The sequence below is a fragment of the Cuculus canorus genome, chromosome 16 (assembly GCF_017976375.1).
Source record: "Cuculus canorus isolate bCucCan1 chromosome 16, bCucCan1.pri, whole genome shotgun sequence".
Lineage (NCBI taxonomy): Eukaryota > Metazoa > Chordata > Aves > Cuculiformes > Cuculidae > Cuculus > Cuculus canorus.
Genome location: NC_071416.1, coordinates 11,025,263 through 11,077,272, shown reverse-complemented (window position 1 = coordinate 11,077,272; position 52,010 = coordinate 11,025,263). Strand labels below are relative to the sequence as shown.

At 44.5% G+C, this 52,010-nt stretch overlaps 2 protein-coding genes across 3 annotated transcripts; both read right to left on the bottom strand.

Moving 5' to 3' along the window:
- Window positions 1–19,623: 19,623 nt before the first annotated feature.
- RPS21 (ribosomal protein S21) lies at window positions 19,624–23,597 on the bottom strand. The gene is made up of 6 exons (XM_009563068.2): window positions 23,533–23,597; window positions 23,243–23,335; window positions 22,034–22,097; window positions 20,516–20,587; window positions 19,823–19,878; window positions 19,624–19,686 (listed from the first exon to the last, which is right to left on the bottom strand). Exons 2-6 carry the CDS (start codon window positions 23,290–23,292, stop codon window positions 19,677–19,679), a joined length of 252 nt encoding a protein of 83 aa, XP_009561363.2. The 5' UTR covers window positions 23,293–23,335; window positions 23,533–23,597; the 3' UTR covers window positions 19,624–19,676.
- A 1,647-nt stretch (window positions 23,598–25,244) lies between these two features.
- CABLES2 (Cdk5 and Abl enzyme substrate 2) lies at window positions 25,245–49,767 on the bottom strand. Of its 2 annotated transcripts, XM_054081688.1 has the most exons (10): window positions 49,343–49,767; window positions 35,029–35,100; window positions 34,753–34,845; window positions 33,922–33,999; window positions 32,362–32,470; window positions 31,568–31,733; window positions 30,726–30,829; window positions 30,212–30,318; window positions 28,709–28,913; window positions 25,245–28,253 (listed from the first exon to the last, which is right to left on the bottom strand). In XM_054081688.1, exons 1-10 carry the CDS (start codon window positions 49,765–49,767, stop codon window positions 28,113–28,115), a joined length of 1,500 nt encoding a protein of 499 aa, XP_053937663.1. In that variant the 3' UTR covers window positions 25,245–28,112. The 2 variants fall into 2 exon arrangements, with proteins under 2 accessions (XP_053937663.1, XP_053937664.1); XM_054081689.1 differs by lacking the exon at window positions 35,029–35,100.
- Between the last annotated feature and the right edge of the window lie 2,243 nt (window positions 49,768–52,010).

Sequence of the window (52,010 nt, the reverse complement as noted above, 5' to 3'; positions counted from 1 at the left end):
CCACATCACGGCTGGCAACTCCTTTGCCTGGGAGGAGCAGAGAGGTTCACGAGCATTTTTCTCCTCTGAAATCACTGCCCTGCCTGACTGCCATTTCTAGCCCCTGTAGCTCATTTTTTTTTCTGTTTTTAAACTGTTTGAAAGATAAAAGGTACCAGGAGAAGATCCCTTCCTTGAGATGAAGAGAGCTGGCACTCCAGGGATCTCCGTGCTTTGTGGCTGGTGGTTTTCCCAGTCACCTCTTGGCATGATGAGGTGGCTGTGGCAAAGAGGACAGCTGCTACAGAGAAGCTGGCACCGTCTTCTAATCCCTTTCACAGCGGTGCAAAGTAGAGAGACAGGACAGATCCTCATCCCACAGGTCACTCCTGATTCTTTGGAGCACTGTTGCTAGTGTTTACTCACGTTGTCTTCTTCCCAGCTTGGATGCTGGTTCTTTTTAGGTCTGAAAGGAAGCCTCAGGAGCTGTTCGGGATGGAGGCTGGTGACTACCCTTCATTTCCAGAACTGGTGGGAGCAGAAATCACTAAAGCACAGGTTATTAATTCCAGTCAAAACAGAGAGATGCTGCCTTACTAAAACACAACCCTTCAGAGTCCCTTTCTGCTACAGACAGACGCGCTCTAACATCAGCAGGAGACTCCCCAACCACATCAGCAGCTATAGATCAAACCCAGAGATTTGTTTCCTCAGTCAATAATGCAGCTCTATCCATGTCAGATCCTGCCTGGAATGTGGTGCAGTGCCACCACAAGTACTGCACAGCACCACTACACAGCTCACAGTTTCTCAGCTCCCCTTCTCAGTAAAAACTTTGCAGGAAAATCCAAGTCCATGTAGAAAGGTATCTTTTTTCTTTTTTTTTTTTTAACTGAAGATGTAAAATAAGTGAGACTGCAGAATCCTTTCTACTAAAGGAAAGTAAATAAGGTGAGAGACACCAAGGAAGAGCCAAGACACCTCAGCATCACTCAAACACATCTACTGTAGCATGGACACCAAATGGATGGGAAAATACAGCCTGCAGCTCTCCACCATATCCAGGAAGGGCCAAGGCCCATCCCCTCTGTTTTGGCAGTTTCAAGTGACATATCCGAGCATGGCTCATAAATCTCAGCTAACCAGGGCATTTCCTTAGGCCCCCGTATCTTTGTTTAATCACTTTCTCCAGACCATGCTGATTTTCCAGATCTTGCATGCAATAGCTCAGCAGTTCCAGCAAGTGACAGGAACGAACGTGCCTGCCCGATATCCCATCCCCCCCGGCTCTGGCTGCTGCTGCCTTTGCTCATGTGCAGGAACAGGCTCCTGCAACCATCCCGGGGGCTTCGGTAGTGCTGTTTGACAGCAGTGCCCCTCACCAAGAGCTGGCCTGGACAAAGGTTTACTGTTAGATAAGTCCGCTTGTGCGGTTTAACATGCACCATCTACCATGCTGACAAAGATTAAACGAGTCATCCTTTAGCAAGCGTTCAGCTGCCCAAACTCAATCTCGTGGGGATCTTTGACTGTAACTCAAGCTACTTAAATCTGTTCTATATTAGACTCCCGCCAGCCAAAAGGACTTAATTTAAAACATATGTTGGGGTGTAATCGCACCTTTCAAAGCAGTCTCGATAAAACCCAAAGGTGCTTGAAAACCCTGTGCGGTATAAATGGTTTTTCATGAGAGACTCCTAAACATGTAAGCCAAGCAATCTGCTCTTCCGAGAGCGCAGGAATCTTACTCAAAACACAGCTTGGTCTGCTCTGTCTGATACTGATCCATGGGAAAATGTTGGTATTAGTACAAGACGCAGTAGCAAAGAGTTTACGTTGTCCGTGTCTGGGGACTGTTCTTTGAGTTTTCAGTGAACGCCTGCTATTAAAATCCCGTGCTGTAAATAGTCCAAAATCAACTATAATTCCATCCCAAGACTCAAGCAGAACTTAAAAAAAACAAACCAGCAGCAAAACAAAAGATGCTGGACTTTTATTTCTGAGTAACAAACCAGCAGAGTATGGCTGGGGGAAGGGACACTAATTCACCTATAGGAATAACAAATGGAAGAGAAGGTGATATATTAAGCAGTTTTGAACATGTTGGCCACAAAACTCCAGATAATACAATATCCCATGTGTCCTGGCATTTTCCATCATTGGAAGACTCTAGCTTAACATTAAAAAATTTAGAGGTTGGTATTTGCATGGGATAACAGTTTAATCTCTTTAACAATGAAACTGCCTGGCTGGCGGTGGTGGTGAGGGTTGGGTATTAAGATGCAATTTTCTAAATGGGGACAATCAGTCAGAGTTGTCGGGATGGCTTTCACTAGGATTACCAAAGTAATATCCTGAAGTGGAGGTGTTCATAGGAAAGCAGATGCCAAATGCAGCGAACAGGTAAAGACCAGACCCACCACAAAAGAGAGTCGCCATCTGCGTACATTGACACACAAATATTCACAAACAGAAAAACCTTCACAAAATACAATGTCCTAGTGACACTTCCAGAAAGCATCTAGTATAGATCTCACACCTGTCCCAATCCTCCTGGCTATCCATGTTGGGGACAACCACAGACAGCGTATTTACACCAGCATATATGCATTAAAAAATGATGCCCTGTGTGCAAATGAACATCACATTTTGATGCGGTGAGCCTCTTCCATATGTAAAAGACTCATATTTGGGCAATAAACTGCATAGGCAGTTGTACCATGTTTGCCTCCATGCTTGTTCCTGCCTTGAGCAAGTGTGCTTGCAAGGGGCTGTGCTCAGCTAAAACAGCCACACCAGGATAACGTAGAAAAGCTTTTGGGCTCTGATATTTCTGAATGGTGTCCCCTAGACCAGTTCCTGAAACTGGCATGAATTCCTGTGCACATCTCTTCACTCGGTTCAAAGACATCACACTTGTCTGAGCACAAGTTAATCTTTCAGAACGCTTGGGGGGAAAAAAAAACCACTACAGATGGTACTGGAGGGAAATTCTCTCTTCCCTCCATACCAAACACTGCAGGAAAACCAGAGAAACACATGAACAGGGTGAAGCATCCACAGGCAGTCGCTGTCTGTCATCAGCAGAGCAAACAACCCCTGCAATTAAGAGCACAGGCTCTGTCTGGTTTTGGCATCATTCATTTCTGATGGCTTCTGCCATATAATATACAGATGCTGTAGGTGAAATTAAACCTGAAACACCACCACAATATATCATTTTTTCCCCAGTATCTGAAGCAAAAGGTATGCTTATGCCGGAATGCAACAACTTAAGTGTTGTTCCCGTCAATCTTCAAATGCATTTTCAGGGAAATTGAGCTGCCCAAACTATTTTACTCCATTTGAAAAATTATGAGTAATAAAACTAGCGTTAGATGATGAGCAGAGGAGACAGGTGATGCTGAAATGAATTAATATGTTAAGTCTTAGGGACTTATCTGTACCTCCTCATTCTGCAAGAAGCCGATTCTTATAACATTTTGATATATGTGGTCTTGGTTCAGGAGAACAGAGACAAGTGGGAACAGGAGGTATCCAGAGTAGTGCCTGAGCAAGCTTCTGTCTAAACAGTGGGAAACACTGGGGTGGAGGTAGGAAAGAGAACAGTTTTCGTACAAGAGACTCTGATGCCTGTAGGGCTTCCCTGAAGGGTGACACGCAGATCCTCCCCTCCATGGTGGTGGTGGCTGAACAGTTCCCATTACACTGGTGAGGGACTTTTCTTCCCTTCATTGCTCGGATCGGCCTGGGCGATGCAAGCAGTAGAGAGCACACTGTACGCACAGCTGTAAGCACTCCCATGCCCACACACCCTTTTTCCATGTGGGAAGCCTGACAGAAGCCAAACAAATGGAATTTCATGTACTCTAGGTACCACAGCTACAAACAGGATAAAACCAGGACCCAGCCTCTCTCTCCACTCCAAAACCACTGCTGCTCAGGCATTGCCTGTGCCAGTACAGTTTCACCTCCTTTACCTTTGCAAAGAGCTCCCTCAGTTTCCCATTTAGCCCGTTACATCTAAGACAGACTTTAGTTAATCCTATAAAGCAAAAACACAGCCCTCTTTGTCAGAGCCCCTCAAGCGTAAGAGACTCTTCAGGCAGCAGGTGGGCATCACTTGAAATTATGACACTAATGAGGGTCAACCACTCCTTGTTTCCCTTCCACCAGTCACATCCAGCCTGGGTAACACCGGGAAAAACCTGTACCTGTTCATCTCGCGATATGGAGCAGTGTGCCCGCAGAGGGTCCTTACCGATGCTGGGGCTTGTCTCCAGACACGGGCAGGCACGTGGCTGAGCACACACAGTGGCTACAGCTCTCTTCCCCAGCAGGAGACATCTGTGCCTGGTGCCAGGAGGCTAGAAGAGGGCTACTGGCTCACCAGCCACTTCCAGGACACTTGTCTTGGAAAGTAATTTATGTCTGTCACCAATGCTAGGAGAGTGGCTGTTGCGGAAGCTCGTGCCTCAAGCCTACAGAAGTCTGTATACGCCTGTGCCCGGCAGCGTCCCTCCAGCACAGAGGAGACCAAGATATTTGGATTCCAGCCACAAGCTGTCATGCAAACTGCAGTTATTTCATCCCTCATCTTCCCACTGTATATACAGCCTCGCCGCTTCCGGGACGGGGCTTGAATGCTTGAGTAACATAAAGTGGGGTTTGATGTAAACTCTAACCAACTACATCACGACATCTCAGCTCCTCAGCTCAGTCTCTTCTTAATGGATTCGGTCTGCTAGAATGGCAGCAACTCAAGCAGCAGTTTCTGGAAGTGCCTCTGTAGGGACTGAACATCAAACCAGCCAAAACAGCTCTGCAGACACACTTTGCACCCACTTGTGCTCCACAACAAAGCTGATGAGGAAGCCTAAAGCCATGATTGCTTGAGGTAAGCTCAAAGCGGACATGGTGACCCAAAAGTTTTGTTCCCTACACTCCCATAATGGTGTTTGCAAAAGAAAAAAATTAGGAATGAGCTTATGTTGGCTTGGGCTGGTAAATGGCCACAGGCTGCCCTGTGTGGGCCGACACACTGTCACCCCAGGACCTACAACAGCCAGAAGAAATGCGCGTGGGCAGAATTCCTGAGTCTGCAACTGGCCTCAAAAATCAGATAATATCATGGGAAAACTGAGGGACAATTCCTGGGGGAAGCAATCTTGTGCCCCCAACAGGCTCTGTGAGAGAAACTCTGAAGCTGCCTCCGCTGCACATAATGCCATCGGTTTCTGTAACTGCAGTAAATGTCTGGTTGTTTGAGGGCCAACTACCAAACACACTGCCTAGATCTGAGCAATTATAAAAAAAAAAGTATATTCTAGAAGCCAACTGTTTAATTATCAAAGGTATTAAGCACAGCATGCAACTAATAGAAAAGCTTTAGATTTTCAGAACAAGCTATACTCTCTGCTCCGTTTATGGGAAGGAATCAGAGTGCATCACAGGACGCAAGCGCGATTCATTCCTGCCGGTACCACCCATGCAAATGCCACAGGTCTGGGTACACGGTCTTTTATGCTCCCAAGGGAAAAAGCAGACTGCACTCCTTTTAAGAAACAGGCAAGATTCCCGTTATAGAGAGAATTCCCTCGGTAGGTTTGTACCCTGTGACCATGGTTGGCATTTTCTGTCACGCCTCTGACCCCCTGAGCTGCAGAGTAGAGTTTTTAGTGCTCTGGAAGAAGGCAGTGCTGACCCCTTCCATTTCTGGGGATCTCACACTCCTCTGGCACTGGAAGCTCTCCAAGGAGATAATGCTGCCACTGAGTGATGAGCCCACTAGACCTGCTGACACAGCATTTCTTTTCAAATGTAAACAGTTGTTCGCGGTCCAAGAAAGGATTTCATGCTGCCCAGCCCAAACATTTAACACCCCTCCTCCTCCTCTCCCTGAGTCTTGCTTAAAAAAACCTCAATTTAATTTTCATTACATTTATGAACTCTGGCGTTTTTCATCTGCCTTTTAGTTTCTGGACCACTTACGGGGCGGACTTTAAGTTTTTCCCTACAGATTTTATGAACAGAAGTGTGACTCTTAAAAAATGCAAGCAGGCAAGGAAGCTGCAAGTAAAACATCTGATATTGCAAGACGTGATAAAATCACAAGAGCTGGCAGAACTGGCAGGCTGCCCTCTCCTCCTCCGCCCATGCCCCATGTCCCTTTGTGAATTGGCCTTTGTTTGCTACAGTTTCACTCTAGCGGTTTCTCACACCAGAAATTAAGCCCTATTTTATCCAAACCTGCCCCAGAGGGCCTTTGGCTCCTAGCCAGAACATACATAGCATTTCTTTTTATTTGCCCTTCCTTTCTCAGTCTCTTTCTCCCTTCAGGGCCCTGTTATTATTATTTTTTTTTTTAGAAAAAAAAAAAAAAAACTAGATTTTACTGACTAAAGTGCTTACTTTCATGTTGATACATTTGTTTTGTACTGCCTTTGGGGTCATAAGGAAGTACAAATTATTTTGGATTTAGAGGGAGCTGGGAGAAAGCGGAGGAGAAAAAGGGATATTGTCAAGCATTCCTTTGGTACTGACACACAAGGGCTGATATTAGCCGGGTGATGATTCAGAACCGGAGAGGGAAATGGCATTTGGATAAAATGAGACGGCTTGTGATGTGCCTGCGACAGGCTGAGAGAACACACTGTTATCAGCAGGGCCATGGCAAAGGACGTGCGGCGAGTGTGGTGGGACGTTGGGTCCTGTCCCAGCTGCTGCTGGGCTGGATGCAGGCAGGACGCCTGGGAACAAGCGTCTGAGATAGGCTGCGCGGCAGACTCAGGCGGGCTGGGTTTCCTGAGCCCACCACAATACAGGCTACCACTTGACTTACTGCCATAGCTTTAAAATTACAGGGAAAATAGCACCCAACAAGACGTTCTCAGCACAAGCCCTGCATTCCAGAAGGGAAACAGGTGCCTGACACCAAGGACTGTCACTCCAGACCGTGCCTCCTCCAGCTGTAGTGCCTGTGTCTGGGGTACACACGCAGCCATCCTGGGCCAGGCTTCTTGTCCTACCTAGAGGTGTCCATGCTGCAAGCTGCTTCCCACCAGGCTGCTCCTCTCCTGCTGCAGAACGCTGGTTTCTTGGCTTTGCTGCCAGTGAGCTTCGAGGCTGCTGCTGCACACCACCACCTTCCCAGAGGCAGGCGCGGGGTTCTCTGCTGTTTTGCTGCTGCTCTGAGTGTTAAGAAAAAAAATCAGGTGAGGGAGCTCTAAATGTAGACTGAGCAAAGCTAAACCTGCACTCTCAGCTGGGTATAAATGTAAGTGGCTTCACAGTGGGATGGAAATCTGCATCTGAGAGCCAAGAAATTCTGCCTCTCTTCCAAGTATGGAGGTCTGAGACCAGACACCCTTCTGGTGTGCAGCTCACAGATGCTGACACCTTCCCAGTTCCCAAATTTAGGGGGAACATAGTGCCAGTGGAGTCATGAGCATCCCAGAATTCACTTATTGTCCCCTGTACACTCGCCCCGTGCCAGCATCTGTGCTCCTCAGGGATGCCAGTATCTTGCTTTGACTCTGGAAGTGTCTTTCTGGCTCTGGTTGCTTCCAATAATTCCAAGACATAGGGCAAAATTTCTGAGGGAGGAGAATGACCAGAATCGAATGGGGAAATACTACAGTACCGTAGGAAAAGAAAAGTTTTCTGGAAGACTGACAGATCTTCCTTCCCATCCTCAGTGCCTTCTCCATATCTAGTTACAATTTCCACCTTCAAGTTCTCTTCGCTGACCCTAAAGATCTGACTGTGCACAGGCTGCTTCCTAGCGATAACTAGCTCCTACCTAACCCTCACCTAGTCCATTTCCTTCCTTCTCTCCTGCATATGAGACGGGAGCTTGTGCAATTGTCTGGTTGCTGCCCCCAAGGGCTGGCGGTACTGCCATGCCTTCGTCTGATAAGACCAGACCATGTAAGTGGTTGCTCAAAAGCATGGGAAAAACAGTTTCATCTACTAAGACCTCAAGCAGACTCAAGAAGAGCATCTTTATCCAAATCTGGAGACAAGTGTCTTTTAAAATCAACTTAAACTGAAATAAAAGGCATTCCTCCCTTGCTCCCTCCTCCAAAATTCATCTGTAATCACAGGGCATTCTCAGCCTTGCAAAGGCTGGAGAACAGAATGTGCCTCCGACACGGCAGGAGCGCTGGGCAATTTATCACAGGAGATTACGCTTGGGGAAGGTGCCCATGTGATTAGGATTTAACAGTCAATTAAACCACACCAACATTTCTAACAAAGAAGCTGGGATTAAGGAAGGACTCCAAAATGACTCATTTTCCTTCCAGACTCTGATGCCAACCTTGGGCAACCCAGATGTTCAATTAAAGCCAACCAGAATGAATAAAATTGCATCTGAAATTACACTGCGATGGGAATCAGACGGTCAGGTCTGCCCTCAAGCGTGCACAGGAAGCTGTCCTGTGTCTTGGACCTCATCAAAAGGATTCCAGCAATGTGTTTAGTGCAAGTGATTACGCTGTTGCTACTCAGGTCAACCCTAAGAAGCAGACGGGGAAGCACTACTTCTTTTCAAGATTAACCACTCCCAGACAGTGCAGATGAATGCAGCGCTGCTGGTTAGAAAGTACACATTCAGCCGTGATTGCCCACACAGTTACAAAGAGCACGTGGCAATGTAGTGCTTGCATAGCGATCTGAATGGGCCCCATGTAATCTATAAATACACAAAGCCTCTCCCTTCCCAAGCTCTTCCAGTAGGCAGCAGTACCTCCTGCCAGATCTCAGCATGGCTTTCCTTGAATTTTCCCCCAAGCCATGACCACTGAGCACCTCTCAGTCTCGGTAGACGCTCGCTCCTTCCTCACTCCTCTTCCTGTCCAAACATGTCCACTGCTCCTGTGTTTATCTTGCTTTATCCTTCCTCACAAGCAGGGCAGGCCAGACATGGAAAACCAGCAGATCCACTCCAGATGCTCAGTAGATCTGTTCTGGTGGCAGCAGCTTGTTTTGCGGCTTTCTTGCTCTTTATCTAACTACCAAGCTGCTCTGTCTCTCTTCACATCTCACCTCTCGTTTTCAGTTATGGTCCATTTGCCCTCCCTTCCTGGCCAAGAGAGAGTGTTGCATCCAGCTGCAAAAAATTTCATCCGCCTCGTGAGATGCATTTCAAAACAGTGCAGGAAGAAGTGTGTATCACTGTACTGCCTCTTCCATACTACCAGACTCTGCATTGGAACAGTTTTTAAACAAGCTCACAGGCTCAGCATTTAGGTAAGCAGCTCATTCCAGGGCAGCAGGAAGATCTTGCTGTCCCATCTGTATTCCCCTCTCACTACAACACAAACCATTTCTCATCTGCTCTTTTCTTTCAATTACATTTTATAACAGTAAAAAACCCGATCATCGCATCACTATTTCCCCATTTTATCTCTTTCTTCCCCTGAATGCAGCTTCCCAGAGCTGTTCTTTGGGAACACCAGTTTGCACTGTGTCACTGTCATAGCACTGGGTCTCAGCGTACAGATACTCTCCTACTTGGGCGCAAACAGACTATTTAGAAATTACCTGGATATATAGGAGGACACAGCTTTTGTGGCCCAGGTTTCCTCACCACAAAAGCTAAGGAGGAATTATCAATGCTTGTGAAGGTAGAAAAGACCTTTTTCTATGATGGAAAAAACCAACCTTCCCCTCCCTGTACCCCGACTTACACTGCAGGTTGACATGGAGACTTGATGCAAGTGCTTGATTGACACAGGTTCTCCACTCTGTAGGGAGATTCCAGACTCTTGTTTCATAGGTTCATCCAAAACGTCAGAGTTATTCCCAGCGTCCTGTTCTGGATAATTCATCCCAGCAGTGTATGACATTGTGTTTTTCTAAGAGAGCATTTTATGAGGTCTCTTCATCATCCAGTCTTTGTTCTGCAAGGTCATTCAAATGTCATGACAGTGGAGGCAAAAATCCCCTTATGCTCTTATTGGCATATAGAAAACTACAGAACTGTTCGCTGGAAGAGAGGAGACAAAATGTAGCTGAAATAAATCCACAGAATTCCCCCACACATAGTCACTAGAATAATAGAAAGTTCGTGGCTCCCTCTTAACAATAGTTGCGGCACATCCCTAAGAGGAATTGTGACCACAATACAATTTTTTTTAGTGTAGCAGGAAAGAGTTGTTAAGAAATCACTCAAAGCATATGAGAGTCATCCTAACACTGTACCTGGAACCAGCTACTTGCCATGGATGCTCATCATCTCGATCTAATAATTCTTTATCAGCAATTCCATAGCTTTCCATAACAAAGCCGTGGGTCATTTTTTCTCAATGTAAATTTTCTCCCAAAGGTCTGCCTCATTTTCATCAAGCCATATTTATCAAAACAAATGCTTGAGGCAAACCCAGGGTCAAGATACGTAGATTACCATGGTGTGACTCCACATCCCTCTCCTCAAACATTCTTCGTCTGCCAAGATGCAGAGTAGTTCTACAACAGTGGTGATGACCCCAAAAGGTGACAGTGACGCAGTGAAGGTTTCTATCAGTGTGTTCACGCTTCAAGGAGCGTGAGGCTCTTAGGTGTCTAATTACAAGTCCCAGAAGAGACACTGGCACTGTTTCCAAACAGAAGCGTTTAATCTTCCAATAGACACTTTGCATTAGAAAATCAAATCCTAAAGTCAGCATCTAAACAACCTCCATACTTTCGGCAAGTTACTTTTGCCGGTGTTGCTTTACTCATCAGCGTATTTCCCAGCTACCCGAGTGACAGCCCAACAGTAATATGAGTCTGCTGGTTGGAACAGTGACACGATCAGATCTGCTCCTTCTCCCTCAGACACAGGCACTCAGAACCAGCACCCCTCAAACATTTTCCAGGAAGCAGTGACTTTGGGAACCCCAAAGATAGAATGGAAGTCATTGATCAGAACAAGCAGCTGTAGATCCCTTGAGGCGACACACAATGCAGAACGGGATGCTGCCTGACACTCTGTTTAAATTGGGTGGATTTACGAGCTTCTCTGATAACAAGCGTTATCTGTCGCTATAATCAGTGACTGCCCCCTTTGCCGGAATTTCTCATGGTTTGTTCTGTTCCCAGCTCTTCGTGTTGCTTCCCATTGTCTCTTGCAAATTCATCGAAGTCTGATGGTATCTTGTGAATTTGCATAAAAGGCTTCACTGACTTCAAAGGTCCGAGAAGTCTTAAGGCTGGACCAGAGCAGTAGGAGCAGACACAGCAGCTACGGCTGCGTAGCAGTTGGAGTAGCAGTGGATTGTACAATGATCAGCCTTTTGTGCCATTCCTGACTCCTGGGTCCGAGCTACTGCTTCAAGAAATAGGTGACCAAGAACAGGCTTCCCACAGCATTGCTTTTTGCATTTTGGAGTCTTCAAATACCAGAGGCATTATCTCAAGCTGCAGAGTACTGTAAATCAGAGTCACTCTTTGCAGCAATCTACTTTGATCTGACCCTCCCTCACTACACCCCTCAAAGGAAAGAAAAATGCTCAAAGGGTCCTGCCCCCACACATGGTATGGATTCAAAAAGAGGAAAAAAAAAGATACTTTGATTATTTTATTTGCACATCCAGAAAACTGGTGGCATAAAATTTCCCCACTGAATAGAGGATAAAGCTGGGGGTTAATACAGTAAATTAGGACACTTGCCTCTGGCTCAACTCAGAGTTTACTGCGTATCTTCTTTAAACTATATAGTCCTTGTATAAGTTATTTAAATAACTATGCTACCTCACATTGCATTTTATGAGCACCCTTCAAATCAGTACAAAGTTTCCTACTTGTTTCATCACATTCATTTTACAGATGAGTGAATTCTAGCATAGGATGTAGCAGTCAACAGGTCTTGCTCAAAACCAACACCAGTCAGAAGTAGAAGCTCAGGGGTCTCCTGAGCTTTGCCCCCAGTGCTCTGGTTTTTCTGAGTGTCCGTGATCCCAACTTGGTGAGAAGCACTCCAGAACAGCTCCCACTCAGCAGAAAGCAACAGCACATGAGTAAAAGAGCAGACACGAGCCACAAGATGAAGTGAGAGTTTGAGGTTTTCACATAGACACATGGAAAGCCGTTATCCACATACCTGTGCATGAGACTTTCCTGAATGTTTAAAGTTTTTAGGGAATTAAGCCTTACAACAGTGAGTCAGCACTGGTTCCAACTGAGGTGAGGATTAACTCTGCTGTTAGGTTGCTCTCAAATCAGCCTGAAAAAAACCCTCACAGAGATATGTAAAAAATGACACATTTTGGAAAATAACAACAAAAAAAAAATCTTCATCTGGGGGTCCCAAGACCAAAGCAGGTCTGATATGAACCATTTGGTGGCTGAGGTCAGAAGTGAACGCTGATCGCAGTCACTGGCAGACAAATGCACTGCCTCCCATTCCCTAGACAAGAGCAGCACACGGGAGAAGTTCAGAAAAACCTTATAAAATTGCATCTCTTTGCTCTGAAAGGGTTTGTGCCTGATGTGGGCGCACATCTATCACCCAAGCAAGGAGGTGAGTGCTGAGACAAGTTCCCTCTGTGACCAAAAGACTCAAAGCTCGACACAGTTATCTTCTACAGGAGGCGACGGGCTCTCCAAAGGCTGTGTTGTTCCAGAAATACGAGCTCCGTGCTGCAACCATCAAGCTCTCTCTCAGGTAATATACTTTGCAGCCTGAAAGCTGCTTCTTTAATCTGCCTTTTGTAGTTCACATTTTAATCAGCACCATCTGGGATTAGTTTCCTTTTATTTACTTATTTTTGGGTACAGGCAGTCTTAGATCTTCAGATCTTGGTCAGCCTGCCTGGAAACTCTTCCAAGTTTGAGATTACCAGCTAAGGTACCGAATGCTGGGGCGATGGTTCCAGGCACTTGGGAGCAGACACAAGACAGCAGTAGAACTGACCCATCAGCACGCACTGAACTTAACTGCAGTACTGACTTTTTAAGGTTGTCATTTCCTCATCACAACCGGCTCGTGAGCTGCACAGTCACCGATCTGGCTCCTGCTTTTGGCTGAGTGATCCAGCACAAATGACCTTATTTTCCCAGGAATGCAGAGGGAGTTTGCTGCGAGCACGGCTCCATTGGCCAGAACAGAAAGCAGGCGTGTAAATCCCTTTCTTTTAGCACCAAACTAATCAAAGGCAGAATTAAATTTCTAGTCCTTGTAGAAGAAAGGACTGAATGAATCACGGACAAGCTGCAAGAAATGACCTCCACCACCTCCCCAGAGCACTCCTCAATTTGTTTTGAAGTGCTATTTTTATTCAGCCTCAGACATTTGAAACACTTTGCCTAGAGCATGAACTATCACATTTCCCAGCTCAAAAAGCATTCCACATAGAGTTGTGCCAAATGCTTCACAAAAACGTTGTTTAGTGAAATGAAATACACAGTAACTTAGCATTTCTGATCAATGTTACTTACCTGACAGGCACTGGAATAAATGAGTGAGCAAGGCTGGGTAACTTCGATCCACATCAGGATGCCAACGCATTGCCTTCTGGTGTGCAGTGACGGATGGATTGAGGGCTTTCTCAGGACTCTGATGCCCTATGAAAGCTGTGAAAGGATTATTGCATTTACAGCTAGATAAATGCACACCTGGGTGTGCAACAACTTAATTCTGGTGAGTACTGCCCAGAGAAGTGGTGGCTGCCCCATCCCTGGAGGTGTTCGAGGCCAGGTTGGACGGGGCTTGGAGCCCCTGGTCCAGTGGGAGGTGTCCCTGCCCATGGCAGGGGAGTTGGAACTGGATGGGTTTGAGGTCCCCTCCAGCCCAAACCATTCTATGATGTATGTGGTATGTCCCAGCACACTGCTTACCGTCAGCTCATCAGAATGCAAATTGTGGCTTTTACTTCCATCCCTGTAATAATCCCCCACTGATGCCCAGCAAGTCTGGCCTCCCTGCACAAGGATCATCCTGCATCTTCTCGGAGGAACGCCTGTGGTCAGTTAGCAGACAATATAGAGTACACACAGCTCTGGGACTCCAAAGATCTGCATTTGAATCCTGGTGTTATCAGACATCTGATGGAGCCCCAGACCTCACTTATGGCAATCCAGCCCTTTTCCACATGCGAAACATGGATAAATACTCCTATGTCCTCATAAAGCTGGTGGAGATCTGCCACAGGAGGTGTGCAACACAAAACCAAGGCATTGCTGAAGCCCATCACCAGTTGTAACACCAAAGCTTTTTATTTTAACACCTTGTTGACCAGGCTGAGGACTGACCTGGGTGTGGATGCCCAGGCACCGGCAGGAGAGCTGAGAGGTGCAGTGAGGCCAAGGTGTGCCAGACACAGCCCAGACCAGCAGGTTCCAGCTGCCCTGCCACTGGGTGGAGCTGAGGAAAACAGCAGGGAAAACACACTAAGAATGGGCAAAGTGGCCGAGGTAAAATAAAAGTGAGACAGGCAGCCCTGCAAGCAGTAAGGCTGGAGGAGGACAGGGAGTTTCAAGTGCCGGAGCAGGGAAGAAGAGCTTTTGTAGGGGGGGGAAGGTGTTTAAATCTTTGTTTCTCAGCATGCAACTCCATTTCAAAAACAAAAAAATTAATTTTCCTGTTTTGCCCGTGATGGTAATTAATAAGCGATCTCCCTGCCTTCCACCCACGAGATTTTCCATCTTATTGCCTGTCCTGTTGAGGAGAGGGAGAGGCTGGGTGGGTACCTGGCAGCCCAGCCATAGGGCTGCAAGAATCAGCTAATGCTCTGCTCCCAAACTGAGGTTTCCCCAACCCTCAGCAGAAGAGCCAGGAATCTGCTCTTCTTCACAGACTCAAGTCCAGTAAGAAACCACAGAACAGGATTTACTGACAGAGTAGAGCTCAGGTAGGCACACTGCACAATAACATGCTTGGTTCAGCCTCACCACAGTTGTTTTACTTGCTTTCGGAGGTCTGAGAATAGATGTTACAATAATACCTTTTTCATCACAATGCATTAAGAAAATCCCACATTGACCTCATCAATTGTTCTTAATTCTTAAAATCTCACTGCCTGCAGTACCTATTGAGCATTTAGTTCAGGAGAACTCCTACCTGACATTAAGCAATAGAGTATTTTCCATCAGGAAAAGATGCCTAATTAGTTTCCTATGTTTTTTTCCATGGTTAATTAGTCTAACATACATATGGGGAAGTTGCGTGCCCTGGGATGCCTCAGTGCAAACAGTCATCAAAGAATTAACTAAAATTAAAACCTCCCTTAACCTATTCAAAGTAATATTTGCAGCAGAGACTTTTTCTCTCCGTATCTCTTAAAAGTGACAGCAACTGAACAAAACTGGAGGTGGGAACAGACAGCACTCCCTAACATCCAGCTGGAAAACAAATAGCTGCAAAATCCAGGTAGGATTTCAGCAGCCTCCAGCATCACTGCACGCTTCAGGACGAGAAACGACATCCCTTGCAAGCTGTCCCAGCTTCCTTTCTGTAGGGAGCACCAGTGGGACAGCCTGGAAGCAGAGCAGCAGTAACGGATAGACATGACAGCAAAAGGCATTCTTGGCCATTTTTATTCCTCTTCTGAGTCACAGTGCTCCTTTCTGCAGAGAAGCTTAAGTGACGCCAGGGAAGCACGTTGCCTCTTCTCCCAGCCTTGGCAGTGTTTTGCCTGTTTGGCACCTTGCAAGCACAGCTGACGTTATCAAAGCTAATTCTTCTCTCCCAGCAACAGAAGATGCAGTGGCCTCCTAACCCCAGCCCTCTGATCACAGCACACTTACAGCTGAGATTGACTAAAGCAGCTTTTCAACACCATGTAGCTCATTAAAAGAGACTAAATCAGTATTGAGACATCTACGAGCTCCGGCCAACAAAGAAGGTGTTTTCAGGAGCAGGCAGGCTCTGCCCGAGCAGCAAAATTTCGGCCAAAGACACTAAAATAGCCCCAGATAAATCAGATGTCATTAGGATGCCACTGCCTAGTCCTTGTAAGTAACAGAGAAGAATTTCATGACTTGGTGCAATGTAACCATGTAAGGGCAACTCTGTCCATCTTGTACAGTACAAGTACAGTTCATTCCCTTTCATGGCTCTTGAAGATCTGAACTATTCCTGTCCCAGGAAAACAAAGAACTTTTCACATCACAATACTAGAAAATGCAACTCGGAATCGATTTTTAAAGGGACAAACATCCTCCCTTCTTAGGAGTCTGGAGAAGACAGTGTGAACTTGAGGAAGCCTTTAGCACGGCACTAACCCATTTCCAATTGAGCTATGTTTTATGATCCCACACCATAACATTTCATAAGCTTATTTTGACACAAAATTAATGAAAAAGTAATTTGCTTCCATTCCCCCCACCCCCCCAAACAAATGGAAACAATCAGTACTAAAAAGCAAGGAAAGTTTTACATTACAACATAATCCTTTAATAGTTATTCAGTATAGAAGTGTCAATGTGGTATCGCTGTATGGTAAAGGAGTTTTATTGCTTAAAATGACATCTGAGAGACCTCAAGTTCATCTTGAACTTTTCAGCTGTCAGTTCACATTGCCTTATTGAGGAATTCCACTGCACTCCACATGGATGAACAGAGTCCCAGGGGATTAGAAGCAAGTCAACAACATTTAAACTTTTTGGTAAACTAGGCATTTATCAGCAGTAAACAGTTACTGCGTTTATTTAATGTTCTATCGTAATGCCAAGGCAGAAGCAGCTAATTTAGGATATGTCAGAAAGAAACGTCAAGTCCAATTAAAACTTATCTTTTACTATGTACAAAGGAGAGTAATGAGGGCTGGACACAAGCCAAGCCAGAATCTCTGGTTTACAGGCTGTATTTGTCTTTCCAGAAAGTGTTTTTGGAGATTTATCTGCTGGAAAAATGAAATATTTCCAGGAGAATCACAACTAATAGTCTCCCCTTTTTTGTTTTTAAGGCATGGTTGACTTAGATGTCAGAATAGCTCAAAAGTTTGGGTTCTCACCTTTTTTTTTTTTTTTCTGCTTGTGGTATTTAAAAGATCTCTCTCCTGTGCTTTCTGTATTATTAAGTTCAATACAAAGTCTTTTTTTTGGGGGGTCTTTTTAACTGAGTTACCCTTTACTTGAAACATCCAGGAGCTTATCTTTAATGGTTCTATCAGCTTGGAGGAGGACTAGTAAATTCAAGCACTATCAGTGGGAAGACAGAATGTGCAACCAAAGATGTTGTAGTTTATAGCTGTGCTATAAAAGGCAAACGGCCTGGCGATTTCCATCTTCGCTGCTGAAATTGCTTCTGAAACAAAGGTTTAGTTACATACTCCATTATAGCCATACAGTGGCTGACACCTGAAATCCTAATCCACTCTATGATTTGAAAAAGAAATGGTTCAAATTAAAATGAACAAACCACACTGCGACTACTCATTAATGTGGCCTGTTTTGCTATGCTTAGAGTCAACAGACAATCCATGGTGTCAGGACAGGATCTTCTAAAGAAATATAGTGCATTTTGACATGTCTGAGACATAAGAAGATGCTACACTCGGGTAGTTCAGCCACTCTCCTTCTTGGTTCAGAGGTGACAACACCTCTATTGCAGGTCCTCCTAAGCCTCAGATTTCTCTTTGTGTTTTCCAGCTATCAAGTCAGAAATAAGCAGCTCTGCATGGAGACAGCTCACAGCATAAACAGAACATCACTGAAACAGTTCCCAGCATTTGAGAAAACTTTGAGAGGGCCTATGCAGGGATTTCAGTAAGGACAACTGCAAACACGTCCTAGAGATATCACACAGCAGTGAACATGACATAACTGGGATATAACCTCTCTCCATAATTCTTGAAAATGTGAAGTTCAGAACACACCACCTCAAAGACAGCCTGTACTTAGTTGTAGGTATTAAGGAATTGGTAAAATTCAGCTGATAATGGAGATTTTCAAAACAAGTCATATCATGCTGACATATTTTATGGCCAAACCAAATAACATTCAAGTGATAAGCACAAACTGACAAACCTGTTGTGTGCAAACAAAATCTACCATCACAAAAGCAGCACCCGGAAACAAGAATATGGCATTTTCCTGTATCCCTCCTGCAAAACAAAAATCTGGGACATTACACCACTCAAAAAGACATCACACCACTCAAAAAGACATCACACTTTTAAGCCCTCATGTAATTACAGTGAAAGTAAATCAGAAGTCTTCCCCACTAGACGTAATGTTGATTATAAGGCACAATTACAAAGCATCTGCTCTTCTCTTAACACCGATTCTTTCCCCTTTCTCACAGCAGTTGCTTCTAGCTTATCACTTACTGTAACTCAGTTTCTCAGTTTCTGTGGATGATACAGGAAAAAAGGATTGTGAAGAGCTTTTGCAGTTTAACAGTGCTTCATGCTGTTAAGATATAACAAAGTGCAGTGCCAGTGCTGCCGAAAGCACTGTGGCCCACTAGAATGATGCATGAGATCTCAGAGGTTCATGAGAACTGCTACAGCACCTTGAGCCTAGCACCTTCCAAATGCAACACCCAAGTGAACACAAAAAGCTGATTAAAGGAAAAAAAACAAGCCATGAAACAACTTATTTCTCGTGTGTTTTGGCACACAATGCAGGAACAAGTTGAGAGGTGTCAGAATACAACACTGTAAGGTCAGGAGAATTACAGATCATTTAAACGCTTCAGCACAACAGTCCATTTGTGATCTCAGCCCTGCAAGATAACCAACCTTATTTATAATCCAGTATCTGAAGTAAATGCCCAACGATAACTCAGCAAAGCTTGCGGTTTGCATATCAGTGTACTGAGACAACAAATGTTTTTCTTCCACAGTAACTCCTTCAGAAGCTTTATCAGAAAAACAACCAGTCCAAATTACAAATAAATATCTAAAGTACAACAGCTCAAACCTTGAAGAAACTCTTTCAAACTATATTATGAAAACTTGTGTGTTAGGTCAGAAGTATGAAGTTAAATCAGCATGGAACCAATAGGAGACACAATGTCAGCAGATGTTATAATTCAAACTGCTTGTCCTTGCTCAATTCCACTACTACATAGCTAAAAAAAAAACAACATCAGCAGGTAGAAAGTCTCCCTAGTCCTTAACGGGCTTTTAAGTAATTTACTGCAAAATTGCCAAATGTCCAGATTATTTTCTCTTTAATTTCTCTGCTTTTCAACATTGATCTTAAAAGGTAAAACTTCAAGAGTCTCTCACACGGCAACCAATCAGCTAGCATGCCAAGAAATATTTCTGATAAGACAATATTCCATGAATTCCAGTTTTCATAATTAACTTAAAAGAATGCGTGTCAGTAGCAGAATATAGCCAGACTCTATCAGCAGAAAAAACACTGAACTTTGATATCTGAATCAAAAGAATCCATTTAGTTTTTCCACTGCACTGAAAAAGCAGCAAACTGAGTGAGATCACTACAGTGCAAAAAAGTCCATTACAGATGAAAAAAGGAATGGAGCTACAAAAAGTAATTAAATCTGGGAAAGAAAAACGACAGCAAACCAAAGAATGAAGTGGAAATTCTTGATTTTCAACATTAACACTGCTTTACAGGCCAGTTTATTTTAAGAATTCATAATCGGAATCTGTGTGCCTTTTGAAGACACACATTTCTAAGCCTTTTAAGACTAACTATAATAAATCCACCAATGTTTATGAGTTGAACAAAAGACACTGCACAATATAGGTTCGAACTGTTTATTTTACATCAGATATTTCATACCGGAGTTCCTTCAGTTAGAAGTTCCTAGAAGAAAACAAAACAAACATTGTTACAAAACAGTTTGTTTCAACAGCTCAAGTAAATATTTTTGACCAGCTGTGTAATTGGGGTATGGGAGTTACCCTTGCAAGAGTTAAGAGGATAAGATAAACATACGTACTTGGAAACAATTCCATCATTTTTTGCCAGACGCAGAATGGAGTCATCAGATTCACCCTTTAAAAAAATAACAGATGATTTTGAAGTGACAGAAGAATTGTGGATACACATTATAAAGAGAGGCAGCTGCAACATTTAATGCTGAAACAAAGATTTCCACAGATCAGTACATTTTATATACATGGATTAGAGCTTTCAAAACAAGCTGTTAAATTCTTTGTCATTGTTTAGGATAAGAAATAGCTTTAAGCTGATAAAATACACACTTGCTTTAACAATACATATTTCTGGGTAAGCAGAACTCTGATCAACTCCAGGAAGTGTCACATCACGTTTAACAAATTTAGGTCACAGTAGTATCATCTCAAGTAATTATAAACAACAGAAAAAAGCCAGGTATTAGTAGCTTGGTACACCCTTACAAGAAAAAATCCCCTTATATACTTCAGTCATTTTAAAAAACACATAAACACACATAAACCTAAAACCAAAGGCCTGAGGGAAACAACAGAAGAAACTGCTTTGTGCAACTGAATTTGTTCACGTATTCTTTGTCTTCATTATCCCTACAAAGCTCTTCCTCTAGCATGAGCTGAAGGCACATTGCATTTTCAGGCCCAAAGATACATATAAAAAAATTAATGATCAATATATAAGGAAGTAAAATTATTTTGTAAGTGAATAAACTACTTACCATTCTACGAATTGGTCCACAAATGGCATATGTTTTGAACTGGCCATTTACTCTGCCTGTTACCTTGTCAACCTGTAATTAGAAGCAAAGTTACTCTATACAGATGCTTATAAAATGGTATGCTCTGATATCATGCTTGCCAAGCACCAGAAGGTAAAAATTACTTGTTAGATACCGCAGTATTTCCTACAAGCTACAAAACCCCAAGGCAAATACTGAAGTTAGAAAGGCAGCTATAGTTACCTTTTCCCAGCAAATTTAGTTAATTACATAGCGCAGCTGTAAAATTCAACAGATCAGACAGTGCAACAAGAACACAATGTAAAATTGTAGCTAAAATTGGAGTTATGAAAAAATGTGAAATTCGATGCAAAGTTTACACACGATTTTATTGTTTTTGCTATTTTTTCAGGTTTCTTTTAATTGAGGTCAATATTATGGAAAATTGAAGTGATGGGGAGGAGGGGACAGTCTTGTTATGCAGGTAGCAAAATGCCCAAGCTGAGAGAAAAATTGTCTCACTTCCTCCTGTTGCTGAGAAATTTTGCTGAGAAAACACTGTGTCCACATAATTCCTGCAAAGTGAACAGCAAAAAGCAAATGGGGGAGTCGGGGCACACTGAAGGGAGTTTAACTGGAGACCACGTGCATTAACTGAATCCCGCAGGAGTCAAGATCTTTTCTGTGGTTTTCTCAGCACATATATTAAGCATGGAGGGATTCACAATAACACTGCCTTAAGAAGATGAAATTAAGCTTAGAAAAGAACAAATTCCTTATATTGCAGAGAGAAAATTAAATGTAGATTACCTAGTCAATACACATAACCAGCACACCTCAGTAAGAGTCTAAGCCTATAATACCCCTATTACTGAGCTAATGAAATTATAAATTCACACATAAACCAGAAGCAACCTTATTTGTCACCTACTAAAAGCAGTACTATCCAGTATTAACAGAAATTATTCAAGCCAAACACAGAAGGCAGCATTTTAGTTAAGCAAAGCAGAACAGAAATACAGATTTTCTCTAGAAACTGTTACCCATCTTAAAAGTTCAAACAAACTAGAAAAAGCACAGACAAAATCAACAAGAATAGAAAATTGAAACAAGGGTGCAGAAGGACAGAGTGAAGAACAGTACTTTCTTACAGACAGGTGAAGGTGGAAGGGACAAGAATCTCTCAGAAACAAGCATTTATCCTTTCCTTCAGGACAAAGAATTCATTAAGTTTTAACTCTAAATGTCCATAGAGTTAGGAAGTTGTACCCGGTCAAACAGTTAAGCACTGGGACAGACTGTGGAAAGCCTCTACCAACTATCTTCCAACAGGCTGAAAAATAACCAGGATTGATACAGTAATATATTTGTGTGTTTAAAAGCCCTCAAGCTCTACACTTACGTGGCCTCTAGTGAAGCATTTAAAGATGCGTCACAAACCGTTACATTACTTAACTCTTATCAAGTTTGCAGGTGTAGCTCTCTCATCACATCCCATACTCCCATTATGAAACTTACCTCAGAAATATTTATCTGAATCGAAGCATGATCCTTAGCACCAATTATTCGGTTGCTAGCAGAGCTAAGGAATAAGATAACAAGATATAGTTAAGCAAAAGGAAGCAGACAGTGAGAATGAAGAAAACCTCAACTTCTAAAACCAAATCTACACGCAAATTAAAGCTGCAAAAGTAGTTGAACAGCAAATTTTTCTTTTCCAATGTGCAAAACCCACAGCAACTGAGTAATTAACGAGAATGCAATTTCGATACCTTCTTCACTGGAACCATTAACACTGTCAATAACATTTGACTTAAATGTAGTAAACCGCACAGAAATGGCTTACTTTTAAGTGATTATTTTTTTTAAAACACATCCACCCATTTACAGAAAGCTTTTCACTGCCCATTTACCAGTGATCTCAACGGAGATACTTAAGGTGTGCAATCAAGGCAACAAGCGATTACCTCACAGGTTCTCTATGACAGTCTGTAGCACAAACACACAGACACACACACTGCAAAAACACCCACATTCACTTCTGCAATGAACCCACACAAACTGTCACTGCAGGGCTAACTGTCATGTAACAGAAAATGCACAGCATTCTCTTAAACTGTTGTCTTTGTGTCAGATAATTAATATGACGTACTTAGAAATACAGAAACAGGAACAAAAGTTATTTCTCGCTACTACAAGCCCCTTGTGTTCACACAGCCCAGCTCCTAGGTCCCAGCCATTGCAGACTTGCCGGCCCCTCTGAAACCAAAAATATCACCAAATAAACTCTCTAAGATTTGTTTTGGAGTTTTAGAAAGCAAGCATCCTTTATCAGGCCTAGGAAACATAAAGGAGTGATGTCCATCAATCATGTGCAGCAAGACAAGAGCTTGGGACAGAATATATTTCCCACTTATGTGCATACACATAATTATTTACAAAAGTCTTAAGCATATTCTATTACTTTCCAAGGACTGATTTTAATGTTATTATGGACTTCACAACCACCAAATTTCTTGCCGATTTGGAGCTTTGGAGCCAGCTCTGCCTGACCTTGCATTTGAAATGGGGAGACTCCAAACAGAGGTGATTACAGAAGACACATCTGTTCAACACAATTCATACTGAATACAAGATCTTATCACCTCCAAAGAATGAGCAGTGTCTGGATAAACACTGTTTGAAAAGAAACACGCTATCATCCTGCCGCTGAAGGGACGCACTCACCATTTCCGAGGGACATAGAGGTCCACAAACTCCCCGGCGTCGTTCTGCATCCTGTCCGGCTCGCCGCTGACGCACGGGCACCGCCTGGAACACCTGCGGGGCGCAGGGCTGCGCTCAGGGCCCGTCCCCTGTTGGCCTGCACAGAGCCTCCCAAACTTCCTCACCCTCCTCCCGCCATCACCCACCGCCACGGAGCAGCCCCAGGCACGGCCCCGCCTCCCCCAGCCTCACAGCCCCCGGGAACCCCGGCAAGAGCCGCCCCAGCAGCAGTAACGCGACCGCGCTCCCACCTCGTGCAGCGCCGCGGCGGAAAGGAAGGGACGGCGCCGGAAGCGGAAGCGCGGGGATAGAGGGAGGGCGCACTTCCGGTTGCAGCGCAGTCGCGTGACCAGGGCGGGTCAGTCTTCAGCGGCCGCGATGAGGCGCGCGGGGGGGGGAGGGACGACACACACTTCCGGTTGGAGTGGGCGGGTCGCGGGGAGGAGACACTTCCGGTTGTGGCACTTCCGGTTGGAGGGGAGGCGCGTCATCAGCGCGCGGCACAGGCCGATGGCGGCCACGGGGCGGAGGGGAGAAGGAGTCCTGCTGGTGCCCTCGGGCTTCGTCCGGGTGGTTGGGGGGTGACACGAGGAGGGGCTGCTGGTACGAGAGCGGGTGATTCTATGATTCTATGAAGCTGAAGTTTCATCTAAGGAACTGTATTCTCTGAAAGTTAGACAAAATGTTCGTCTTCATATCGAAAATGCCAGCGAATCAGCTCTCTTAAAACTCATTTTGGAGTGTTAGAAAGCAAGGATCCTCCGTCAGGCCCGGGCAGCACGACTTATCTCCATCGATCGTGTGCAGCCTGACGAGCTGGGACAGAGGAGATTTCTGACTTACATGTATAAATTTTGTTAGAAATCTTATACATATTCTATTACTTCCCAAGGACTCATTTTAATGTTATTATAAATTTCACAACAGTCAAAGCTCTTGCTAATTTGGACTTTTGGAGCCAGCTCTGCCTCACCTTTGAGATTGAGAAAGACTGCAAACAGAGGGGATTACAGAAGACACATCTGTTCGGCACAGATCGCTCTGAGCAGACAACGTGATCATCTCCAAGGAATGAGCAGTGTCCGGGGAAACACCATCTAAAAGAAACCATGCTGCCAGAGGAACGTTCTAACTTCCAAGAAATACAAGTCCTTAGATGAAACTTCAGCTTAAATTAAAAATATTCCACCTTTTGTAACAGTAACTGTTTCTTTCAGACACTGCTCATTCCTTGGAGATGATAATGTCCTGTGTTCATATGATCTGTGCTGAACAGATGTGTCTTCTACAATCACCTGTTTGCAGTCTCTGCTCATCTCAAATGCAAGGTCAGGCAGAGCTGGCTCCAAATCGGGAAGAGATTTGGCTGTTGTGAGGTTCATAATAACATTAAAATGAGTCCTTGGAAAGTAATAGAATATGCATAGGATTTCCAGGAAAATTTATCCTTATGCACGTAAGTGGGAAATTTGTTCTGTGCCAGCTCTTGTCTCACTGCACATGATAGATGGAGATCATTCCTCGTGTTGCCCAGGCCTGATAAAGGACGCTTGCTTTCTAAAACTCCAAAACGAGTCCTAGAGAATTGATTTGCCAGCTTTTTTGTTATTACTGGGAGACAGAAAACAGCCCCACCACTGCTCCTTGGTCTTTATCTGGATGGATGAGGGGGTCTCATACCTCCTTTTCACTGAGGCAGCCCTGGGAGAGGGGAACTGGTGTCACCACCACTTCTTGGGCTTCATCCAGATGGCTGTGGGAAGGAAGGGGGGTGTCCCACACCCTCCACATTCCCTGCTCCGGTGAACTGGCCTCACCCCAATGGCTGGAGGGGCTCCTACAGCCCTCACAACTCCCAGCTCACTGTTAGAGTGACGGGTGCAGTGCCATGACCACCCCTCAGTGGCCCCAAAACACCATCCTCAAACAAGGTATTTGGTTACAAAATGCGTACCAAAACAAGTTTTATTTCACAGCATCTCAACTTCACAAGTTCATGGGAAAAAAAAAAGAACAACAACCAACCACTGAACTGGCAACAAATCAAACTTTTAAATAATGGAGCAAAATTAAACCAAAACTGTGTGGTTTGACACAAAATGTACAGCCGTGACCCAGAGCCAGCCCAGCGGCATCTCCACACACCCTTCAGTTTGTTACTTTGGGCCCACTTTTGGTTAATTAATAGGTAATGTAGTGATAATCCTTTGCCACACGGTGGCAGCTTTTAGGTGAAAAGAGAAATATTCCCACACGGGACTGCAAGCTAGACACTAGAAATGGAAAAAACCAGTCCCCAGCTCTGTGTGTCGCTCTGTCTCTGCAGCAGTGCTGCTTCTGCACAGCCACCACCCCAGAGGACGGAGGGACCACAAGCTGCGCCTCCAGATAGCTTCGTCCCAACCCCACCACTCTAGCAGAGGCAGCGGCACAGCGCTCGCTCCACCAAGGCTCTGAACAGCTTCTGAGCTCAAGAACGCTCAAGCCAACGTTCAGAGTAACGTTTAGGCAACATTCAGCGTTCTGTAATGTAATGCTCCTTATCCTAACTTGTTCTTCTGATAAAGAAAACAAAAAGCTTGCTGGTTTAAGATACAAACCCATAGATTCTAGGTGTCTAACTCCAGCCCAGGTGCCCACTGCAACTACACAACCTTCCACTGAATAGAGACTGCAAAGCGTTGCAAACCAAAGTGCTTTTTTTCCTTAGATGGTGAGAAAGGAAAGTTAGTTTTGTTACAGAAAACTATATACACAAAGACATTTCTAGACAAAAACATATTCTGATTTTAATCATACTAACAGTAGTGTTTTATCAGTTCTGGAGATAGCGTGTGAGAGATTCCTTTGCTCAGCTCTACCTCTGTCCCCTCTGTAATGACTTTAAGGAAGCGGTGGACCACTTGTTTTCACCACTGTTTGCTAATTTAAAGGCTTGTTATAGGCTAGATGTTTAGTACATCACTATTTCTTGCATGCAAGCACAGTTATATTCAGTAGAAAGTTTAACTAGTGGGCAATTTCTTAAAACCTTTTGGAAGATAACTGACAAGCTCGTTGTCTAACTTACTAGCTACCACCTCCCTTACACAGATTGGAAAGTCCTTCGATGTTAGAGAAAAGTCACAAGCATATTAAATTTTACACAAATAACTTGAAGCTACATACAGTTGAACACAGTTACAAAAGATTTGATAGTCACTGTCATTATTATATATTAAAAATACATTTTGAGCCCTACTTAAAGAGCTTCAGTAAAACTTGCTGCAATTCTAATGAAGCCAAATTAGCTTCAGACAAAACGCAGCTGAAGCACAAAGATTCAGCTTTGGTTTTGGCTACAACCAACATTTAATACAAGGAACTGGAATTTACATTACTTTACATATTAGAGAGCAGGTCCCTTACCTCAGTCCGAGGTATAGTATTTCATTAAGGAGTCAAACTAATTACAAATTTCTCAGTCTTAATAGCCAAGCAACAGTTTTGTTCCTTGCAAACAGACACAGTTACTTGTGTCATAATATTGCTTCAGAAAATAAACCCAAGCGCCGAAGTCACAGAAGGTTCCAGATATAATCAGAGTTCATTCTCAACCTGGACATTTTAAAAATAAATGAAGGAATAAGTAATGGTCAGAGAAGTTACTTCACCTCTGCGTAAGCATCAGAGCTGGGCACCAGCTGTTAAGAGGCTGTTCAGATGTGCAACAAATGCTGATTTTATGAGGACCATCACAGTGATGCAATGCTTGGAAGAACAGAGTAAAAAAAGAGCATTTTAAATATTGAGCATGCTTCGTTGCGCTGGCTTAGCTCGGCAGCGGTAGCTCTACTGACCTAAGTATTTGCTCAGAGCACATAAGACCATTATATAATACAGTCATACTAAAAAGGTGCTTATTTCAGACCACGGAACACTGAAACAAATACAAATCATAAGTGACACATTTGCCAAACTGCTCTTAGTCAAGTGCTAATCTTCCACTGGAGAGAGAGAATAAGGATGGCAGTCGCTTTGCTGACAATACCTTGTCCAACATGTGGTATTTCATGACAGATTTTCAAACAATCTTTCCTTTTTAAATAAATTCATATCCTTACAATATTAATAATCAACTAAATTGAACGGAGTAAATTCAGTCTTGCTACTTACAGACCTGTAGTAAAGTAGAGAATAGATGCCCTGTGTATCGTTAGTGCAGATATACTGGAATTGTTTTCCTTCTATGCAAGGCCAATGCAGGTAAAGAATAAATGGCTATACAAATTCAGGATTTCCCACTAAATAACATAACTAACTTAAAAAAGCACTGGTACCAGACCAGCCAGTTTTAGGCACATCTTTAAAAAAATAAAGTATGCATTTCATTAATGTAAAAATGTGAGAAGATTCTTAGAAACATTGGAACTTTGTGATGCACTGGAATGGAAGTGATGCTTCCTTTAGTTTCATAGAATACAATAAAGGCTTAAAATAAAAAAAAGAAACAATACCATAGTATTCTTCATAGGGAAGAACAGTTTCAGTAAAACCAAAAAGATAAATAAGGAATAATAAGCAGCCATGACAGCTGACTGGTGTATATTTGTGCTTTAAATATCCAAAAGAAAATAAAGTTCAATAACTCTTCTCGTACCATCCCCCAGACTCGGCACACGTGTCCGTAATGCACACCTCGATAGTTCAGTAATGCGCTGCAGGCTCCAAAACTAGCTGTAGCCATGGCAGGATGCCCACAGCGGCACCGAAGGGCCAGTGGCAACTCCACCAGCAGCGATCGGTGATGCGATCCCAGTGCCACAGGCTGTCAGCCAGAACGGAGCTTTGGTTAAGACTGTTGTGTGAGCCGTCTGTAATGAGGTAAAACTTGGTTTTCAGGAAGATAGAGAGCCAGTTCCAAAGCTACAAGGACGGTGAATTCAAACCCGATGAGATCTCTTCTGTTGAATCTGAATCTTTCTTCTAGTTTCTATGATAGTAATAAAAAAAGAGAGGGGGAGAAAGAATCAGTTAATCCACAAGATACTAATGCATTGTTAGATTAAGTCAGCACAAAACAGGAGCCAGTGATGCATGGCCAGAGCTGCACCTCCAGAATCAAAACTGTTGCCGAGGGATCAGACAAGCAAACCAGCTTATCAGCTCAGCTGTGACGCCCACACAACAATTCTGTTTGCCTGGGAAGGAGTAAGTGCAAAAATAACCTCACTGTAGGAGCAGTAGGACATCAGACTGCACCAGTCAGGCAGTTTTAATGAACTAGAAACCCCAAAACATCAAGGAAGAGCCCTAATGAGACATAAAACTGACAGAAAGGGCTGGTCTCAATGCAAGCATGCACAAAAATCTTGGCTTTTAATCTTTGTCTTGTTCTATGAACTAGAGGGTTTTGACAACACCCAAACCAGGTCTCGTAGTACTTACATCTATTAGGTGTTTAACTTCGTGTTTCCTGAGGTCACTGCTGATCTTGGCTGCAAGCAGAACGCAAGCACCAGCACACAGTTTGCGGTTCTGTTTGTTGAGTTTGCCTTGGAGAACGAGCTTCTCAAAGTAAACATACGCCATGGAGACAGTAACTGGCTCCAGATTGCACTCTTCACTCAGGTTCCGCATCTCCCTCTTTAAACTGGGAATAGGAAAAAAGAGACCCTGTCAAACACGACAGCTTTTATGACATGCTGTAGAAACAGTGCGGCATGGGAACTGAAAAGAGCATAACGGCAAGGCTCCTATCTGGAAAATCAAAATATGTATTTTTCTAGACTGGAGAAGCCCAGCTGGCAGCAAGCTGGAGCTGACGCACAAACAGATTTAACCCAGCTGACGACTTCTACTGTGAAAGGACAGTTCCTTATCTGCCCAGGAACCCCAGGGGCTTCACTGCCTCACTGACACAGGCCACTGCTGAATGGTTGCCTCTGGGCTCCCAAACTGGTTTGTGACTCATATTGAAGACTGACCCACCCTCACCTACCGAACATCACATCAAAGCTGTGTGCAGCACAGCAGTCGCTGCGTCGAGACCTGTCTACCACACACCTCATGGAAGAAGCAGCTCTGAGGGGGAAGGCAGACTGGTTTATATCCTTCCCACAACAGCTGGCCTTCCACTGCAGCGTCAAGGCAGACTTTATGGTGGATGCTACCTCTCATGGCTGCCAGCCATGCTACACCTGCAAGAAGATTTTGTGCAAGCACACTACTCAAAACAGCTACAAAGAGGATGCTGGCACGATGCAGATTCATCCTCAGCAAGGCTTCCACTCAGAGCCAAGAGTTACACATAGCCCTGGTGATTCAGCAGAATAATTTTTAAGCTATCTCTTTCAGAAGGCTCCGACTGCATTAACTGCTGTGTAATACCAGCAAGATCACAGCTCTTGGAAGGTGCAACAGAGCATCTTAATACATTTTGTGGAACATGAAAGCTGTGGACAGTCCTGCCTCTACAAAATGCTTTTCTTTACTGAGACTCCCCAGATCTAACATTCTTCTTTATCCTAGAAGCTTGTTAAGAGTCTGTGGTCATCTCAGAATCTAGTAATTGAAAGGTGAAAATAGCCAGAGGGTCCAGAAAGACAATCCAGTTGGAGTGGGACTGCACTATAGCTGAACTTAGGTTACACGTATTGGTTTCAAGGCTAATGCTGCTTCACTGTTAACTGGCTATAAGCGTTAGCGCACTACAGGTGGTGAAACACAATCCTTTGAGGTGGAATTATGAAAACCAACTGTTACCCTTTCTCGGCATCCTGAACATTCTTGAACAGGGCTGTCATCCTACAGTCAGCTCAACTGACAACAGGAGATTAGTGTTTAATCATATATACTATTAATAGATAGAGTATTTGCTCCATGCACGTGGAAGGTAAAAGCAGCCTTGTACAGCGTAGATGTTCTCGTGATTCAATGCTTGGTTCTTACCTCCTGATTTTGCTCAGCGTCAACTTGATATGAGGAAACTTCTCTCTAAAGGTTTCATTCATATCTTTTTTAAGGTCCGAAGGTTTCACATATTCTATAACTGTAGTCTGAAACACAAGAGGCAAAAGTTATCATTTCTCTTGTGGACAGCACTGAGAACAAATCAAGTCTTCCAAAGACGCTAATGCAAAGGCAAACCTGAGTTCTGTTATTCATAATTTAATACTTCTGCAGTGTCCTGAGTAACGGACCATGTCAAACCTCAACTACAGAGAAAGTTTTAAAAAACTAGTTAGCAAATGGTGACAAGAAGCAAATGCTTACATGGAGATATATGTCAGGTTGGTCCTCGACAGCCTGAGTGTACAAAACCAAGTGTCTGTATTTTTCCTAATCCTCAAAGGACCACAGTGTTTTCTTTCTAGAGGAAGTTTTCTTCCTCAAGGGGAAGTTCTTTATAGGAGGATCTTTAGCCACTCACACGCTCCCCTGTTCAGCTATGCCAGTCACTCACCATGTAAGAGGCAAAGATGAGAACACGTTTATGTTTTCCACAGGGCCACTGAGGATCATCCAGAAGATTTGGATCATACTCTGTGGCTTCCGCAGCTTCACTTCCTAAGGGAATGAGGAAAGCACGTTGGGTCACAAGGTACAGAGCTTTAAATTCCTCGTTTCCTCTTTAAAAAAATAGTTTTCAAAAAGCAAATGTTAAGCGTTGGTAGATGCCACTGTACAGGCAAACTGCAGCTACAATCACATTTGCATTTCATAAACGTACCAGTCAGGTATCAGAATTATTAAAAAAACACATAAGCTCTATCTCCAGCATAAGCCTGATGCTGCATTTTATACTTAGCGCAAACTAAGTTTGTCATCCACAAATAGGCACAGAAAACAACTCACAAAGCTGAATTCTTTTGCCTATCCTCTAATCTAACAGACAGCAGAGTTGCCAGGTCTGCTCTTTTACACAAGAAGGGCTTCTTGTCACAAACTCTGCCTTATGCATCATTACTGTGCTAGAGGGCAAGGAGGACCGCCTGTATCCACCAGCACCAGATGTTTCTTGTTGAGTAATACTAAACTTCACATTTCCAAGGAAAAGCTCTATGGTCCTTGAATTGCATAAACAGAACTAGGCCAGAACGTGTGCAAGTCTCAGTCCTAAGGCTCATCATTTATACTTATAAACAAGCCTTCTTTACTAGGCTGTGCTGAAGAGTCTCCTTCCTGCAGCAGCACATCCTTCCTAATAACGCACTTTATTATTTGCAACTTTTTCAGACAAATATATTCCTTCTATGCTTTTCTGCTGTGTGCAGAAGCGATGATAAAGCCAGCAGCTGTCCTTACCGATGTCTGTTCCTGCTGGTATCGTTTTTGCTGTGATAGGTTTATATCTTGATCCAGGAAGACTTCGTGAAGTATTAGCTCGACACGAGGGAACAACACTATGGCTGTCGGCTTTGCGAACAACCAGGGCATTGGTCGGATACAAGAATTTTGCATAGGACACAACCTTAAAGAAGGGAAAGTTGTAGTGGTTACAGTGGAAAATGTATTGGAAAGCTTATTTCCAGACATCTAGGATTTTCCAACTTAAAGTTCCCCAAAGGAGTTTGTATTTGGGAGTGGGGACCTTGAAATCATGGGACAGGAAGAAAGGGAAAAGGTGGATAAGGAATGCTTTGCTTCTACAACTTCAGCACGGAAGTGTTGTTGAGCATTTTGTAGGGTAGAAAAGAAAAGGAGAAAATCATATCAGCAGAATTCTGGTAATATATATATTTAACTAAAAAGGTATAAATTTTGCCCATATTTCTATCAAAACATCGCTCATATGTTGCCAGAGATACCAGAGTCAAATCAATTCTCTAGAAACAGAAGCAGAAGTGATCACAGGCTCCAACAGGCTGTTCCTCAGAAGCATTATCACAAGACAAACGGTTCAAACTAAAGATCTAAAACTTCCACTGCTCTGAAAAGTCACAACTCTCACCTTATGGAAGCAAAGCAGTGCATAAATTAAGTGATTTGCTTCAGCATGAAGTGGTCCCAGGGTGAAAATAGCCAGCTTACACTGCTCCAGCCAGTGGTTTGGTCACTGGCATTACGAAACAAAAAAGAACAAGAACATATTACCTTACCTTGCCATCAGCACCCAGCTCTACTCCTTCCAGTCCAAGCACCATCTCAGTGGAGACTGAAACTCCTCCAGAAGGATGTCGCTGCTTCTGTCCTTCCATTTTTAGATCACTAAACGCAGATAAGAAAGTGAGCTCTTACAAAATGTGGCATAAACTCAGCTTCCTCTATGATAAACACCAGGTCCATCCACCAGGTACAGCCAACACCACCACATCCGAGTTCCCCTATGTAGGAACAGGGCAATTCCTCAATCCCACCTCCAAGAAACTATAAATTTTTAACTACTCTTCAAAACGTGGAGATGTTCATTATCCAAAGAACCAGATTTCACCTCATTTTAATTCAAATCTGTACCTATCAGAAGTAAACTCTTTTTTTCACTATGGTCGTTCTACATAAAACCGTACCAATCCTAACACACAGCAAACATGACTTATGTTACTAGTTTTCCAGGATTAGAAACTTGCCTTTCAACTGCAATTTTCCAACCACTGTGAGCACAAATTCAAATTAAGAATTAAGCTGCTAGCACAACTCTGCTTCAGCGATGGCAGCATGCAGCTTTGTCACCTATATTCCAATGTGAAAAAGCAGCTTTCTGTTGAAGAACTGCTTACAAGCAGAACCACACAGTGCTCCAAGCTGCTCTAAAATAGCTCCAGTGACCTTGCTGCTTTTCTATTTAGCAAGAGAGCATTTTTCCCATCAACTATTTTTATGGCAAGTGTATTTGCATACAATACAATTCCCACCACTAAACATCCGTTTCCTTTGTCCATAAGTTATGTGCAGGGCAGAAGTGACAACACAATTGTTTTGCCAAAAGTGGACTGGAATAAAATTAGAATTTTCTATGGTAGACTTGTAGATCACAGACCTTCACAGAATCAATTCAGTTTTCACAAAGGACTGAGCAAAGCTGCAGGGAAATCCCGTTAGCAGGTTTTGTTTCTCATAAGCTATTATATCGACAGTTCTGTACAAAAGCATAATACAAACGCTAAAAGCAGTTTCAATCAGTTTCTGCCTTCCTTAGACTGCAAATAGCGGCATCCATGGCTTCGAGCTGAAAACCATAAGAGCATCGTAAACTTATTTAGCTGTAACTTCACTATAAAACCTTGAAGGTTTCCAGCAGAGGCAGCATCATCCTTCCCTGCTGCTCTGTTTGCTTTTTTTTGCTGACATAATTGTTTGTTGCACTAAAGACAGTTGATCCTGACCACTTTAGGACCATAGGAAACCCTATAGAGCAACAAATCACATCATCTGTTCGAAGTTGGCTTCAAGGATTTGACAGGACTGGAGTGCTTTAAAATGGAATAAACACCTCAAGAACAGTCTACCTGCTTTTCACTTGGAGTTTGAGTGAACACTTGGACTCTAGCAATGTCAGGTTTTACTGCTGTAATAGCAAGCTCTTGTCTTTACACATGAACGGTAAGTTAAGTAAGTTCACCTGCTTCAGGACAGGAGACCTACAAGAACCACACTCATTTAAAAGGATCTTTCACAAACAATAGAGCAGACATTTCACAAAGCAGTTACAGATGACTCACCTGATCCGTAAACTCTCCCCGTAAGGCAGGATAGAAAAAGCCACACACAGCGTTCGTTTAGCACAGATTAAAACTATCCTGTAAGCAGACAGAAAAAGATCTGGGTAAGAATTAAGATTCAGAAGCTACAAAGGAGCTTTTTAAGGAATATGAACACAGAACTCTTAAATTACATAAATCACATAGACATTGCTCTGTAAGTTACAGGTACTGCTATGGATTTTATGTTTTCAGAAAGCAGCACAGAAGCAGAGGTCTCACTCTGACCCTGTAGACCCTCAGAGCTGAGCCCTATATCAAACCCCAACATTCAGGAGCTGCCATCACCTTGGGAGCTCCTCAAAGGACATCCTAATCTTTCCATATATGTCTATATTTATGTAATTTTTACATACACTTTGTGAAAAGATGTAGATAATATTTTACATTTAGACAAAGTCTCACACCTCTACTATTAATAGATACGAATGCAGCCCTCCCTTTCTCTCCTGCTCAGCAACTGTGAATCAAGAATTTGGGTAAACCAAGCCATTCTCCGTACATGGTCCTCAGCTCTAACCTTTCTGCGTGTTAGAGATAAGGAGGGTGATAGAAGAGAATGATTTAACCTTCTCAGAGCAGAAGGGCAGAACTATGGGAATATTACTGCAGATGTAGCAGATAGGAGCACCTACTGTCTTCGATAGAAGTATCTATAAAAGTAACAAGATACCAAGGACATCACCTTATTCCTTCTGACATTAAATGGCTAAGTGTGTTGAATCAGAATCTACTTCTGAACACATCCTAATTCACCTGAGTATAGGAGGCACCTTGACCTCCAGAACTTACCTGCTGTTCTTGGTGTCATACTGCCTCATGTTCTTGATGAAGTGCATCTTCTTCAAACTTTTGTGCCTTGGAGACCCAGATATATGCTTGGTTCTGTAATTATAAAAAAAAACCCCAACCAAATCTGTTAAGTGCTCTGAAAAAAAGCCATGCCAGTTGTATGATCAGATGGCAGCAGTAGCATGCAGGACCTCAGATATTGGCGTGGAAGAGGGTGGAGGGAGGAGAGGACTGCATGCAACGAGTTGAGATTAATGCTGCTTTTGAAACAAGTACCTTCGTACACTGGCATATTCCACTATGTCTTCTAAAAAGTCTAGAGAGCAGCGCTGGGAGATAAAACGCCTTCTGCAAAATGTACAACACCACGAAGAGTGAACAATATTAGTTCATGGCCTCTGAGTTTATGAACTGTAACAGATCTACAAGCTCTTAGGACAAATGGCAGGGGCGCTGGATTTTTTTTGTTGGAAGAGTGCTTAACTAAGAGTTTCAAGTTCCTAAAAAGGCCAAGAACTTGTCTCCCACTCCAGGACCCTTGACATACATACTTACACCAACTTCATTAACAAAAGTATTCACCGTCTTCAACACATAAGAACAACTACCTATAAGTTAAACACCTAAAAAGGTTCAAAATATTCATTTAATATCCTAGAAGCAATATCACAAAAAGTCTACTACCCATCAAAGCAAGTTAATCCGTCATTTTATATCAATCCATGGACAGAGAAATCTGTATGTGACTGCACATCTGTGTGTATTCTCGATTCAGAACAGTTGTCTCCAGCTGTAGGAGTCAGACAGTCAATGACAGCAGCTCAATAAAACTGACAGATCTCTCTGGAAAACTAAATGGAGAGGGCTATTGGAGGAAACAGAGTGTTCAGTACCCATCTGAAATCCCAGAGCGGAAGACTTAAGGCAAATACTATAGGAATTGTGTGATTTAGTGTAACAGTAATAGAATATTACACTTAAGCAAAAAAATAGACTTTGCCGAAGTAAGATACATCACTGTTCTCAAAGTCCAATCATTTTTCGTTGGCAAAGATTTACAAATATATTGTGATCGGCTGCAATTTGCATAGGAACAATGCACTCTGATTCAATGACCACCAGCAAAACACTGACACTACAATGATCATCAGATTTCATATTTGCTGCTTTGGGTTAGGCACACATTGTGCTGTGTTTTTAGCACAAGCTACACGCATTCAAGCCCAAGATTCTCTTCCAAAGTGGTACATAACTCAACTATTGGACTATACTGCCATGGAAGGAGGCTTTGAAGCAGCATATGAGAGAACAGTTAACAGGACTCTGATTTGACACATTCCACTTTTGGAAGGAGGATTTTGAAACAGCCTGTCAATCTGCTAATCCCAGGCACTTTGCCTTTCCCCCTCCTCTAACCTAAGCTGGATAAGAAACCAAACCACACTATTTTGTTACTACAGAAGAGATGCACTGGAGTTCCGGACATAAACAAAACCTAGCTGATTTTTCTGCACCATGCCACCTAGAAATGCAAACTGCCACAGAGACAAAACGTGCTTTCACCTCTTTCCCCACTTCTTGCAGGTTATTTCTTCTCTTCTGAGCCACTCAGAGCTATTGCCAGAGCTGCCTGCCAAAAACTGTGCCAGTGAGACGTGGCAGTTTCACTCCACATGGCTTTGCTGATGCGCAGGACTTGCTATAATATTATGGATTTCCTCACTCACATTGCCTGCAACAGGAGTGTGTGCCCATCTTGCTTCAAGCTAGAGCAGGAACATGAAAAAAAGCACTTCAGAAAAGATGGTGTTCTGGTATTCCTCCTTAGACACTGCCATAAACGTTACTTATAAGTGTTTATCTGCAGGCAAGCCTCTGCAGCAAGGTCTCTGAAGCTACTGCTGTAGCTGTACACACCAACGCTTCTCTAGAGGTTTTGCAAAAAGACACTTTGATCCAAGCATTCCCGAAACCAGGTTAGTTCCTCGTTACTCACCATATGCTCAAGAGAAACAATTCATCATTTTCTGGGTCCTCAAGTACATAAAGAGAATGAATGTCAAACTAATGAATATTTTTCTTCTTCCCGAAGCCTCCCTACAAGCTCCCTAATACAAACAATTAGTACCCGTTTTCAGTGAATTCATAATAATTTATACTCCCACGTAAAACTTCGTTTTTCCCTTAAAAGGAAATTGTCTTCTGGTTCTCAGCAGCATTGCTCAAGCATCCTTAAAAGAAAAAAAACAAAACAACCATAGCTCAAACAGGAGCATTAAAAATTAGCACCTCTTTCTGTAAACACAAGAGGTAAATCCTTCCACAGGACTAACACCTTCAGTTAAGAGACTCCCTCCTGCAAGTCAACAGCTATCGAGGGTGCTGCTGGTGAACATTCCTAGCACAGCTTCAACGCCCTTCATCAGCACTTCAGTTCTAAAATTATCATTATTTTTGCTTTTCAGAGCAAACAGTACAGGAAAATTTAATGCTTTCACATACACATGGTTCTCCAGTCTACTTTGGCATCTAACCTGCAATAAAAAAACCCCTTTGTTAAATGTTGAGGCCAATTCTAAGCCTGCTGGCATGAATGCAGCTGGTAATATCCAGAGTCTTCCAGGACAGACCTTGCTGGATGCAGACAGAAAGACGCCATGTGTGGGGAGCAAAGGCAAAACACAGCTAACGCCAACGACAATAGGCATTGGTACAAAAAACCCCATGTAGTTCTCTAAAAGGATGCTGGTGTAAGTAACTGGATTGACTGGAAGAGCCCCAGCCAGACCCTCACTGGTAACTCCACAGCGCTGTGGATGCAACTGCCCACAGGGTCAATAAGTGGAGACCCACTCAGAGAATTGCACCTTCTGCACAGCACCTTGTTTTCTCAGTAAGCGAGACAAGAATGACAAACACTCGAACCTGCTGCTCTAAGAGCATATCTGGAAGTACAAACCTGCTGCAGCGAAGACAAGATCCTGCCCTTTGACTCAAAACCACAATGACTCATCCCCACTCTGCCAACAGGAAACTTCATTTTTAGCTACGCTTGTAAATAATATTTTTTGTCTTCAAATGAAGCTGTCAGCTTGGTGAAATCCCAGATGCTAAGCAAGACACTCTCCTTCAAATCTCAAAGCAAAGTATACGTAGGCAGGCCTCATTAATCCAGTTGGGGTACCCAAAACAGTCTGCTTGCTCAAGCCAATTAAGCGACAATTACTGTTGTTCTAGAGCAAAACAGCCCGAGAGACTTGCTAGAATCCTCAGAACCACTAATCAGCAGAAGTTTTTTATTAGGTAGGGGAGTTTGCTGCAGAATTTAACACTTTTTGAGTTGTCTGCACTTATTTCATATATATTTGCTTTAGTTTGAGTGCTCTTCTCATACATTCAATCAACACTTCAGCAACAGCCAGCACAGGATGGCTAACAGCGCTTGATAGCTTCTGCCTGATAAAAATATGTCGAGTCACATATCCTGTGCTAAGCAGCTTCACCTAGGTTACCACTTCTTGCTTGTGGTCTGATCCACTGGAATTCCAAGGATTTTAAGTAGTTGACACAGAGCATTTGTTGCCAAATGCAGCCCAAATACTAAACAGAACACCAAAAAGTCTATAAATGCACTGCAAGTTCATAGAATGCTTTGGGTTTGAAGGGACTTTTACAGGTCAGTTAGACCAACTTCCTTGCAGAAGCAGGGACATCTTTAACGTAATCAGGTTGCTCAGAGACCCATCCAACCTGACCTCAAATGTTTCCTGAGATGGGACCCCACTACACCCCTGGGCTACTTGTTCCAGGGTTTCACTGCCCTCACTGTAAAAAAATTCTTCCTTCTATCTGGTCTAAATCTTGCACTGAAGGAGGACCCTCCCAGAACTTCGAGATTAAAAAGAGCAACTGTGTTTACCCAGCCAGCACCTCCGAGGGGACCCACCAAGACAGAAAACACGCACAGCACATGCTCAGAGATAAGAGCCTATCAAGCAGAGGAATTCTGGATTACGCCTTGGCTCGTTATCTCTATGTGCACAGACAGACGCACAATCCAACACCGTTGCCAAATCCTTGATGAGCTAAACGTGCACTTATAAAACCAACACAAAAATCTTGTGCTCAGATAAAAACCCATCAAATTAAGTTCAGAGATGTATTTTGAATCCCATCCTGGGAAGCAGTGGCCAGCCCACAACTTTATCCTGTCTGTCGGACTTCCCATCGAGGAAATCCAGCTTCCAGCTTCAGACTTGTCCTCTTCTGGTCCTGCCAGTGTCCCACCATGCGCTGGCAGTGAAACCCTCTGCAGAGGGTGAACAAGAACAAAAAGCACACAGGATCCCTGGTGCCAAGGCTGACACAGCTCTTACGTGTTCCCAGCAGAACAGGACACAGCTAAGAGCAATCTATGTATAGCATCGGTAATCCCTACGTGTCCCATCTTGCTAATTGAAAGGAAAAAGCTTGTTAAGTCACAGCTTCAGAATAAAGAACATTGACCTTTCCAATGTCTTTCCCAAGAGTATTTTCCCCTTCCCACCCACGGGCTGGGCTACCTGCAGACACCCAAGAGACAAGGGCAAAGTCTGAGAGTAGCTGGAAACATCTACGATGGCCGTTCTTTGGCAGATATTATAGTTGAATGCAAAAGAGACATCAACCCAGCACTATTGGATGTGGCTTTAGGCACACCTGCTCTTGGGCCACTGTGTCCTCTAAGGACATTAAATTAATTTAAAAAATTTAAATTTAAGAAATTTAAATTGCAGTGGCCAATGATCCTACTTAAATCCATATGTGCAGCTGCCACTTGGCCATTTTCAAGCTTTTCTCTGTTTTGCCCCTCTGGTTCTGGCATTTCTGCCACAGTAGGTGAACGGACTGGCTGGTCTTGCTCCTTCCTGGAGGGTTACATCAGAAGTTTCCAAAATCTTCCTGAGTTCCTTATCAGGGAGTGCAGGGACAGAATGAGGGAGAATGATTTTGAGCTGAAAGAGGGGAGATTGAGATGAGATTTTAGGAAGAAATGTTTTCCTGTGAGAGTGGGGAGGCTCTGGCCCAGGTTGCCCAGAGAAGTCGTGGCCACCCCATCCCTGGAGGTGTTTGACTTTGAGGCTTTGAGCGACCTGATCCAGTGGCAGGTGGAATTGGATGGGTTTAAGGCCCCTTCCAAACCAAATCATTCTGACTCTCCTCCCATCTCAATTAACCTCCCATCTCTCCCCCAGACAGGTTTGCACTCCGAGTCAACCATGCAGCCAGAGTTCAATCAGCATTCAGCTATTTTCACCAACGCAGCACCTCGAGTGCATCTCCTGCCACGACTTCTTATCCTCGGGATGGATTTGTCTCAGCTGGAGTCGCATCCGTCACCCCTCTGCTGGGGGCAGGATGCCACGCTGCACACACGCACACAGGCACGCACCCCCCAGGCACTGAGCTAAAATTAGCAGCAAGGCTCGTATCCTCTGCTGCTCTTTAGCCATACCTACCGCTAATAGATGGGTGGACTGGGGGAGGTCATGGATTTTTAATTACTGTATAAAATTAGGGGCTAATAGATTTGGTTTCCCATTTCTCACTTGAAAGAGTTTTATTTTAATATGGATGTCCCTTTGTAAGGTCATTTACACGTCTCAGTTTAATCGCAGCTGTCAAGGGACTGAGTTATTAATATAACAAGGACAAAAATCATTTATTGGTTTTTGAAAGCACTAGCTTAGTAACAACTGTCAAAGGTGATTTGCACAAGAAATCCACATCCCAAATCCTGTTTACAATAGGAAGAACTACCTGTCAGATTTGTTTTGCCAAGATATATTTTAGAGACTTAAGCTGTATTGTTTTCCTTCCTTACAAGGGAGCCGACAACCTGACGCGCTTCGGTTTGACTACGTAAAATACTGGCATCAAGGGATTAAGAAAACCAGTTCCAGTTTTTAAGCTTATTTTTTCGTAACTGGCATTACTTACACAGCCCAAGGAACAGTAAATGTTTTCAGGCTTGCACCTCAGTGTCTGGGTGCAGGATCCTGGTTCTCATCCCGTGCCTTATCACCCTTAGCACTTAAATTAATGAGTTTCCTGCTTAAAAGCAGATTGAGTACAGCTCACCAGCAGCAACAGGTTCTCAGTAATTAAAGCCAAAAGAGACTGCATTTATACTGAATCCTCTTCAAACCCACATATCTGGTAAAAACAAATGAGTTTAAAGAAGAATCTACACTACGAAGTACCCAGCACCGAGCAAGTCACTTTTACAGATGGATGGTTTCAGCTTTGATGTTCAATGAAAGTCAGTGGCAGAGAAGACACTCCACACAAGCGACAGCAAGCTGACAGCTAAGTGCTCCTTCTTTACAAGGTCAGCTGCTCAGTGTTTTAGGGCTCCACAAACACAATTTGGATCACGGACCACCATCCCGGGAGCTCGTTCTGACATTTGTTTAAGTATCAGACTGCCAGAGAATAAATACAAGTCTCACAGAGGGGTGAGTTTAATTTATTCCTCCAGTAATCTTAATTTTAAAGGGTGAACCCAAAGTAGCTACAGGAGAATAGAAAGAGCAGGTCCCTCGCTGAGACCTCAGGATGAGGGAGGAGGCCAAATTCCTCCACCTTTGTGTTCTTATATTCAAACTGAAGGGGCACCAGAGTCTGGTCCCAAACAGCCAAGAGAATGTCCTGCACCCCTCAAACACCAGTAAAACCATATGCAAGGAGAAGAATCCATCATGCAGCCTAAAGGGCAGGCGAGAAGCAACAGAAATGAAGTATAACGTGAATGAAGGTGGAAGCAGAGTAAGTGGGAAGCTCACTAAGCCTGAAGAGTTTTAAATACTAACAAGGAAAGAAATTAGATACTCTTCACAGCGGCTGCTGCTTCACAACCACATATGATAAGACCTAACGCTACTAAGAAATGAGCTTTGTATCCATTGTACCCATAAATCACATTGTGTTGGTGCTATGAGTGTTTAGACAATCCATGACTAAGACAATGCCTTCCAGTAAGTATTATGAAAGCCGTCTGTTGCAACAGAACCACCAAAGCAGATGTAAGCTTTGCCATGGCCAGAGCCTGCTTCTTCTAAAGCGCTTCCAAAGCCCACTCCTAAAATCCCTGCTGCTTCACACAAAGCAAACCGCATGTGCTGGATAGGACATCACCAGTAACTGTATTACTCCACAATTCCACCAGTTTCTGGAGGTGTTCCTAGCTCACCAACCTGCTTCCCTTGGTGCTTTGTGCTCTGCTCACTGAGCGCTGAACCGCTGACCAAAAGAGGCAAGTGAAACGCAACGTGTGTCCTTGATAACACTGTGGGCATTATGCTAGAAATAGTCACGCACTTCCCTGAGAGACGATGCTGTCATTTCATCACGTGCCTTGTTAAAATAAGCGCCTTCAGCACAATAGAACTCCCAAGTTAAAAATAAAAAAAAAACCAAACAAAAACTTTTAACTGTGGAGATGAAGAAAGAATTTAAAACAGGCAGCTGGAGGAAACCAAATCAAAGAAAGCTCAGAGAGGTCTCCTAGCATAGGCATGTGGTTCTTCCCACCATAACATCTGTCAGCCCCTTCAACGCACAATCTGGAGACTGTGGTTTCACCAGGGTGAAATCTTATGCTTAAATTGCAGTGACCACAACAGAGCAAGAGCAAATCTGTCCATGCTGAGGAGCAAGAAGCATTGACCTGCACATGGCAGGCTAGCAAATGAACTGGCTACTGAGCCCCAAGGAAGGGCTGCAGACTCCACTGAGCTTGGGTCCCACCACCGCTGTGCTGGATGAGAGCTGGCATAGGGGGAGCGCTCCCGGGAGAAGGCGGCTGCAGACAGCCAGGGGGTTCAGCTCCCAGGGGAAGGGCTGCCAGGACCACAGCCTCGGGCAACAGCGTGAGCTGGCAGCAAGCTTTTGGTTTTAAAGACTCCATACGTCCTTTGAATCAAAAAGCTCCTTCATGAAACACTGCTTTGCTTGCCTTATGAAGCCAGTTGAAGTCTCCTCATTTAACACCTTTTTCAGAGGTTAGACTATAATAATTTATAGTAAATTGTACACAAAACAGCTATAAACAAAAGGAGTTTGAAGAGCCAGCCTGACAACAGTGGCTTTAGCTTAGCACCCTCCATCTGCAGTCACCTGCTTTATCAACAATACCTTCTGCTCATTAAAGAATCAAAATTTCATTGTTTGTGTGCACATCACACTATGCATTTTTCAACTCAAACTACAGAGCCAGAAGACTTCAGAACAATCTTCAAAAGCATCTTCAAGCTTGCTCAGCCTGACAGCCTCGCAGCTTTAACTGGCTGACAGATGGAAAAAGGAGGAATGCAGGACAGCTGAAGTTAAGTCTTCATGATTTAATATAACTAAAACACATACTGTAGGAAATAAAAAAAAAAGATAATACAGAGTTTTGTAAGAGTCACCTCCTCCCCCTCCACCAAACCAACCATACTCAAACCCAGCGCAAGAGCTCGCCTGTTGCTCAGAAGTACTCTTTGTAACAGAGAGCAAAGATCCTTCCCTCCCTGCCTCATCCCACAGTGCACGGTAAAGTGCAAAAACCAAGAACCACTGCTAGCAACTCTTCTGAGCTGGTTCAGTCATGGTGCCAAGAGCACCCAACAGCCCCAATGAAGCAGCTTCACCCACAGCTCAGTGAGACAGCCTTCCAGTTAGTTGCAAAGCAGATGCAAATCTGAATACCGGACAAGCCAAATTTCTGCAATTATCTAGGACCTCGGGCCTCAGCAAAGTTATGGTAAGCAGCACCAAGCGTTTAAACATGTCCTTCTCGCCAACCCCCACAGCACTCGGCATACTGCTGCTGCTCAGCATGAGCTTTGGGGGCTCCAAGTGCTCAGACTGAAAAGGAGGCACTTGTTCACCAGCTGAGATCTGAGGGAGGAAGGCAAGGGGAGAGAATTATTTTAAGACTGTGAACTAAAGAAACAATGTTTTAAGCCAGTACCCTGAGATCCTGCAGACTTCAGAGTCAAGCGTTACATTTGAAAATAATGGTCCAATAAAGCATGTGTTATTTTTCCTGAAGGAAGCTTGTAAAGTAAATCTTGCAAGTAAAATGTTAAAACCCAGCCATGAATCCTCTGCTACAACATAAGGTTTTGGCAGTACATTCAAGTCTACAGCAGAGAAGCACCAGGGTACAGAAGCTCCAATTGTAACGCTCCTACAAGACTTGGTTACTGGAGGTCTGAAACAGAGCCCCATCAATTCCTCCCCAAAGTTAAGCTACTCAGCTTTTTACATTTCATTAGGTAGCATTTTCCCTCTCAGCTGATGACTTCCAGAACCCTCTGCCAGGGCCCCGGCACAAAGGCTTTGAAAAGCTACAGAATCCGTCCACAGGTAAAATCAGCTGCAAGTACAGCTGATTCTGTACAGACTACTCCTGCCTGCAGACCGAAGCTACTTTAAAAGCCTCTCGGCTCTTTTAAATGAAGAGGTCAAATAGCCTTAGCATGAAAAGTCTTGAGGGTTGTTTGACCCAGAGAACCCTTTGCAGGGATGCACAAAGATGTGGATCTTCTGATCTCCAAGTCTCCTGCTAAGCACGCAACTTACTTCTGAGTAATATACCTGCGTGGGAATGCCAGATAATAAATACTACAGGCAGCTATAAATGATAAATTTATTATTGCACACACGCAATTCACCTACAGTTGAAAATACAAGAGAAAGCTGACAAAGCAAACTACTTGCCAAAGAGAAGACCGAAGTCTTTACATTTCAGCTGACTTTTAAATAAAGTTCAGGTTTAGAACACGTTCATTTTCAGTCCCAAGCAGCGCATCCCAGTTTACTGTTCCTGCCTGAAAGGTCAAAGTTTGCCAGCTCCAGCAGATCTTGCTGCTTCCTGAAAAGCACTGTGTGCGCTGAGGCTGTTCCAAATAAGGCCTGAAATTAAAACTGAGACTTTTAAACACTATATTTCATCCATCTCAACAAAATCTGTTTATTAGCAGAGGGTTATTTTTTTAAATATTTATGTTTCTCAAAGTGAAAAAAAAGCAGCTCAGCTGACAGTAGGACAAAACAACACATTAACCATCACAGGCATAAAAGCCTGACCAAGCATTTCTGCCATTCCACCCAAGGAACTCATTTGATCACACCTATGTCAGCAATCTGGCATCTAATTAACACTTAAAAGCAGAGTTGGTCCAAAGTGCTGCTATCAACTGCTGTTTAAACTCCCACCCTTAAAATGACCTAAATTAACTCGGTCATTTCTGATTTATCAGCAACCGTGAACACTCAGTTCAGCTCCCTGACCACTGAACATCAAGGGCGTTGGAGCATCAGTTGCAGATCATTCAGTCTGTATTTATTCTTAGGCTCAGCAGAATGCAGCAAATATATGGCAAACCCAGCTGCTTTACACGGCACTACACGGAAACCTCAGAAGCACAACAAGCATTGATATCAGGGCTGTTGTTCCCTTTCTTCCCACTTTCATAACCTCGCAATTTTCAGGGCCCCCTGTTATCTGTATTTCCCCCAAAGCTCTGCCAGTTTCAGACCCAGCTGCAGAAATTCATTAAAAAAATCCCTCTGAATGCTGATTTGTTCACTGCTTGTTGCCTCCCTCCTCCCTCCGCTGCTTGTTGTAAGGCTTGTTTTTTGGAAGAACAAAAGAACGAAGCAAGAAGGAAAAGGCGAAGGGAGGAGGGATGGCCAGCAGATTAAGCAATGGTATAATGCAGATCTTGTAAAGAGAAGGTTCCTTAGGAAAACAAAAGTGGAAGGTTAAAATAATTAAGTTTATAATGCTCAGCCAGCAACGCAATGAAATCGAGCATCCAGATTGAACCATGCCTCTGACGGAGCACCCACTGCTGAAATTTCCATCCTAAAGGACCTCACAGCTACTGAGCATCTCTAAGAAGCCCCGCATTACATCAGCTGAACAGACCACTGGTTCCTTGGGCTGTACCAGAGATCCAGCCTGTTGCTAACCAATCGGCATTGACTCTAGCAGAGGGGCTGTCACTGCCTGCCCTGGGTGATGCTGGCCGGGCTCATCAGCTTCTTGCAACTTCAAAATCAGGTCAAACAGGATCAAGTTTTGTAATAGAACTCTGCCCAATGAAGCTGCCAGTTCTAGATAAAGTGATCTCCACGGATTGGCGCAAGCTTCAGCAGGATGAAATCCCCAGGCACAGCACAGGACTGCAGCAGCACTGGTCATCAAACATGGTCAGAGCGAATCTGGAGACCCTTCAGCCCATACTCCTGCTGCATTTAGGGGAGGCTCCACTGAGGGCAATTCAAAACACCTCTTGATGGCGACTAAAAAAGGGACTCCAAGGAGAGCAGCTGCCTAAGTGGGCACCCAAGATTAGACATCCAGAGTTGCAGCACAGATTCCACCTCCTCCTCCCCTCTGATGACTTCATATGCCTGTGTATTTACATGATGCATGCAGTTAACCTATCCAGAGTAGCAACGGCAAAATGATATAGAGAGTCCCAAACACGAGTAAAAGGAAACCCATTTTGTGATTGTTTGACTTCTGAATCTTACTTTGCAAACAGCAGAGCATGCAGAATGGGAAGCAGCAAAGCCATCACCGTTCTGCAGGAGAGGAAGCCCCCGACTCAACTCCTCATGTGCTTGCAGTAAGAGAACCACCATTCTGCATTTGAAGGGGTGCTCGGTCGCAGAGCAAAGCATGGAGCCATCCAGTGAAAAAATAAAGTGCTCCGAGTCCCTTACCCTGCAAGATGCAGATGAAATTGTAATTACAGAGGGATGGTCCATCTCACCTACGCCTGTGCCCAGCGTGGCTGGGAGGAGATACATTGGGTCTAACACATGCCCACAGGCAGCACGAAGGCATCTGCTGTCCTTTTGTCAACAGATGCATGCATTTCCTCGTAAAGACATGAATCTTCTGCCTGGTAGTTTCACTGGATGTTGTCCACTCACTCCTTTCTTTTTTAAAGACAAAAAGTATATTAAATCACTCCAAATCACCCTTGTAAGTAGTATACACCATGATCAATGCAATACAATATACCCTTTCACCCATCTCCTCCAAGCTGAAAAATCATGGTCTGTTTGTTTTGTCATCACTCAGACAGAAGCCCTTTCATTCCTTCGGTTACCTCCTCACAACTCTCTACCTCCTATTTCTCATTTATCCTTCTTATCAAGTGGATTGACTAGAATTACTATCGCAGAACACAACATTTAAAACCAGATGCCAAGGAAAGAGGCAGGAAGAAGATCAAATGAGAAAATCTTAGGAATAATTTCTTAGTGTCCTATTGACTTGGTGTGGAAAGGGGAAGGATTGAATCATTTACGCAAACTCCATGAGTCCAGAACTCGGTCCACACAGGCACTCTTGAGTGTCACACCCACAGAGGTAACTGTGCATGTAAAGCTTTTGAAGCAAAACTTGCCCTCAAGAGCTTTACCTTCAGCATTAAAGCAATTAAAGGAATTGCACAGCACCCAGCGCACTGGCTGTTACAAACTAGGAGTGCTAGGAAGGAGCTGTGCCACAGCAATACCCCCAGGCTTCCCTGCTCCACAGGCAACACAGAACAATGCAATCTGTGTGCACAGGGCATCCATCCAGCAGGCCCAGTTTCAATTTCTGCAAGAAGTACGGAAAGAAAGGTCTCTTCCATCACAAGAAGAAAAGCAACGGGTGGTAAATGACAGGTAAAGAGGGAATAAATCCCAGAGGGATGACAGACAAGAGGACCCCCACACGTTACTGACAGGTACTTCTCTTTACATTCACTTGAGCTTCCAAGTACCTGTTTGCTGGGAATACACTGAAAGGGAACACCCAGCAACTGCACTAGCAAAGCTCCCCAGCTTTAAAGTACTGACAACATCTCTATTTCAGCTCACTAACAAAGCTCTGGAAGCCACTATAAAGACCACGGAGACTTAAAGCCTTTGATACCACTTTGCCTATCTGCAGGCTCAGAGAGCCAGCTCACTTTACAAAGCCATTTATGCAAGAAACAGCCTAAAAAGAGTTCCTTCAGAGCTCAAATCTCCAAGATCTGAGCAAGAGCCCACTGATTATAAAACTAACACTTTCCAGCCTTACTGAAGTCCTTTAGAAAAGCAATGCTAATCCTGCCTTAAAGGCCAGAACATCCTCCCCTGAGGGTGACTCAAAGTTCCCAGCATACAAGCATTTATTAATACACCAAGTTACTGCATAGACAAGCAGCAGAGATTAGGAGAAGGCACTGTATCAGCAGTGGGGCCATCGCACGGAGGAAGAGTCCTACCTGGCAGTAGCTGTCAGCTGTGTCTGGAAGCAGAAAAATGCCAAAATTGGGCTGGAGAAAAGCAGGAGGAAGGGTTTGGGATGAGCAGAAATGCAGCCAGAGAGTGAGGTACCCTGCAATCCCCTTTCCAGGCTTCCCACCCACTGGAGCATCCTCCGCGCTCCCCCTCGGGGTCCCTCCCGGGGCGAGGCAACAGCGGAGCTGCCCCCCCGGAGATGGGGTCGGTTCCCATGCCCTGCTCCTCATCCCAGAGTCCTGGGAAAGTCGGGCTTGTCCCGGTGCCCCGGGGGGGGTCCCGCAGCTCCCACGCCCCGCGGGGTCAGGGCGGCCCCGATGATGGCAGCATCCCAGAACGGTTTGGGTTGGAAGGGACCTTAAAGCCCATCCAGTTACAACTCCCTGCCATGGGCAGAGACACCTCCCACTGGACCAGGCTGCTTCAAGCCCCATCCAACCTCTCCTTGGACACCTCCAGGGATGGGGCAGCCACCACTGCTCTGGGCAGCCTGGGCCAGGGCCTCACCACCCTCATCGTGAAGAATTTCTTCTTAATCTAAATCTTCCCCCTTCCAACTTAAAATCATTCCCCCTCGGTTCTATCACTCCAGGCCCTTGTAAAAAAAACCCTCCCAGCTTTCCTGGAGCCCCTTTCTGTACTGGAAGCTGCTCTAAGGTCTCCCTGGAGCCTTCTCTTCTCCAGGCTGAACAACCCCAACTCTCAGCCTGTCACAGAAATCACCAAATGTTTTTTGGTTGGAAAAGACCTTTAAGATCGAATCCAACCAAGGATCCAGCTGTGCTAAGTGTGCCACTAGACCGTGTTCCTTACCGCAAGGAGGGTCCAGGTGCTGCAAGCCCTCTGGACCCACTCCATCACATCGAACCATAGAACCACCAGGCTGGAAATGACCAAACGACCTCTTGGATCATTGAGTCCAACCATTCCTATCCAGGTCGCCCAGAGCAGTGGTGGCTGCTCTACCCCTGGAGGTGTTCAAGGCCAGGCTGGATGGGGCTCGGAGCAACCTGATCCAGCGGGACGTGTCCCTGCCCGTGGTAGGGAGGTTGGAACCAGATGATCTTTAAGGTCCCTTCCAACCCAAACCATTCTATGATTCCATGACTCCATCCTTCTACCTCCTCCTTCCGTCGGGGATCCCAGAACCGGACACAGCACCCCGGCGGGCTCTGAGGAGCGCGGGGCAGGGGCTCGAACGCCCTCCCCGGCGCATGTCACGGCTCTCCTCGGAGCTCTCAGCGCTGTGGCCGATGCCACCACTCACCTCTGCCGCTGCGCCTCCGGCGCGAAGCCGCCGCCGCCCGCCGCGCTCTGCGTGGGGCTCAGCAGCCCCGGCACCGCCGCTCTGGCCGCCGCCAGCATCCCCGGCAGGGCGGGCGGCGCCGGCGGGCACAGCGGGCCGCCCAGCAGCACCTGCGGCAAGAAGATGCCCCCGCGGGACGGCTCCGCGTCCCCTTTGGCGGCGGCGGCGGCGCCGGGCAGCACCAACCGGGGGGGCGCTCCGGGCGGATCCGCCGCCTCCTCTTCGCCGGGGAGCGGCTTCTCAGCGGGCGGGCACGGCGGCCGTCCGTCCAGGGAGATGTTATTAAGGAAGAAAAGGGCGGCCTGCCGCCGCCGGGAGTCGCCCCGCTTGCGCGGCTGCTGCGGGTCGCGGGGAGGCGGGGAGCCGCACGCCGTGGCCGCAGCCATCTCCGAATGAGCCGCGACCGGCCGGGCGGGGCGGTTGGCAGCGGCGGCGAGCGCGGCGGCCCGCGCGATCATTGGCTGCGGCGCGCCGGTATGCAAATGAGCCCGGCCGGAGCGGAGCTGTAATTGGTTCACACGCGTAGCCACGCCCACCCTCTGCAAGCCCGGTGAGCTCTGCAGGGTCCTAGCGCCGGCGGCTCCGTGGGGGGGCCAGGCAGCTCCGTGGTGCCCCCGGCGGGCGGGCAGGAAGGGGAGCGCATCCCGTCCTCGTTCCTCGCCCCCGTGCCTTCCCCCAGAGTGACACAAGAAGAGGTTACTATAAGAAATACACTATTTTTGATTTAAGCTAAAATAGAGTTAAGTTTCATCTTAGTAATTGTATTTTTTGAAAGTTAGACACAATGTCCCTCCATAGCATATTTTCTTTTAAACAGTGTTTTCTCAGACACTGCTCTTTTCTTGGAGATGATAACGTCTGTGTGTTCATATGACCAATGCTGAACAGATGTGTCTTCTCAAATCACCTCTGTTTGCAGCCTTTCCCCATCTCTAAGACAAGGTCAGGCAGAGCTGGCTCCAAAGCTCCAAATTAGCAAGTTATGACTGTATGAAAGAAAACACGCTGTCAGAGTGATACAAGAAACAGTTACTATTACAATAAGTGGCATATTTTTAATTTAAGCTGAAGTTTCATTTAAGGAATCGTGTTTCTTCGAAGTTAGACAGGATGTCCCTCTAGCAGCATGGTTTCTTCTAGACGGTGTTTTTCCAGACACTGCTGATTTCTTGGAGGTGATCATATCGGTATGATCTACGCTGAACAGATGTATCTTCTGTTATCACCTCTGTTCGCAGCCTTTCCCTGCACCCTAAGGCAAGGTCAGGCAGAGCTGGCTCCAAAGCTCCAAATCCGCAGTAGTTCTGACTGTTGTGAAGTTCATAATAACATTAAAATGAGTCCCTGGAAAGTAATAGAATATGCATAAGATTTCTAGGAAAAATTATACATATAAGTGGGGAATCTATTCTGTCCCCAACTCTTGTCTTGCTGCACGTGACTGATGGAGATCACTCGTGTTGCCCAGGCCTGATAAAGGATGCTTGCTTTCTAAAACTTCAAAATGAGCCTTAGAGAGTTTATTTGCTGGCATTTTCGATATCAAGACATCCCCTTCTTCCCCCAGGCACTCCCCTACCACAGCCACAAGCCCACCATTTCCCCACCCAACCACCCACTCTATCCTCACGCAAACGCCTGCTCGGTCTCTTTGTGTTTTGCAACTTCTCTTCCCTACATCTCCTCATCCTTTGCTTCCTAAGATCTAATCTAAATCTCCCCTCTTTCGGCTTAAAACCATCCTATCTCATCACTCCCTAATAAAAAGCCCATATCATATCGTATCATATCATATCATATCATATCATATCATATCATATCATATATCATATCATCATATCATCATATCATCATATCATCATATCATCATATCATATCATATCTGCAGGAAAAATATTTTTGAATAAAAATTATTTCAAATCCTCCCTGTTGGCAAACTCATCAAATAAGCCAAGGGATAAATGGGCATGGAAACCTAGCTAGGCTTGCAGCAAACAATTATCTGGAATTCAAGACTGGCTTTAAAAACACAAATGTGGGGGTTTTTTTCATTCTTTCCTTGTAAAAAACAGCTGTAGGATGTAAATCGTCTCACTGAGTCAGCGCAGGGTGAAGCAGCAAGGAGCCAGCCTCCATAGCTTAGTGGGTTGCTAACTTCAAAGCTGAGTTTAGCAGATTGAATGTCACTGCTGTTAATGCTGGGGAGCTTTCATCTACGTCTGGCAAATGAACGAGCTCACGGGGTATGAGTACAGTGGGCACGCTGCTGCGTTGTGAGGAGGCTGCCACTAAAACAGATGGGTGGCACATCAGCACCACTTCCACAAATGGCACCTTTGCTCCCTGTTTTCAATGAGGGTGACAGAAGGATCCCGAGTTCCATTTTGACTGGAGATGCTCTAACTCATACGAAGGGATGCTGTGTTGAAGAAGGCTGGACTCATCACGGTGCTGCTGCACAGCAGCTTCACATGTTGGGCTGATGCATGCTCCAGTTTTCACTTCTGCAAAAACCTCAGATAAATGGGAGGGCAGGTAATTTTGCATTTACAACAGCATTATTGCACAAATGTAAAGAGTTACTCTGAGTCTCTGATACTTTGCTCACACTCATTTTGCTCCTGGAGCC

What these genes read in the sequence shown, in the direction of transcription:
- RPS21 (XM_009563068.2), bottom strand. Translation starts at nt 23,292, where the DNA reads ATGCAGAACGACGCCGGGGAGTTTGTGGACCTCTATGTCCCTCGGAAA. An exon ending in CTCTATGTCCCTCGGAAATG is followed by an intron (nt 22,098 to 23,242) that starts GTGAGTGCGTCC and finishes CTTATTCCTTAG; the next exon opens with CTCTGCTAGCAACCGAATAA. An exon ending in GTGGACCAATTCGTAGAATG is followed by an intron (nt 19,879 to 20,515) that starts GTAAGTAGTTTA and finishes ATTTTTTTAAAG; the next exon opens with GGTGAATCTGATGACTCCAT.
- CABLES2 (XM_054081688.1), bottom strand. Translation starts at nt 49,767, where the DNA reads ATGGCTGCGGCCACGGCGTGCGGCTCCCCGCCTCCCCGCGACCCGCAG. An exon ending in AGCTGGGTGCTGATGGCAAG is followed by an intron (nt 31,734 to 32,361) that starts GTAAGGTAATAT and finishes CCCTTCTTTAAG; the next exon opens with GTTGTGTCCTATGCAAAATT. An exon ending in TCATCTTTGCCTCTTACATG is followed by an intron (nt 30,319 to 30,725) that starts GTGAGTGACTGG and finishes CTTGTGTTTCAG; the next exon opens with ACTACAGTTATAGAATATGT.